The sequence below is a fragment of the Hakea prostrata genome, chromosome 9 (assembly GCF_041222555.1).
Source record: "Hakea prostrata isolate BN-2017 chromosome 9, UWA_Hpros_2, whole genome shotgun sequence".
In the NCBI taxonomy this organism is placed as follows: domain Eukaryota; kingdom Viridiplantae; phylum Streptophyta; class Magnoliopsida; order Proteales; family Proteaceae; genus Hakea; species Hakea prostrata.
Genome location: NC_142608.1, coordinates 22104853 through 22176941, shown reverse-complemented (window position 1 = coordinate 22176941; position 72089 = coordinate 22104853). Strand labels below are relative to the sequence as shown.

General features: G+C 38.2%; 1 protein-coding gene across 1 annotated transcript; it reads left to right on the top strand.

Moving 5' to 3' along the window:
- The first annotated feature begins 35598 nt into the window (after positions 1-35598).
- Positions 35599-54191, top strand: LOC149005008 (transcription factor VOZ1-like). Its single transcript, XM_089167773.1, has 5 exons — positions 35599-35755; positions 36053-36297; positions 36407-36559; positions 52821-53343; positions 53477-54191. The coding sequence occupies exons 2-5, from the start codon at positions 36079-36081 to the stop codon at positions 54145-54147; spliced, it is 1566 nt and encodes a 521-aa protein (XP_089023899.1). The 5' UTR covers positions 35599-35755; positions 36053-36078; the 3' UTR covers positions 54148-54191.
- The last annotated feature ends 17898 nt before the right edge of the window (positions 54192-72089 follow it).

Genomic DNA, 72089 nt, shown 5'->3' with positions numbered 1-72089 from the left:
GACGTGAGAGTCTGTAGTCAAGGACTATGAGGACTCTAGTGTGAAGGATACCGGAAAGGATCGCCATGGGCGAGGAATGGACGTATCTGGATTTGACTTGATGTAACTGAGTAGAAGACTTGCATTTGGCTAGGGTTAACCCTGACATGCGCCAATACTTAAACCAATGGTGATGTGAGAGAGCGGTGACCTATACCCGAGCCATGGATTGTTCTGAGGGATGAAGGACCCACTACCAAACGGCGTTGTGTGATGAGACCTTCCTAAAGAAGTATGGTGCTATGATTTAAAGCATGTCTGCCAATAGAGACCAGCATACATAGAATTAGAATCATATATACAACATCTGTTTCATATGATATTGCATCATGTTATGCTCTGTAATCATGTTATTTATGTTGTTGTGGATTTAACTTGCTTTACTAAGTTTCTTTGAAACTCACTCCTTTTGTACAATATCTTTTGTTAGACTTCTCTATAGGTTTTGAATACTATGACGGTCCATTTGAGGAAGCGCAAGGTGAAGAGGTATACTTCACGCAAGGTAATAGCAGTTACGACGATTACAGTGAAGATCCCTTGAGTGATCATGCTTTGTACTATGATTAGCCCGACCGTGGAGTGGAAGCATCCGTTTCAAAAGTCTACACTTATAAAGACATTCTTTATAAAGTTGAAAACTCTTTAGTTTAGTTCTGTTGCTTCTTTTTTAGAACAGTTGTAATATCTTTCCTTCTTTTGAGTTACTTTCCACTGCACTTGTGGAGTGAGATTCCGCCTCACTCTACTTCTTTTGATTAGATACTTATCTTTTATCTTTTGCACTCTGATATTATATGATCTTATTCTCTCCTTATTTGGATTTCTTGATTATTATTTTTATACATTGATTATATTTGTTCATGATTATGTTATTGCCTATGTGGGAGGATGATTTCCTCGATACTTGATCTTCGGGGCTGTGGATCACACACTCGGGTATGCCAAATAGGGTACCGGCTGGGTGGATGTGACAATATCTATCATGAACAAGTTCTAAAACAGTAATATAGATCATGCATTAAAAAATAGAAAGTAACATATGTTATTTGTAAGTGAACGTCCTCACCTTGTTGTCATCTTGTAGCCTGGTAGGTTCACACTTGCCAAAGAAATGCTAATAATACGATGATTTAATGTTAGGAACAAACCCTAAAGGTTCGAAGATGAACAAAAGTCAAAACAGGGCAATTTGCTATCTCAATACCCTTTGGTCGCCTGGCCTGGTCACCAGAGCTGCCAAGCCAATCGATCAAGGCTGTTGTGTACTGACAGTAAAACCTAAAATCGGTTGGAAACTCATCGTTTGGGTTCCAAAATGCTCTGCAATTATTTAAAAAGCTCATAAATAATAGTAGGACACTATCTAGTAAGATTTAGGCTTCAATCATGGTCAAAGGAGTGAAAACCTAACGAGTCCTAAATTAGGTTTCATCCAAAATCAAACCGTAGATTTAGGAATAGACTATAGTGAATGGGGATTCACTTTAGGACTAAGATAAGAGTAGAATAAGGTCTAAAAACAACTTAGAATATGATCTAACATAGATTGGAATCAAATTAATCAAAGAGAATACAATCATATAGATTCATGCTAGGCTTTTACCAAAATCACACCGTGAAGTTCACAGAAGAACTAGAGTGAATGGAGTTTCACTCTAGAACTAAGAGAATAGAAGAATAGGCCATTACAGAAACTTAAGACCTTCTTCATGATCTCTACAGTAGGTAGAATCAATAAGAGAATGTAGAACTAGAAAAAAGAGCGTGATCGCTAACCTTGAAGAAGAAGATTCGTCGAGTGGAAAACTTCACGGATACTTGGAAATCTTCCTTGGCCTTGGAGAGAGAGATCTAGAATGCCTCTGACGTTCTTTGATAGCCTTATGACACAGTGACACAAATTAGAATGAAAATTGATTAAATATAGGGCTTCGGAAACTTAATTCTCAAAAAGTACCAATTATGCCCCGGTACTGGTTGGTCGCTTGGGGTGACCAAGGTAGCCTGCCAACCTGTACCTCTTTGGTCAAAAATTGTATTTTGATCCCAGAAAGCTCAATCTTCCTCTTAGGTCTTTTTCCAAGTTATATAAGGGTTTTACTTGGTTTTTCGAGACCTTCCAACTGTGTCATCACTGTACTCTTGGTCCACCTACCAAGTCTGTCATCATTCAAGCTAGATCTTCTTCCGAAATCAGAAAAGGTTTCTAACTTGGCATCATCACCATCAACTTCTATTGGTTCCAAGTCAGATCCAATGGGTTCAATTTCGATGGCCCACAACTGTCTTCTTCCTTCACTTTGGGTTTTCAGACCTATAATATAGATTTTCGAGTTAGGGTTGTGAGGGATTTCACAGTTAGACTACCCACAGGAGGTTGGTGGCACACCGTAATGCTTGTCTACCAAGTTAGAGACTTGCATTGGTTAGAGTTTAGGAGCATCATTGTATTGCATTACACTTACATATCATATCATCATTCATTCATTTTTCTCATGCCTTGGATATGTGGATATACATTGTTGTTTTATTCGCTGAGTTCTGTCAAACTCATCCCTCATGGATATTTTGTTTTTGATTATGTTGCATATCACGATGCCTCGACTCTTCAAGCTTATGAGACACCTGTGAATCATGCCTATGAGATACCAGATTACGAAGTGATGACATGCACGGTGACACGTGTGCATGTTTGGACTATTGATGGGTAACTCAACCCTATACTTAGGAAGACTGAGACCTCTATAGCAAAAACCTTTGAATTCCCTATTTATCATTTAATTAAGTATGTTTGAAAAATGTAAACCTTGGAAGTCTTGATTAGTTTCATTTTCAGTTTGATATTGACGTTATTCCCAATTTTTATACACTTTGGGAATATTCCTTGATACTTATCATTAATTATTTATTGGATTTATTATTTCTTGTTCATGATTATCTTATTATGTTGATTGGTTTGTGATTGTGCGTGAACCTGATCTTGTGACTGTGGATCACTCCCTCGGGTAGATCCGATATCAACTAGGTAGATGTGACACTAGTAGATGAAGGTTGCTCCAAAGTCCCAGATCATCTTAGTGACAAGCTAAGGTGATGGCAAGGTTCGTAGGAGTTCAGCTTTATCTTACTGGAATTTATGGAATTTAATAATAATATTTTAGGGTTTTAGCACTTATAACCCTAGTGACTAAACCCTAGTAGCTGAAGCTTAATGTTTGTGTTCGAAGCCTAGTGTTTATGCTTGTAGCTTGATGTCTGTGCCACTCTAGGTGGTCATGGGCCTAATTAGGTTGTAGTGGCTTAATTAAGTGAATATGATAATGTTATAAAATAAAAAGGATATTATTGTTCCCTCTGTACTATAACTTAATTATTAAAAAGACCCTGCTCTTAATGTAACTATTGTTGCCCCGCTCAGTTCGAATGGTGTTAAGACACCGGTTGAATGTGTAATATTTATTTTGCCCTTCTAGAATTAATAAGCCAAAGACAATATTATCATCATTTGGCAAAACCATATGAAATACTAATTGTACACTTGTATTTTTATTATCATTTTTGGATTCCTAAAAAAGAACCCTATTGGTTGTAGAAACTTCCTAAAATTGATAATGACAAAATAGACAACAAATAAATAAATGTCTATTGAAAGTAGGAGCTTCCTAAAATTGATGATGTCAAATTGGAAAGCAAATAAGTCAAATTGAAAAGTAAATATATTAAAGAAAGATATGAAGTTACCATTTTTTTACTACCTTGTTTTTGAATCTTGATTTTGGGTTTTGTCTAGGAGGATGAAGGACTTGGTTGAGAAAAAAAAACTTTTTTTTTCTTCTTCTTTTGGGGTGCTTGGGAAAATTAAGAGAAGAAGACCGATTTATTTTATTTTCTCTCTTTAGTTTGACAAGAAAAAAAAAGCCATTTAATTGAGATCAATTTTTTCCTAATTACTAAGAGTAGTAATGTAATTTTAAACTTTAGGGTTATTTTGGGATTCTAAATAATAAAAACTGCCACATCATCACTTAACTAACATAGTTTAATGGTGGTTGGGGGCAACAACAATTACCTGGTAAGCTCCAAGGTTCGATTAATAATTTCGTATATGGAATAATGTATTAATTAAGCTATAGTATAGGGGAACAACAATAATTTTTCAAAAAACATAAGTTAAAACAGAAGTCGAAACGACTAGAATGCTCTGGATATCAAAATATCCTTAGTGGACCTGACATAATTAAAGCACTACTTTCCCCACATGGTTAGTTAAGATTAAAATAGTAATTAGGCATCTAAATTATGCCATGTGTCAAATAATAACTTTTAGATTATCCCTAATTAAGGATTAAAGGCTGGAGGGCAAAATTATCCTGTTGGCAAGTTAGTGGGCATGGGACCCACTTAAACAGTACTTAGGACTTGTTTGGTTACATGAATCCAGAGATTTCATGAATGTAAATTTATAGCCGTTTGATTGTAAAAAATTCCTGGATTCATGAAACCTAGAGATTCATCTTTTTACACTAAAAACGTGAATATGTAGATTTATGGGTATGGGGTGAAATCCAAATATTTCACATCTACTATAAAAACACTAAACATTTGCTCATTCACAAAAATCATGTCGACCAAATAATTTTTCAAGATGAATCCACATATTTCATTCAATAGATTCAGGTTAACCAAACAGTTAATTTTATAAATTATGGCTCCATAGATTTGAAATCTCTAGATATTTGAAATTTCTAGACTCATGTAGCCAAATAGGCCCTTAGGGAACCCAAACCACAAATTTGGGGTTTCTCTCAGCACTAAGAAAGCTCGAGAACTTGGAGAAGAAGAAGAAGAAGAGAAAAGAAGGAAGAGAGATGTTTAGGGTTCAAATTGGCTCCAAAGCATAGGGCTTTGGTTATTCACCTAATGTAAGCCCTTTATACTTCAATCTTGAGTTCTTTTCCTTCAGTTTCAAGTGCATGCAGTAGGTGGTGAGCTCATGCTCGAGTTTAATTCCAAAATGAGATGAAAAGCATGTTTGATCAATGGTTAAAGGCTATTAGTATTAGGAATAGTGATTAAGTAAGATTAATTAAGTAATTTTGATATTTAATTGATATTTGGGATCAAACCAGATTTAAGGTTACCCTAATTCTGTGGCCCTCTGTTCCAGCAGAGTGTAAGTGATGTCTGATTAATATGATTATGTTGTTACAATGCCCAATTTGCCCTTGCCCAGGTTAAATCCTAATTTCTAAGTATGACCCAATGTTGTGTTCCCCTAATTCACCTAGGGCCAAATATGAATCTAGGGCTTGAATCATATAATTGATGGACTAGTTAAGCAAAGCCCCGAGGGTATGAACGTATTAGGACAACAGTGAACTCACTTGATTGAATTTAGGGCAAAAGCCCCAATTCAAGGCTAGGGTTGAAACCCTAACTTGGAGACTGATGATGAACCTTATGAGTTGTGAGCTTATAATCTATGTGGCAAGTGATTTGTGATATGTTTATGCTGTTCCTGATGTAGGGAAGCCTATCAGGGCTGTTTTGGAACAATGACTTGTGTTAGGCCTTAAATTAGGCCGATTATGCCCTAACATGTTGAGTTTGTCTACTACTACTTACGGGAGATCTAAAGTGTTGGGCAGGTCTAAAATGATGTATTGAGTATGCTAGAAACTTAGGATATGAGCTGTGGGCAATGGTTTGGAGAATGGCTTAGTGATTGATGCCAAAATCCAACGAATTAGGAAGGTTCCCCATGATACTATTGAACCCTATTCTAGGACCTCAACTCAAGGTTGTTATGAGAACCCAAACATGATCCAAATGCCCAAGAATGCTAGAAGAAGGTCCAAGGGTAGAATCAAGCTGAATCAGACACAATTGGGCAACCTAGGGGCCATGCAGGAGGAGAAGCTGCTAAATCAGCAATCTAGTCGCTTCTTTCTACCACTTGTTGGACTAGAGTGTCCAGTGCACTGCACTCCAGACATGGCCAAACTTTCCCTGGAAGCCCCAATTCCTAATCCAACTCTAGAAGCACCTTCTAGGCCTCAACTCAGACTTGATTCAGTAGGGTTTGGTCCTAAATAAGTGGTCTAAGGATGTTTTGGAATGAAGAGTTAATGCTATACTTATTATGTATAGGCAATTTCCATGGAAGGGATCTAGAATTCGAAACCAAGTTCCAAAATAAGGAACAATCAACAAATTAACAAAGGTACGTTAGATTTTAGGCTTTCATGCATCATGGATGTTGTACACATTCCCTTGGCATGCATTCATGTCATATTTTGTGCTAAAATGATTGTGTTGCCTACGACATGCATGGCATGGCATATTGTTGATTATGAATGCTCGCATTTATGCCTTTACATCTTTTATAGTATTGGGCAATGGGGGTGGCGGTACCAGTGACTATACCACTTATGATATGTGGGTGCAGCTTGCGAATGATGTGGAGCCAATATGATCAATTTGTGAGTGCTGAGGGCATTGTGGCTATTTGATTATGCTATGATTGTGCTAAATGTATCTTATTATATATATTTGAGATGAACCCACTATCTAGGCCTACATATTGTTATTGATTCTATCACATGTCTTCCTTGATTATATGCTTGCATACATGGCCTTTAGTATACCTGTGAAATCCAGCCTTGACCTTGATCCGGAAACCCTGTTGTTTGTAGGTCCGACAACCCGAAGTAAAGGAAGAAGTCAACTATGGGTCATCTCAGTGGAAGACTTGGTGTTTGGCTTAGAATCCATGGAAGTTGATGACAGTGTTCCATTTATGGAAACTTGTTCAGGATTGAAAAGGAAACTGTACCCTAATGAAGATGGGATTAGTTGATGGACTTGGAGTAATTTCTGACTTGGATCGAAGGCATTTCTACATACTAGGTAAGCCACTTGGTCTGTGTGCAAACCCCTTCAAGATTGGATTTGATTTGGGCCTTCAACTCTCTACCTTGGCCTTGCTATCCTGATTGGTCGAATGGGCCAGTCAACCAATCAATCAACCAATGAGATCTGTTTTGCTGAATTAGGTCTTTGCTGCTCTATTTATGTCCAACTTCAAGTCTAATTCATCTTTTGTGCCTCCAAACTTCTTGGAACGAACCAGAGCTCTCCCAAGTCATCTCCTTTGCATCCTTGGTGGTTTTCTTGTTGGATCTTTGTCATTTCTCTTGCTTTTTCTTTAGTTTTCTGTAATTTTTCTTTCCTTTTCTGACTGAGATCAGTGGGGTTGATGTTGCATCTCTGTTGCAACCATCACTCTACTCATCTCTCTACTTTTCCTAAGGATTTAAGGCTTGATGGATGATCTTAATCAAGATCATCACTTGCTTTTGAAGGAATCTATGTCTTTGTCTTCTTTCTCTTTTTGGATTAAAAGTTCTTCAACCTTAGATATGTTTTTATAGAAGTTTTATACATGTTTTCTATGATTTCTCTATCAGATTAGTAATCTATCATTCTTTAGTTTTCCCTCCATGAATTTGCTTTGATTTCTCCAAGAACCCTAGTTGACCTATTTATGGTAAGTTTTATTTCCTATTTTGTGACTTTAGGACTTGATGTTGTTAAGGTTTTTGAGTTGCTCTTTAGACCAATACACTGTCATAGCATTCCCTTCTTGTTTGGTGGCGATTCGAATCACAAAATTCGGATTTCGGATAAGAAATCTCTGATTTTGTCTATCACTGACTCTGTTGGTTGACTGATTGGTCGACTGAGTCAGTATACCAATCAATTGACCAATGAAGACAGTAGCCTTTGTTTGGGTTTATTTTTGGTTGATTTGATTCCTATCCTCTGGAGATCTTTCCTAATAAGGTATGTACATTGTCTAGGATCCCCTTCCAAGTTTAGAATAGATCTTCCTTGATTCTCGGGATTCTTTACGAATTATTTAAGGTAAGGAAAGTTACTTCTTTAATTACATAGGTTGCATGATTTGGTTTCCATATTTGAATCTTTTGATTTATTTCCATAAATAGATTATTATATTGATGTACTACTTATGCAACTACTCTAATTACAGTAGCATTACTTGTTTATATTATTTAGTTTATGTATGACTTTACTTGCCAATTATATATGAGTTGGATCATGTTCTTGATTATTTTCCATATGGGGAGTTACTATACTTGTGATGTGATTGATTGATGATTGAGATTGATTAGATATGGTTTGGAAAGGGGAGGTGTCCTTTTGACACTTCTGTCCTTGGACATCAACGGGAATATTATGGGATGTTTCCGGAGATGCCCTTTGACACCTTTCTGAACTGTTGGTTGTCATACCTAGGACTGTCTAGCACTTTTTGGCTAGGATGTCCCCATTGGATCAGACCCTAGTCGGAGGGGCATTGAGACCGAACAACCTCGTGGTAGCAATGGGGATTCATGGATGCTCAAGACCGGTAACCAACCCGTGAGAGGACAGGAATCACATTGTGGGGGCCATTCATTGGTAGGGTTGCATATGGATAGACTTCGGCTCATGGGCGCTTAAGACCGGTAACCAACCCGTGAGGGGACATGAGAGCTTCCCGTTTACCATATGTGGATGACCAATAGGGTTGATGAGTCCGTAGTTAGGGACTATGAGGACTCTCGTGTGAAGGATACCGGAAAGGGTTGCCAAGGGCGAGGAATGGACGTATCTGGATCTGAGTTGATGTAACTAAGTAGAAGACTCGTATTTAGTTAGGCTTTAACCCTGACATGTGCCAGTACTTAGACCAATGGTGATGTGAGAGAGTGGTGACCGATACCCCCAGCCATGGATTGTCTCGAGGGATGAAGGACCCACTACCAACCGGTGTTGTGAGATGAGACCCTCCTAAAGAAGTACGGTGCTATGACTTAAAGCATGTCTGCCAATAGAAACCAACATACATAGAGTTAGATTCATACATTCATTATTTGTCTCATACCATATTCCATTCATGTTTTGCTTTGAATTCCTGCCATTTATGTTATTATGGATTTAACTGCCTTACTGGGTTTCTTTTGAAACTCACTCCTTTTGTACTATGTCTTGTTAGATTTCTCTATAGGCTCAGAATATTATGACTGCTAGTATGAAGAAGCACAGGGAGAGGAGACATATTTCCAAGAAGGTGATTGCGGTTACGACAATTACCTTGAAGATTCCTCGGGTGGTCATGCTGCGTACAATGCTTAGTCCGTCGATAGAATGGAAGTGTCCATGTGCTATTTTTGAGATTTACACTTATAGAGATGTTCTCTATAAGATTGATAACGATTTAGTTACTCATTGCACTTGTAATTAGAATTAGTTTTAATCTCTTTTCCTTTTCTTTCTGACTATTATTCTGTTGTGATTGGTAGAGTGAGTTTCCGCCTCACTTTACATTATGATTTTGACTTTATTGTTACCTTTCGTACTCTGATGATATATGATTTATTCCTTCCTTATTTGGATCTCTCATTTATACTTTGCACATTGATTATTTATGTTCATGATTATGTTATTGCTTATGTGGAAGGATGATTTCCTCGATACTTGATCTTCAGGGTTGTGGATCACACACTCGGGTATGCCAGGTAGGGTACCGGCTAGGTGGATGTGACAATACCTATGATATGGGACATAGGACATGCTCCATAATATGCATGTCATCATGGTAGAATGCATGGCAAAGGTGTTCATGATGCTACACCCCTTGCCAACAAGGGAATAGTTGTAGGCCAACTAGTGTGGGCCTAGTGATGATGATTATGGTTTGATTACATATGTTTTGCGATGAGTGGCCACCTAGTTGCCTCGAGGGAAATGTGAGTACTTCAATAGTTCGTGTTGTCTTTGTTTGTATGTCAGATGCAACAACACCTTTGACGACAAGGTAGGACCGATGCAACTTGGGTCTTATGAGTCCTAGGCACTCTATTTGCTAGGGCATATGGACGTTGCATCATAGCATATTATTGCATTGTAATGTTTTTTGTTTTGTTTGGTTATCTCCTCATTGGGATCGGTTGAGCTCACTATTTGTGATGTTTAAACTTTGTAGATGTTGTCATTTCGCATGTCAACCCTTATTAGCTAGCATCGAACAAGCCAACAATACTTCCACATACAAGTGCGAGGCTAGCCACCTATTTTGGTTATCCTGGACCAGGCTATGATTGTGGCACTTGTTCCTTCCAATGAGTGGGCCGATTTCTTGGAGGGATGACTTTCATGTGACTATCAATAGATTAACTGACTTGGGTAGTGATTGGTGGCCTATAGATAACAAGATTGTGATAGTTTTCTTTTTCGATTCTTGAGCTCAAGTTTTTTGGGGTTCTTTGTTCCCCACTATTGTAGTATACTTTTTGAGCTCTAGGGGTGCAGTACTAGGGGTGTCAACAGTGCGGTTTGGAGTGGTTTTAGGCTAAGAAATACTCAGCTCAAACACGACCCATTACGAATAATGGTTTCAGGTTGGTTTCCATTTGGTGTGGTTTGGGTTCAAGTTGACTAATGGTTTGGGCTAATACTTTGGACTTGGTTTGGGCTAACGGTTTGGAACTAATTAAGAGACTTTGAAAACAATCAAACTATAACAAACTATAAGACAATGAGGTTATATAACAGGGTAAAAAGGAAAATCAGATATCTAACTAAGAAGCAGAAAAAGACAACACATATGTACAACTGATTAAGTCTTATTGCAAGGGTGCTTAGAAGAGTAATAACCACAAACACTTTAAATTGCATTTGAAGGGCAACTGTAATCAAACATTTTTTGTTATAATACTCGAACAAGAAGAATGTGCTCAACAATTTCAAATTTTAGCACCACCTTAAATCAACATATATGATTCTTTTTAAAGGTCTTGAAAATTCATAACACAAGTGAAACATATAAACAACATAATCACATAACAAAAAATTAAATAAACAATGTACCAAACAAGGACATCCAAAAAAAGTTCTTTATGAGAAGATGCACCTAACCAACAATCCCATACCCGCCCCCCCCAAAAAAAAAAAAAGAGCCAAAAAGAAAAAGAAAATTTAGTACATTAGCTTAACCATAATACATGGAACTCACATATACTAGTAGTACTCAGTGGCTTGCTCTTCTTCTTCTTCTTCTTTTTCTTCCTCCCCCCCCCCCCCCTCTAATTTGTCATTCATAGGAAAAGCAGTAAAACTATAAAACGAGCTGTGGTTTGGCTATAGACTGGTGTGGGCTTTCCCTCCTCAGGCCAAACACAACCCATTAAGGTTCAGTTTGGGCTGCAAATTGATGCCCCTATGCAGTACTAACAATTTTGTAGATATTTGTATATATGTGAAGATGAATATATATGTGTCTAGCTTGCTTTGCAATTTAATTATCTTTTCCTTTTCTGTTGCTTTTTTTTTCTTCGCTAAAAGGGTCATTTTATAACGAAAAGAAGAAAAATAAAAAAAATACAGCAATTAATACCTACCTTGCTCACCCGCAACAACAATTGCCCCCAATACACCCTTCTTCATTGATTCCTACTCATAATTGACAGCAACTAACCCATCAGAAACAATATCTAGGACATCTAGATGCAGCCAAATCAAGATCTTTAAGAAAAGCTTCATAGCAATAGTTACATAGCAGCACTATCCTTTCCCAATGAGAAACTCTTATGTACTGTAGATACTTTCTCTAAAGCTGCATCTACCTTCTTGAATTCCTCTGCCATAGAACCCTTTTTTACTTGTTACTACTTTCTTCACTGCGTGAGCCTTCTTCGGACGACTAGGCTTCCAACGAGGAGAACCTTCAGCCCGCACTGATATAGACGAAGACGAAGGTGGAAGAACTACTTTCAATTGAAAAGTTCCATCATTGACCGAACTCTCCAACCTGGCCAAATTCTGATGGGCCCCACAACAGTCCAAATCATCCTCCCTAGTTCCTTCATTGGCCGAACTTCTAATAATATTTGCAACTTCAGGTCCCACCAATGAACACCCCAAAGAAGGGTTTCCAATTTGCTTAGAACTCTTACCTGCAACAAGCACTTTTTGAAATTCAAATGGACTGATTGAACCACTTTCGAGCTTATCTGTAGGTCCCACTAGTGAACTCCTCAAAGGAAGTTTACCAATTGAATTAAAACACTTTGCACATCTAAGGATTTTTGAATTTCAAAACTAGAGTCCACGGCCAAAGAAGCTGCTTCAAAATTATTAAAATTATGTTGGGCCCCGCATTACCCCACTTGAAGCTCCAAACTAGAGCTCACGTCCAATGCAGCTTCTTCCAATCTAATCAAATTTTGTTGTGTAAAAGAGTCTTCCACTGTAACTGAATTATGTTCTGTAGAATAGTCTTCCACTCTAACTGAATTCAGCAGGGTCCCACAGGGCCTCTCATGAAGCTTTTCAAACCGTTCAAAAGAGCCAATATCCTTAGTGGCCGAATTAGGTGGAAGTTGGTTAGTCGTGGGACCAGCAAAGGTAACCACGTTCTTTGAAAGATTACCAACCAACATTGAACTCTTGCCCTTATCTAAAATTTTTTGAAGTTGAAAAGGATCACTTTCTAGAGAGAGAGAAAGATCAAGAGAAGAGTTCTCGCTTGACGCGATCACCACATCAGAGGGAACCAACCTTGTGGATTTGAAATTTGAAATTGAATTTGCCGCACCCTCATTGGATGAAATAGAGTCCTCCAAACCCGCCACCTCTAGAGCCACATGAATTTGATGTTGGAGTGAGCTTGGAGTCTACACTCTCACACCGTCAGTAGGAATCCCATCCACAATAGGATTATCTGCTGGGAGATTTTCTGCAGGAACGATAGAGGGCTGAACCTGCAAACCATCCATAAAATTGTTTGAAGCAAACCTACAATGAAGACCCAAGTGGCCTTCTCGATTACACCGTGAGCACCGCTGAATACCATCCTCAAAAATGACCATTTGAAGAAAACTAAAAACTCAAAGAGTTCTTGGTTCAAGGCGCTCAATCTGAACCTCATTCACTCGAACAACATCGACCTCCAATTCAACCAAAATTCGAGCATAATGACCAATAGAGCCATGATGAGTTCGTCTATCAAGAGAAACAGGTCTCCCGACAGATTTTGCTATAGAAAGAAACACTTTCTCATGCCAATACTCAAGAGGTAAATCAGGGAAATGAACCCAACCAACTTACCCGCTGGTTGAGGAAAGTGGATATTAAAATCCAGCTTCCATCGTTGAAAACGGATGTATTGCTTTCCAACATTCCAAAAACCTCTACGCCACACCTCAGTCATATTTGCCTCACTATGAAACTAAAAGATGATAAACCCTTTCCCCAATGAATGTAAAATCACCCCTTGAGACAATTTCCAAGCACCCCTAGCTAGCTCTCGCAATTCATCCATGGTTGTTATGCAAAAATTAGCTCGCCCAATCAACGAAAAACGGAACTGATTTTTTTGCAGCTCATATTCTTGTTGCGGGATTACAATCCTGCGAAACTTACCCGTCTGTAAAGGAGAAGGGAGGGAATCAATCTCAGGCAACAACGAACTCCCCACTACTCCCTCATAAGATTTGTCCCATTGGCAGGCACCTAAGGAGGCTTCAAACGCAGGAAGACCGATTCCCTAGGCACCTCTGAATTTCCTAGAGCTTCCATCTCCTCCATCTCACATCTTCCTTTTCTGTTGCTTATTATCATTGATCTTTGTCATATGGTTGGAATTTGGTAAGTATGCTCGCACTAGCAATATCCTGTTTTGGTTGGAGTTCCACAAGAGGATCTCAGTGTTGCACTTTATCCGGGGAGTCCAGATGGGGGTGCGACATTTCACACAACATGTAGGTTGATTTTAGGCCAACGACGACAAATGTTTCATTAGAAAAGCATTTCTTCATTTATCGAGTCTTCGTAGACCCAAGCTGCCCTCCTCCTTTGGTTAACAAAGTTTCGATCAAGCCACTTTGAATGTTCTAGTGTTTGGGTTGCCAAACCAATTAGAAACTTATTCATCAATATTTCAAGGGAGTGGAGGACCCCTTGAGGAATTCTGAATAAATTTAACCAGTAGGAGATAGTGCCCATTATCACTGATTTATTAAGCATGATCAACTAGCATAAAATAAAGTTTGACGTACCTAAGAGGATATTTGTCTCTCCACTTTCCCAACATGGCTAGCATAGTCATTTTCCCTTAAAGCTTTAGAGAGAAGCATACCAAGGTACTTAATTGGAAGGGATCCAATAGGAATTCCAAGCACACCATTAAAATAGACTAAAATATCACCCCGAACAACTTGCAAAGAAAAGGTTGGATTTTTCAGAGTTAACGAACATACTTGATCTTTGCTTGAATTGACTCAAAAGTGCAAGAAGGGTGTTGGCAAAGGTCGATTCGCCTTCTCGAAAACAAATAAATCATCCACAAAACAAACTAATGTGATCTCTTGTTTCACACATTGAGGGTGATAAGCAAAGAGGCCATCTTCGTAGCAACTGATAGAGAGTTTGAGAATGCCTGATTGCAAGACAATATTATAAAGGAATGGGGACATTAGACACCCTTGGCAGAGACTTCTATTGGTAGAGAATAAATTAGGGACTGAGAGCCATTAATAGAAACCACAAAGCTTGGATTGGTTACGTAAAGTGAGATCTAGTTAATAAAACGAATTGGGAATCTTAACTGTGAGAGGAGTGTAAAGAGAAAATTCCATTGCATTGAGTTTTATGTTTTCCAAATGTTCAACCAAATCTAGGGGGCCCTTTGTTGAGATGATATTTGTGCATAAGCTCCTAACAAGGAAGCACGTTATTAGATATTTGCCCTACTTCCATAAAAGCCGATTGGTTGGAATCCACCAGTTTATGTATTACTCTATTCATTCTATTTGCAAGAATTTTCATGATAAATTTGTAAACCATAAATCTTAATGTAATTGGTATATAATCAGAAAAAGTAGTTTGTGTATCTCCTTTAGGTATAAGAGTGAGCTTGGAGAGTTTCGACTCCGCTGGTAATATGAAATTCTTGAACACGTCAAGTATATCCATGCAAACATCATTTCCTATAACCTCTCATGTGCTCTTGTAAAATTTCCTTGCTCGACTTTGGATGCGGGCAGGTCCATGCCACGCACGGGATCAGTCCCCTTGTCATATTTAGCAGGGAGATCCCTTTCCAAAATTCTTGCTTTCCCTTTCCACTCAAATGTCTTCGCACCATTTCGGTACAAGGGCCATGCGAACAAACTTGGATCCCAATACCACTTGCTTTATTTCATCTGCAGATTTTTCTTCGATCAACCAATCCCCTTCTTCCTCCGTCAATGATCTATCCACTGGCCATTTGTAGTGCTAGCATGAGATAGGGTTAGTGCCTATAAACATACCTGAGAACAATTGAGCTGCCTCATGTTGTATTGCATCCTCATCAGTGCTGGCGTCTCCAGAAGAATTTTGGATAGCTTGTATTCTGTTCTTGGCATGACGTGACCACAAGGATCGGTGAAAAAATTTCTATGTTTGCATATACTCACAAATTTACTGTATTCTTACTTGCTGTCTAATCATGGATTTCCTTATTATCATGAGAGACTGAAGCTTTTTTTTTTTTTTGGGTAAAAGAGAATAATATTGAGAGAGAGAGAGAGAGATAAAACATGTAAAATATTAAAATCCTAAGTATCTAAAAGTAAAGACCATTTAATACGAGGTGAGGGAATCAGAGAAATGAAAGATACCTGCTAAAGCATCAGAATGTTTGGATATAAAGTCAACTGAAAAGTTTCCTTCGCGATGAATATGGCGAAATTGAATTTGTGAAAAAGGCTGTTGTCATTGCCAAATATCATCAATGATATGAGAAATCTTCCAAGGTGATCGAGAGCCATTGTTAAGGATGTTGATCAAAGTTAGATTGTCACTTTCAATTAGAAGATGTGATATGTACATATTAGGTCTCCAATGTATGGCTTTACGAATTGCTAAGGCTTCTGCCACATTAGCATCCTGATGTCCACAACCCTTCCCAAAAGCAAATTGAAAGCACCCCCTGATCTCTAGCAATACCCCCAAATCGAGATTTTTTCTCTTGATGGAAGGTAAAACTGTCAACATTTATCTTTATCCATTCTGCCATTAGTTCATTCCAATGAAAAAACCTTGTGTCTCGTATTTTGGGTTTGTCAAAATAATCCAAATTTGATAGATTCAATACCCAAGTACGGAAAATGTTGGAGATGGTTTGCTCCACTGACGGAAGTTGATTTGGTTCATCTATCAACCTTGTATATAACTTCCATATGTTCCATAGGGTTAGTAGAATCTTCAAAGGAAGAGAATGCCTACAAGGTGAGTGAGAAAACTGTTGAATGATAGCTTGCATGGAATTGATATTCTGTCGACTGACCAAATGATGGAAGGGCCAAACATCTCCAAATTATTGTTGTGTAATTGCAAGATATAAAATATATGTTGGGGAGTTGCATTTGTTGAGCCAAAAAACAAGTATAAGGGTGGGATGTTACATCCTCTATGAATCAACATATCTGTTGTTGGTAGCCTATTATGTACTGATTTCCATCCAAAATGAATAACTCTTTGTAGTAAAGGAATTTTCCACAATTGCTGCCAAATTGAAGATGAAACACAACAAGTAGGTTGTGTAACATTGGAAGTACTGGATTGACTTATAGTTGACAATGATTTGTGGAGCTTATAAGCGGATGTGACAATGAATATCCTTGTTGTCGTGTACTTCCAAATAACTCTATCAGGCTTTGATATGGAAGAGAGTGGAATATTAAGAATTATAGTAGCGACCTCTAGCGTCCACCATCTGTGAATCAAAGTTCTGTTCCAAATTAAAGTGTCAGCATGAAAAAGATTTGATACCTTAGTAGAAGCTTGGAAACATAAGGGTAACAGCCTTGATCCATCTCATAATTTGGTATCCATAGAGTGGTCCACGGGTTAATTGATGTGCTTGTACCCACTTGAATAAACATTCCTTGTTGAATAAGACTCTGAGCTTGTAGTTGTCATACCCCCCCCCCCCCCCAATCGGTACCCAATTACCCGAATACCTAGAAGTGTGATCCACAGCCTTGAAGATGAGCTCTCTGACAATAATTCAACCATTCCACACAATAGTCCAATCATGAGCAAGAATAAATCAATGTATAATATTAATAAATAATAAAATCAAATGTTAAGGATCTTAGAAAGATCTCAAAACCATAATCAAAGTGTGGAAGTGATGTCAAATAATCAGAGTGCCGAAGTAATATCAAATTTAAGGTATATAATTGGAAAAAAAATAAATAAAGAAATGTCAAAACTATCCTAAGTGTTACATTAGTTATGTATCCTTAAGTAAAATATAGTTCTTAAATTAAAAAAATCTCCATATCGCGAACGGTATAGATCAGCTTATGAGTCGAGCTAATTTTGGTACGCATAGTCAAGACACGAACATTCTTAACTATGAACATCACAGTTTCCAAAACCTTGTACACCGTACAGATCGATCGTTGGTGTCTCGTATTCTTGAATTTTGGTAACATTTGTATCTATAACAAAGTCTAAAACAACATTGTCCCTGAAGGGTGAGCTTAAAAGAACTCAACGAGTAGTTCATAAAAAAATAATCAATCACAATCCAAGTCAATACATTGCATGATGCGAAATGATATGAGACAAAATGCAAGAATGCAACTATACTCTAATAGATGCTAGTCTCTAATGGCAGACACACATTAAGATGGAACACCAGCTTCCCCTGGGAAGGTATTGTCACTCTGATCTATCACGGATTGGTTACCAGTCTTGAGATCCCGGGTAAGGGATCAAGGCATCCCTCTCGAACTATCACCATGGATGGGGTTTAGGTCACTGCTCTCTCACCACCATTGGTATGAGTATTGATGCGTGTCAGGGTTATACTTAGCCCACTGCAAGTCAATTACTCAGTCACATCAACCTAGGTTCAGATACTTCCCCTCATGCATCTCACAATCTTCGTTCAGTATCCTACTCTACTAGAGTCATCGTATCCTATGGCACCAGCCAGCTTGGGCTACACTGACTCTTAACCCTATTGGTCATTCACATATAATGGATGGGAAGCTCTCATGTCCTCTTAAGGGTTGACTACCGATCTTGAGTGCCCATGAGCCCAAGTCTATTTTATGCAACCTTTGTCACATCCTGCAAAAATCCACCTAGGGAGTACCCTATCTGGATTACTCTGGGGAGTGATCCACATCTCAAAAGATCAAGTTTAGGAATGATCATATCCACTTAAAACAATAACTTAATCAAAAGCAAGAACAAATCATAGTTTTCAAGTAATTTAATAATAATAGTCAAGAAAGGATCTCAGAAGGATCACAAAGAACATCAGTGTGGAAAATGATACAAATAGAATAAATAGTCAAAGTACGAAATAAAAGGGGAAACCCATTTCTACAATAACGGCAGAAGGTAGATCGAATAAAAGTAAAGGTTACAACCAGTTCTCAAAAGAAGGGAAAGAAAAAGGTAAGCAACTAAGTTACAATTTCTTTTAACTTATACAATGTTTCCTCAGTAAGATAATCATAAGAAACTAGACAAGGCCGAATCTGCTCTTGACAAATATCAATCTCGAACTGATAGTCTTCACCAACGTAGTCGCCGTAACCAGTATTGTATGAGTCACCAACTTGGTCTTCAAAGTGTTGACCATTATAGTCAACAGTAGTAGTACCTGCAGTAAACTCTAACAAAAGATGTTGCAAAAAGGAGTGAGTTCAAAAGAACTCAGCAAGGTAGTTATTCCATAATACATAAGCCATATGATACAAGTCATAACATGATGCAATATGATATGAAACACATGATGCAAGTATGATTCTAACTTATGAATGTTGGTCTCTATGGTAGACATGCTTTAAGTCATAGCACCATACTTCTTTGGGTCGTCTGTCACTCCCCCCCAACCATTTAAGGTATCTTGGGTCTGCCGGGGTCGTTGGGTAAAGTCCTCGTCAAAACCATGGCTGGGGATTTGGTCACCAGTCTCTTACATCACCATTGGTATAAGTATTGGCACATGTCACGGTAAAGCCTAGCCCAATGCAAGTCATCCGGATACTTCCATTCCTCCTCAACCATTTAAGATATCTTGGGATCCTTTCCGGTATCCTTCACACTTGTAAAACCCAGCCCTAACCTTGACCCGGAAACCTTGTTATTTGTAGGTCCAGTGACCCAAAGTAAAGTAAGAAGTCAGCTTTGGGCCATCCCAGTGGAGGACTTGGTGTCTGGCTTTGAATCCATGAGAGTTGAAGATGAAGTTCTATTTATGGAAACTGAATCTTGATGAAGATCGGATTAGTTGATGGACTTGGAGTGCTCTCTATCTTGGTTTGAAGGCATTTCTACCTATTAGGTAAGTCACTTGACATGTGTGCAAAACCCCTTTAGGATTGGATTTGATCTGGGTCTTCAATTCCCTGTCTTGGATTTGCTGTCAGCATTGGTCGACTGGACCAGTCGACCAATCCACTCGACCAATGAGTGCTGTCTTTGGCAATTAGGTCTTGCTTGCTCTATTTAAGTCCAATCTCGAGTCTACTTCGTATTTGCTGCCTCCAAACTCCTTGGAACGAACCAAAGACCTCTGCAAGTCATCTCCCTTGCATCCTTGGTGATTTTCTTGACGGATCTTCGTCGAAACTCTTCCTTTTGCATCAAAAGGTATGTCTATACTCTCTTCTTCTCCTCTATCTCTTATTTTCTTTCCTTTTTGAGTTGAGACAGTAGAGGAGATGCTGCATTCTCTGTTGTAAACATCTCTGGACTTGTCTCTCATGATCATCCTAAGGATTAGAGGCTAGAACAATGATCTTAACCATGATCATTGCAAGCTTTTAAAGGAATCATGATCAAACCATGATCTAATCTTTGTTAAACTTCTGATTTGAATTCTGATCTCCTTGGATCTTCTATATTGATCATGTTAGTAGTTAATTGCTGTGTTTTCTTTTCATGATCCATGATCTATCAATCTCTAGTTGTTCTCTTCTACCATACTATGTGTTCTTCATGAATCATGGTAGTTACATATATGGTAGGTTTTGTTTCCTTATTTAGATTTATGCTTTTAAGCCTTTTTCCTTGAAGATCTAAGTATGTTTTCATGATACCTTTACCTGAAGCAATGATCCATCCTCCTATTGTTCTTGTCTTTGATTTTTACCTTGAATTCTTCAAGATCCATGGTTGATCTAATTATGGTAACTTTTTGTTTCCTAATTTGGATCTTGATGGCTTGATTTGATTAGTGTTTTGAGGTCCCCTATATGTTAGGATACTACTGATGTAGTTTACCCCTTGATTAGTACCCTTTTGAACCACCAAATTCGGATTTCATATCTTAAAACTCTGTTTTTTTTGGGCTACTGTCTGCATTGGTCGACTGATTGGTCGATTGGACCGATCGACCAATCCACTCGACCAATGAGTACAAAGCAACTCCAGAATTGGTCTGTGTTGGATGTTTTGGTATTTTTTCTGTTAGGGATCTTTCCTAATATGTTGTATACACTTGTTTAGGACCTTCTTCTCAAGTTTGCCAAGATCTTACTTGATTTCTTAGGATTCTTTTGCGAGTTATAAAAGGTAAGGATGGTTATTTCCTTAATTACATAGATAGCATGAATCTAGTTTCTATATTTGAATATCATTGATATGTTTCCTAAATTAGATTCTTACAATGATATACTACTATTGCATAACCTTGATTATAGTAGCATTGCTTAAATTGATTCATGTATGATTTACTTACCAATTATATACAAGTGATTGTAATTACTGATTTCTTTCCATATATGAAGTTACCATATATGTGATGATATGAATTGATGCATGTGTATGCTTAAGTATGGTTTGGAAAGGAGAGGTGTCCTTTTGACACTTCTGTCTTTGGACTACTACGGGAATATTATGGGATGTTTCCGGAGATGCCCTATGGACACCTTCCTAAACTGTTGGATGACATATCTAGGATTGTCTAGTAGTGTTTGGCTAGGATGTCCTGTTATGTCAGACCCTAATCGGAGGGGTATTGAGACCGAACGACCCGTGGTAGCAATGGGGATTCATGGGCGCTCAAGACCGGTAACCAACCCGTGAGAGGACAGGAATCACATTGTGGGGGCCATTTATTGGTAGGGTTGCAGATGGTTAGACTTGGGCTCACGGGCGCTTAAGACCGGTAACCAACCCGTGAGAGGACGTGAGAGCTTCCCGTTTACCATATGTGGATGATCAATAGGGTTGATGAGTCCGTAGTCAGGGACTATGAGGACTCTAGTGTGAAGGATACCGGAAAGGATCGTCAGGGACGAGGAATGGACGTATCTGGATCTGACTTGATGTAACTAAGTAGAAGACTTGCATTTGGCTAGGTTTTACCCTGACATGCGCCGGTACTTAGACCAATGGTGATGTGAGAGAGTGGTGACTTAACCCCCAGCCATGGAATGTCCCGAGGGATGCTGGACCCATTACCAACTGATGATGAGTGATTGAGACCTTCCTAAAGAAGTACGGTGCTATGACTTAAAGCATGTCTGCCGATAGAGACCAGCATACATAGAGTTAGATTCATTCATTCATTGCTTGTCTCATATCATATTGCATTTATGTTTGTTCTGAAATCCTGCCATTTATGATATTATGGATTTAACTGCCTTACTGAGTTTCTTTGAAACTCATTCCTTTATTGTACAATGTTTGTTAGACTATCCTGCAGGTACTGAGTACTATGACGGTTCCTATGAAGAAGCGCAAGGCGAAGAGGCATATCTCCAGGAAGGTGATTGCGGTTACCACAATTACACTGAAGATCCCGCGAGTGGTTATGCTCCGTACGATGCTTAGTCCGACCATTGAGTGGAAGCGTCCTTGTGCTGTTTATGAGATTTACACTTATAGGGATGTTGTCTATAAAGTGGAGAACAATTTAGTTACCCATTGAACTTGCTACTGGGATTAGATTTTTTCTAGTTTATTATCTTTTAGAGCTACTTTTCCGCTGGTTGTAGAGTGGGATTTTTGCCTCACTTTACTTATCTGTTTGACACTCTGATTATATCTAGTACTCTGATTTATTTATGATTCATTCTTTCCTTATTGAATCTATGGTTTATCTTCCGCACTTTTATTGTTCATGATTATGTTATTGTTTATGTGGGAGGTTGATTACTCGATACCTGATCTTCGGGCTGTGGATCACACTCTCGGGTATGCCAGATAGGGTACCGGCTGGGAGGATGTGACAACACTAGAGTCACATATTCTATGGCTCCAACCAACTCGGACTACGGACTCATCAACCCTATTGGTCATCCACAAATAGTAGACGGGAAGCTCTCATGTCCTCTCACGGGTTGGTTACCGGTTTTGAGTGCTCGTGAGCCCAAGTCTATCCATTTGCAACCCTACCAATAAATGGCCCCCACAATATGATTCATGTCCTCTCACGGGTTGGTTACTAGTCTTGAGCACCCACAAATCCCCATTGTTACCACGGGTTGTTTGGTCTCAATGCCCTTCCGATTCGGGTCTGATACGCAGGGACATCCTAGCCAAACACCACTAGACAAGTCCTATTTATGTCATCCAATAATCCGGGAAAACGTCGATGGGCATCTTCGGAGAAACATCCCATACTATTCCCTCCGATGTCCAAGGATAGATGTGTCAGTAGGACACTCCCCAATCCCAAATTATACCTAAGCAATCATATGCTTATTTCCATCATATCACATATCAACGATACATCATCATAAGAAAAGATATGTCATAACATCTCATGATCAAGTGTATAAGTACATGACAAGAATAAATAGACATGATAAACAAAGTAATTAGCATGGTGCTACTGTCATAAGGTAACTACAGTAGTCATATGATGTCTACAATCAACTAATAAACTAAGTCTACTAAATTGCCAACAACAGTGTAAAAGTCATACAGTCTATGTTATATGGCGATAACTGTCCTTACCTTAAGCTATGATGATGATGATCCAAAGGTCACAAAAGAATGATCCAATGATGATATTAAGACCCTAGACAAACATAAATGAAAGATTAGAGAAGAAATCGGGAAAATTGGAGGTCGAATGGGTCAAAACGAAGAACACAGTTCAACACTTGCTTGGTCAATGCTCCTTGGTTGATGGGATTGACCAAGCAGGATCGACCAAGGAATAGTATCGGGGCTGCATAGTTTATTTTGGTGATTTTGGTCCAAAATCGGTCTTCTGGGGCTCGGATCGATCCAAAACTTGGAGGGAGTCCTTGTAACAGTATAAGGACACTATACAACAAGAATCAACACAATCTAATGGCCCAATTGAAAACCCTTAAATTGAAACCCTATGTTCTAAATACAAGAACATAGTATGAAGTGAAATCAAATGAAAAGCAATGAAAATGGAGGGATTAGCTAGGGGAACTGATGGGGAATAGATTAGAATCATATGCTAGCATAGAACATAGGTTTAACACATTACATATCTCAGTTTAGGTCAAGAATGCAAGATGTTAATAAGAATTTTATAGAAATGCATATGCGAGAATCAAAATAAGAGTATATCATAAGTAGGAATGGAAAGAGATCATGGATTAGTGAGGAATGAACACTTGGAGTGATGTTTGCAAGGTTGCAACATCAACTCCAAGGTTACAATAGTAAGAAAAGAAGAGAAAAGAGTAGGATAGAGAGTGAAGATGAGAGTTCATACCTTGTAAATGATAATGGAGGCAAGAATCAAATGATTGGCAATGATTAGTGTAGAATAACCTTCACCAATATCAAGGAGGAGCTTTGGGGAACCTTCTCCACATTCTCAAGTGTTGCAATGATTAGAATAGGGTTCAAAACATGAGGCTAGCATAAATAGGGGGTGGAATATTCCAAAAGAATCATTAGCTCGCAGCTGGGCAGCCTTGGTGGATGCTCCTTGGTTGATGGGATCGACCAAACAGTATTGACTAGGCATAGTTCAACAACTTTGGACAGGGATTCGGAGGGCTATACGGGGTCAAATTGAGTGGGGTTTTCTCCTACAAGTCAATCAAGAAGTCTAGTTTCAGGAAATACCTTTGGATCGAGCATGGGAGTTCATTAGGTACTTCAAATAATTCATCCCTCTTCGATGCACAGTTTCTTAACAAACACTGACAATGCTTCCCAATGTGGAGCACCATCATCAATATCCATGGGTTTCGGGTCAAACACCATGTCTTCTACAGAGAGGGCCCACAGAGACTTCTTCCTTCACTTCAGGACATTGGATCTACCCTAAAGAAAAGGTTGGACGTGACCTCCTAAGGCTTTCAAAGATAGCAACATTGAAATCAAGGTCCGACTTCAAGGTTTAATATTAAATAAGCCTTTCTTTATCCCAAAACAAATAGAATGTCCTGGCTAGGTTTGGGATGGATTTCACAACCCTACCAATGAATGGCCCCTCACAATGTGGTTGTGTCCTCTCACGGGTTGGCTATCAGTCTTGAGCACCCACCACCCCACATTGTTGCCACAGGTCAGTCGACATCAATACCGATGCCGATAGGGTGTGATATGATGGGGTTTCTAACCAAACACAACTAGACTTTCTAGTTATGACATTTAGTGATCATGAAAACTGCCAAGGGGCATCATAGGATTGTGTCCCATACCCTCCACTAATGTCCCTAGATAGAAACACACGAATGGTATTCCCCAATTCACAATCACAACCTAAATTCGCATTACAAGATGGAATCAATCACATTCTCAAGTCACAAGTCATTCTAAGTCTAAACAGTCACTTGTTGATCATATATCAATAACATCATTAATCATCTATATTCTGACATTTTAGAGTCACAGTAATCATTCCTAAACCCTAAAACAACAATATGTAATAAGATAATTAAGTTTCATAAAAATCAAGAATGTAATGTCCTCACCTTGCTATCGATATGCAATCTTTTAAAATTAGGTAAAAAAGTGAGTTCACTCTTCCCAAAAAGTTCTATTAACATGTTGGTTCAAAGTTAGAAACAACCCTAAAGGTATGATGTTGAAAAGAGAACAAACAACCAACTTGGTAGTGGGTGGGTTGCTTGGGGCAACGAGAGCAATCAACCCAACCATGAATTTGCCAAAGCTTGGGTGGGTTGCCTTGGGCAACCAGAGCTATGTGTACGGACATATTTGACTCAAATCGACAGAAAACTTCTTGTTTGGGTTCTAAACTACTCCGAAATTATTTTGAAATTTCTGAATCATATTAGAACATGATTTATGATAATTTAGAGGTCAAACAAAACAAAAATAATGAAAACCTAACGAATCTTATATTACGTCTTCTCCAAAATCTTACCATGAGATTCATGAATGAGTTAGCGTGCATGGAGATTCACTCTAGAACAAAGAGGATAGAAGAATTAAGGCATTACAACAAGTAAAAACCTTCTTCTAGGTCTTGGCAATAGATGGAATCGATCAAAAGAGGAGAATTAGAACGAAGAAGATGAATACTAACCTTTTAGAAAGCGAATGGACAATTGAAAACCTTGACATACACTTTCCACACCTTCCTTCACCTTGGAGTGGGTTCTCTTAAGAAGCTCTAATGTTCTCTGATAGCTTTAGAACATAATGACACGTTTTAGAACGAAAAATCATTAAATAGGGCTTCAGAAACATCAATTTTCCAAAATACCCTTTTTCCTCGAAGCGGGGTGGGTTGTTTGGGGCGACCAGAGCATGCAACCCACCTGTGGTACTTTTGTTCTAGGAGGGAAATGAGGCTTTGAATGCCCTAGCTCAGTCTTGGGTCCTTTTCCATGTTATAGAAGGGTCTTACCTAATTTTTTGGGACCTTCTACATGTGTTATCATTGTACTCTTGATCCATCAACCACATCCATCAACGTCCAAGTTAGATCTTCTTCCATATTTTGACAAAACTCCCAACTCAGTATCATCTCCATCTATTTCCATTGGTTCAAAAACCAATCCAATAGTCTCAAGTTGGATGACCTACAATTGCCTTCTTCCCACACTCTGGGTTTTCGGACCTACAATATGGATTTTTAGGTTAGGGTTTTACGGGATTTCATAGCAACAATGACTTCCATCCCTAGGAAGTCGTGGGGGAATTAGAAGCTTCTAAGAAGGAAGAATCCCTAAAGAATTATCTTTCATCAATAGACTCCATAGGGATTGACTGGGATCTAGTAGTTCCCATGCCTTTCGAGATAGAAGATCTAGGTTCAAAGATGTGAGGTTCTTAATATTGAGACCTCCTTTTTTCTTTGGTTTACACAAGAATGACCAATCTATAGTATTACTCCTTGATTTGTTCCCAAAGCCTAGAAGAAATCTCTTGAAAGTTTTTTGATTTTGTAAGTATTGAAGTAGGCAACTTGAAACATGACATCAAGTAAGCAGACATTGCATTTAGAGTGGATTGTATCAAAGTTGTTTTACCTGCCTCTAAGAGTAGCTATCTTTCCATCCTTGTAATCTTGAATTAACTCTTTGCAACAGAGAAAGGAACAATGCTTTTTTTTAAGACGTCTTGAGATCAAAGGAATACACAGATAGATATCAAACTCTATAGTGGGTGTGATATGAAACTATGTAGCTAATTCTCTCTTAATAGCATTTGGACAGTCTCGTGTCTTGTTGAGATTTAATTGTTAACCAAAGTAAGTGCAATACTTTTGTATGATTGAATAAAAGATTCTTGCTTCCTGGCTTGTTGCTTATGCAAATAAAATCAAATCATTTGCAAATGTTAAGTGAGAGAGACATTCACCACCTCGAGTTAATTGAATCCTCTTTAATTGTCTTCCCTGTAGGGTCTCCAAATGTGTGGTAAGAACTTCGGCACATAGTACAAATAGATATGAAGATAGAGCTCTCCTTGTCTTAAATTCTCAATCCTCTAGTAGGCTTGAAGTAAGGAAGAGAAGAACCGTTTAAGAGAATTGAGTGTTGGGGTGTTGTAACACAACACATTAACCACTCTATCCATTGAGCAAGAAAACCATATGCCTGCAATGTTTTTTTGATAGAAGATCGCTCAAGATGATAATAGGCTTTGCTCAGACATAATTTCACTGCCATTAGACTTTCTTTCTTCTTTGATGTGTATGCAATTTATGCATGATTTCATGAGCAATGAGGACATTGTCTAGAATGTGCCGACCTTTGACAAACCCATTTTGTTGAAATGAAATGATTGTCAGGAGTATCAATGTTAATCTATTTATCAAAAGCCTGGATATATTTTTGTAGTTCATATTGCAGAGACTGATGGGTATGAAATCTCCTACTAATATGGGATTATTGATAACTCTATGAAATAGAGTTAAGATTGGTAACTTTATACTTGAGATGGCTTGATTCAAGAGCATTTTGTCTTTGTTTTAGTGATAGTATTCATTAGATGTAGTCTTATTTAGTCTTAACATGTTGAATCTTGTTTAGCTCATTATTGTCACCTTTACATGAATTTCTCTTCAGATTTGTGAATGAATTTGACTATTTCTCTTTCTTTTGAAAAATGTAGGTAAAGAGCCATAATAGGAGAAGAAGCTTTCCTCTAACTTTGCTGTGAAGTTGCTGCAGCAAAATGAAGCAGAATATTCTTAGATCCAACTCAAATGGAAATGACCAAAAAGGGCCAACTTAAGTGGACAATATTTTTGTAAATACATGATGGTTCTCAGCCGTTGATATTAATGGAAAATGTTCTAATCCTACGTACAAGCCAATTTAACCTAGCACTTTTGGGGGAAAAGAAGGGTACAAAGGAGGCAAAAACGTGGAAGGCAAAGAAGGAGAGGAAAAGAGGAGAAAAGAGGAGACTCGGCTGAAACTAGGAGAGGTAGAGAGGACGAATGCTGGAGCTCTTGTGGAAGCAAGGAGCTGCTGGAGTTGCTGATTTGTTGGAGAAGAAGGCTAGAGCTCGTGTGGAAGCATTGAAGCTTTAGTTTCTTCTTGTTTTTATAACTCTATCTTCTTACCTTCTAGTCTCATGACAACTATACTTGGTTTTATGTATTTGAATTCTGTTAAGAGCTAAATCTTTGCTGTGTTGGGATGATAGTAGTACCTAAACTTGAATTTTGAGATGTAACTAATCATGTGTTCTTTAGTTTTATTGCAATCCACTTTACTGTTAATGAATTCAACATGTTATATTGACTAATTTCAGTTCTTGAATGATCTTTCTTGAATGAATGTTATGATTTCATTAATTGGAAAATTAATGGAGTCTAGGTGTTTGTTGAATTGTGTGAGTTAGCATAATCTTTAATTAGGTTGTGTTAATTAGTAGGTTGGGTAGGAATACCCAATTACCTCACATTACCAATTGGATCGGGTTTAAATTGCATTCTTAATTCAATTCTTCATAGGAATATGCAGATGTTGATTTAGGATGCTAGCTTATGTGTATTGGAAAATACCATATTGCCATTCATTCCACGTTCTTGATTTATCTTGAGGTTGTAGTATTACTTTAGAACTTGCATTATAAAATTCAGGGGAGGGGAAACTTGATTCCCAACACTCTTTTCACTCACTAAGTTCCCTCAATTGCTTAATCTTCATTTTAGTTCCTTAGTTTTATTACTTGTCATTTGGTTATTTAGTTAGTCAATCACCAATCAACCTTGTTAATCTCATTTAAATCAATTTTACTTTTACATTGAAAGTTATGGATATAATTCTCCGTGGGATCGATACTTTACTTATCATTTATTACTTGATTGCGATACGTACACTTGCGTAATATCTTGAGATACAAGCAACAATTATCAACCTTTGGAATGAGAGCAATGAAATTAGAATTGATGGACAATGAAAATGTACCTATAGAAAGAAATGCATGAACCATCTGTAGAATATTATGTTTGATATACTCCCATGAATGTTAATAAAATATGGCAAGGAATCCATCTAGTCCTGGAAAATTTAAGCCATTTGCACCAAAGACAGCTTGCTTAATATCCTGGTCAGAGAATGGTGCCATAAGCTTATCTTTAGCATCATTTAATAGTCTGTTGCAAATCATTGAGAACTATGAGTCTTGTTGTATTGGTTGGGTAGAATGTGTATAGCTTTAAATGTGATCTTGAAAAGCCATTGCAACCTATTGATGTTTAGTATAATGAATGCCATTGAAATGAATAGCCTTGATTGATTGCAAGCTCTTCATCGAACTGTAGATTGATGGAAGAATGCAGTATTTCGATCATTGTTCTGTACATTCTGCTCTTTTGATGCCATTTTGTCTGAAGTTGGTGCATGACATTTTTAAGTAGTGTTGAGAGACAATTTTCTTCATAATACCAGGCCCCATTTTGTACATTGAGTGGCTCACTTGCATGTTTATTTAGAGAATCACGAATTTGAGCCTCTGTAACCTCTAACGTTTGGACATAGTGTGAAATCCAACACAAACCCTAACTTGGACTCCCTATCTGTTTTGGATGAAGAAGAGCTTGATTGATATTTGACCTTGAAGTTGGACCTTGAGTACAGTGTTGATATCTTTGGAAGGTCCTAGAAAGTAAGGTTAGACTTCTCCCTTAATGTAGATCCGAAGACCCGAAGTGAGGGAAGAAGACTTTGTGGGCCATCTCAGTGGAAGACATGGTGTTTGACCCAAAACCCATGGAGACTGATGATGGAGTTCCCTTTTTGAAAACCTTATCTGATTTAGAGTTGAAGTGCTTCTTGGTGCTGAAGAGCTTGGTTCATGGATTTAAAGCCTAGTTGGACATGGTTTGAAGGCATCCCTCCATGCTAGGTGAGTTGCTTGTTGAGTTGGGAGAAGCCCCATTGAAAATCTTGAGGTTTGGAGCTTCATTTCCCTGTTTTGGGCTTGCTGTCAGCTTGGGTCAACTGGGCCAATCGACCTAGCCAATCAGCCCACAGTGACAGGGTTAGGGGTAGTTTTGTAAAACTTTATTTTTTTAGGGTTTTGAAGCTTTATTTATTAGACTTTTGTGGTAATCAGCCCCATTATGTTCCTAAGCCTCTGGAGAACGTGGGAAGGACCTTAGAACCTCCCCTTTGAAGCCAAGGAAGATCTCCAAGCATCCATTAAGAGTTTCTCCGTCGAATCTTCTTCTTCAAGGTTAGTAATCAATCTGTTTCTCTCTAGATCTACTCTCTCTTCTATTTCTTCTAATTGTTTTGATTGTGAGGAAGGTATTACACTATTGCAATGACCTATTTTCTGATCCTCATAGTCTTAGAGTGAATTCCCATTCACTGTATCTTTCCTTGAAGCCATATGGTGATGTTCTATGTTTTTGATCTGGCATGTGACCATGAGTTACTCTCTCTCTCTTTTTTCTATCTACCTCTGTGATTGTGAGAAAGGTCTCACGCCATTGTTACAACCTTTCCTTCTATCCCCATAATTTTTGGGTGAATCCCTTTTCCTTCTACTTTGTGAATCTACTCTAGGCTGATTTTGAAGGAAATTTTAGGGTAACCTTCAAGAAGGGGTATCCATTCGAAGACCTTGTTTCCTTTTCTTTGTTAGACCCTTCTCAATTCCAATTCTTGATTTTGAAATACTATTCTTTCTTTCCTAGAGTAAAACCCCTTTCTCTCTAGTCTTGCCGTGAGATACACAGACTCTCTTTGGTAAAACCCTAATTTTTATGGTTAGATTAGAACTCTATTCCATTAACCATGTTTGATGCTTAGACCTTCATAGATAGTCTTAGTATGTTTATGGGAAACTCTCCTTCGAATTTCAGAGTAATCAGACTTCAAACGAAGAAGTTATGGCCAATTTTTAGGGTTTTCTGTTCCGTATTGTTCACTGGGTTGACTGCCTAGGTCAACTAAGCCAAGCTGCTCAGCCAATCGACCCACTGAGTCAATGACCTCAATTTTGCTCTATTTTGGGTCCGTTTCGTCTCCGATCGTTAAGGTTTGTTCCTTATGTTCAATACATGTTTGTTTAGGGTTATTTTGGTGATCTTGGACTTGCCCATTGATCTCTTTCTCGAAGTTTATGAAGTCGAATTCAAAGTGAGTACTCCACTCACAATATGCATATTTACGTACCTTGTTATGATATGGTTCGAATGCATGAGTTAGCTACTGTTGTTTTACTTTCTTTATATTATATTAATTCTATAACTATAGTGTCATGTTCATATTGAGATTTACATATTATAATTGATTATGGAGTAATGTGAATATGATTTGGACTATGATGTGAATGTGATATGTATGGAATCATGATATGATGTGAATGCATAGGTTGTAGTTGTGGAATGGGGATGCCCTTTTGGCGTTTCTGTCTTTGGACACTAGTGGAGGTGGTATGGGACGCTTTCTTATGGTGCCCTTTGGCACTTTCCCTGACTACTGGTTGACATACCTAGGATTGGTCTAGAAGTATTTGGTTAAGAAACCCTTGTCATATCTGACTCTATCAGAAGGGGAATTGAGACCGAGTGACCGTGGCAACAATGGGGATTTGTGGGTGCTCAAGATCGGTAACCAAGCCGTGAGAGGACATGAATCACATTGTGGGGGCCATTCATTGGTAGGGTTGCATGTGGTAGACTTGGGATCATGGGCGCTCAAGATTGCGGGAAGCATGAGGGGACACGAGAGCTTCCCGTTTACTATGTGTGGATGATCAATAGGGTCAAGAGTCTACGTAGTTGGGAAGGAGACAGTGGCTCTAGTGGGAAAGGTACTGGAAAGGATCGCGGGAAGCGAGGAATGGACGTATCTAACCCTGAGTAGATGTGACTCAGTAGATGACTTGCATTGGGCTAAGATTAACCCTGTACACGGGCCAATACTCAGACCAATGGTGATGTGAGAGAGTGTTGACCTAAACCCCAACCAATGTATGTTTGGGAAGGTTTTAGGACCTAAACCCCAGCCAACGAAGAACCCAAGATGCCGGGAAGGCTGAGGAAGAGTGATTTGAGACCCACCCAAAGGAGTATGGTGCTATGACTTAAAGCGTGTCTGCCAATAGAGACCATCATATTTAGAGTTAGAAGCATACTTGCATACATTGTTTCATCTCATTGCATTTATTTTGCCTTGGCCGGATTATGTGTGAAGATGTTTATTGTGATTGGACTACTTGCTAAGTTCCTTTTTAGCTTATCCTTCGGGGGACATGTTTTTAGATGCTTTTGCAAGTACGGAAGAGAACCCATTTTACGGTACAGAGGATCCTTCCTTACATGGTGCAGCTTCGGAAATCCTTGAAGAAGATCATGACCAGTGGTGTGACCAGCACACAAGTTTGGACTACATTGGTGGCTCTTATTGACGGCAGCCGACATTGTCTTATTTGCCGATGGGAACGTGAGCTAGAGGCTAACTCGAAATTACAAGAGCACAACCCTACGATGAAGAAGAGCTGACAGAAGATTTTGACTAATTTATTTTTTTTCTTCTAGACTTTTATTTTAATTCTGATAGCTTTAGACTTCGCTTAAGTTTTTGATCTACCTTCCGCATTTGTTTGTGGGGTATATTTTCACTATACTCTACAATTATTTTTTTATTAGTATCTTGTTATCCACACTCTGACATTCTTTTGTGATCCTTTTGAGATCCTTTCTTGATTTTTATTATTAAATTACTTGAATACAATGATTTGTTCTTGCTTTTGATTATGTTATTGTGCTAAGTGGATATAATTGTTCCTAAACTTGATCTTCGGGGCTGTGGATCACACCTCCAGGTATTCTAAATAAGGTACCGGCTGGAGGGATGTGACACATAGTGTCGATTCCAATGTTTCAACATTTGTTACAAATAGCTTAATTCTTTAGCAAGTCAAAAAGAAAGAGACCCATGAATACGTTGTTCCTATGCAGATGATACTATTGTTGAGTATGTTTCTTTAGATAGTGAGAAGTTCTCAAACTGAAAAGGACGTGATTTAGAGGCATTGATTTCTTGTAATTGTAGCATAAGTGCTAGGTTGTTTGAGTAGGCCACCTTAACATGATTGACATACGCTGAAGGAAACAGATTTAGCCAACCTATGTTAACCATCAAGTGATCCAGAATGCTATCAATTCTTTTGCTTTCTCTTTGTTTATTAGTCCAAGTGAATGAAAGACCTATAGTGTTTAAAAATTGATAATCTAAAGAGATTAACAAAAGATTAAATGGTACTTACTTCCGATTGTGATAGTGATCTATTGCCTTGTCGATCTGAAAGAATAAGATATGTGATCCAATCACCTCCCAATATCCAGGGAGTATTAACCAGAGTTCCTAGATGTTGAGGTGTGTTCCACTGCCAAGATTGTATTCGAGAAAGAGAACTCAGATAAAGAAAAGTTTGCATCCACTACTTTGCTTGGTATGTGATTAAAACATGCACACACCAAGAAGATTGCCACTCTACACCTATAGAGATTGTACTATCCCAGCAAAGAAAAAGCCCACCAGATTTACCCTTTGGTGGAGAGAAAAGAAAACTCCGAAAACCCCAATATTTACAAACATTCAGGGGTTGCCCACAACTTGACTTGACTTCACTAAGAAACAAAAGACTAGGTTTTGTTTCGTTGATTGAGGATTTCAGTTCCACTCTTGTTATAAGCAGACCCAAACACTGAAAATTAAGAAGTATCTGCTTCATGGTGATGGGGATGGTTGTTGATGGCTAGCCATCTTTGCCTTAGGAATGGACATTGTACCCATACACTCGAAATTTTTTTCCAAGGTGATTTAGTCTTTGCTTCCATTATGTTTGTCACACCCCACCGCTTGTATCGGTTCCACCTGACAACCTGTAGGTGCAATCCATAGTCATAAGATCCATGGTTTAGTCATCAGTAATACTAATGCACACAACACCAAATCAAGAACAAAGACAGTTTGATAATTAATGTAAGGGAAACAATGTGTTCGAAATCTAATAAAAATGTAATGAATGTAATCTAAAGAATGAATCAAAGAGATGTTTCCAAAAGAGTATTTTAGCATAAGCAAAGAAAATTTCAAAGTTTATTCATCGATCTTGTCTTTCTCAGGACTGATACATTTCTCTTCTAATCTCTCAATAAAAGGAGTCATCAATTTATCCAAATGGTGAACCACTTGGATCCTTTTGCCGTCAATAGGTGCTATAAGCGCACTCCATGAACCTGCAAGAGGCTTCATGTTGTATACCACCACTTCCCATTAACGTCTCTAGAGTCTCTACATTGGAGTTCTCCCAGACATACGGAATTTCTCCCGCATCTGTATAGTGATTTGAAGAAAATAGAGATAATCCACAAAGAATGAGTTCTAACGAACTCAGTAGGCAACAATCCCCCATACATATCAGCATCATGCACATAGAATTAATGATAGTGAAAAGAATAATATGCAATAGTATGAATGCATCTAGCAGTTAACCATGCAAGTCTCTAATAAGGCAGATATTTATTCTTACTCTTTGATTATATTATTGTGTGAATTGTTCTTGGTGTCGAATCTAGACTGGATCTTGTGGTTGTGGATCACATCCACCAGTATTTGGGTGAGTCTGATATCGGTTGAGTAGGGTGTGACATTACAAGATCCCCAAAAGTATATGTTCAAGCCATTGATTCGAACCCACAGTTGGAAATGATCAACTTTCTCTTTTTTTCAACATTACCTTCGGGACCAGGGTCTCTATATCAGATCTCTTGAACCAAAGGACCAAGGTCCTTCTTCAAGGATATGTCTTTGCAATCATTCATCTATTAAAGATGAACACATCACTCTTTAAACCAAAGACCTCAATGTCGCCAACGTGAGCCCATTTGTCTTGCCTGAACTTCTGCATGGATGAGTAGGAAGGTTAAAGTCCCAACACATAACCCTCAGTGTAGCCTTCCAGCGCCCTTCTTCCTTTACCAAATCCTTTCTTCACGTTGAACCTCTCTCCGACAATTGATTACCTCCAGTGCAATGAACAATAAAATGGCTCCTCTCCATCCGTGGGAGTTCCACAGTTGAACAGACTAGCCCAAGGTCTAGGTGGCTGGATATCACCCATCACAGTATCCTCTGGTATATGGAGGGTCCTTAGATGCCTTTCTGAGGGCGCTGATGGTGAACATCAACGAACAAGAAGGAAGAGTGCTTTCAAAGTATCACTCCGACAATTACCAAAAAAAAAAAAAGAAAATATCACTGCGACAGAAAAAGCTCCTCAACAAGCCCATGGACCCAATACCCATAAGACACAAGGCATTCGATTCTTTCGCACATAAGAAAACTTTTTCAGCCAATCTGGATTATGCGGTTCGACCAGATTACTGGTTTAATCTCGGTCCAATAAAGTCACCAAGTTTTCCTTTTCTTTGGGTATAAAGTATAAACAGTCACGTTGGGAAGTCGAGCAAAGTGAGTAAGAATGTAAATTCCTCGAAATAAAGGGGGCGCAGTAAAAATTGGAAACTTATGGTCTTCAGTATATATATAATTCCTTGACACCCTCCCTCTGCCCGCGTTCATATTGCTCTTCCCTAGGGGGGTCGTTGCATGGAGGGAAAGAAACTGACTGTGGAAAAGCAATTCCATTAATCGTCATCGCTTTGCTTCGATCCCTTTCAATTATCGAAATCTTCTACTCCTGAAACCTGACAAAAAACAGAAATTTACGAAACTTTCAGGTGAGCGCTACATCCGATCGTTTCTCCCCCCGCCTTTTTGTGAATATATGTATTCGTGTGAGTTTTTCCTTTATTGATTGATTATTAATTTTCTTGAGTTACTGTAAATTTTGCTGCAATCTGCCTTGAAAGTTAGGGGTTTTTGGGCGGAGAAAACAGTAATGATAGTTAAAGTGTGCGGTTTTGCTTTGATGGTGTTTCCAGTGCCATGACTCAGTGATTATTTGGCTAATTTTCTGTTGCTTCTGGTCTTTTGGGAGTGTGGTTGAGGTACTGTTACTTATATTTTTTGGATAGGGATTTGGTGAGGATTTTGGTTCTCAATGGGCTCGAAGAGTGTTTGCAAGTCTGCTTCCCACAAGCAATTCAAGGATAAAGCGAAGAATAGGTTGGATGATCTTCAGGGTATGTTTACGGATCTACAGCTCGCTAGGAGAGAAAGCCGGACGAGTGATGCTGTTGTTCTGGAGGTGCAAGTTGATCAGATGTTGCGCGAGTGGAAAGCTGAACTCAACGAGTCTTCTCCTGCTTCCTCTTTAATTGTCAGAATTCTTTAATCTAATTTCCACAAATTCGTTGTGTTGATTTTCCTCCTTTATCTCAGAAATCCATCTGCATCTCTCTGAAACGATAGTAATGTGTATTGTGCAGGGTGGTGGTACCGGTTCTTTCTCTTCAGATATTTTCCGTATATTGCAGCGTGTTGAAGAGGAAGATGATGCAACAAGTGCATTAGCACCGCCCCTTCAACCTGAGCCTGACGGTCGAACCATTCAGGCGGGAGATAAAACTGCATTCCAGGAGGTAATTTTTATGTTGTTTTTTTAAAGATTTAATCCATTGTGATTGCTTTGCATCTTATATTTTGTAATGGTGTCCGGAGGTTGCAAGACTTGAGAATTAAAAAAGGGTGATACTGTCAGTAGTAGGAGCTCAAATATGAGTTCTGAGGTTGGATTTCTGTGTTAAAATTACACATTGATCTGTTCAACTCTTATTGGGTCCAAGCCATCTGTGTGCATTCTTGTATGGTAAGACTGTAACTGCAAGAAGTACGCAGTTCGTCCATGTTGTTAGTGACTAGTTTCTAGTGAAAAAAGGATTTTTGTTTAAATTAAACAAACTGCTTCTAACTAATATTTTAGCCAAGTTACTTTTTTGATAAATAAACAAAAGATAACAGAAGACTGTAACAACAATGGTAATGTCTATGATAAATAGTTATTCATGCATAAAGATTGACCCCAGCATGCCACTTTTTTTTTTTTTTTTTTTTTTTCACTTCACTTGTGTGGTGGGTAGTAAGGTGACCTTATGATTACAGGTTTGAGTCAAAAAAGGTTTAAGTGGGAGTAAAAGGCTGCTTAAATTATGACGCTCTGCAGATTCTAGGGCTGTGGAGTCTTATGCATTGGGTACACCTTTTTTTATTTTCTTTTGTTAAATAATTGTAAGGGAATGAAAGAATTGGATCCTGAGGCTTTTCGACAGCATGTGCTTGTCACCTTTGTTTTACTAATGGCAACATGTGGTAGATATCATAAGCAGTTAACTTGGTGAGTCAAACTTGGTTTTGTCATTATGTTAGCTAATTTACTCCTTTTAGTGGGTTAATGTCTTGATGAAAATAATTTGTTTGAATTAAATAGACCATGGAATTTTCTAACGTGTCCATCAGAGGATGTTTTTTGATGTCTTAACGTGCATAGAATAAGGGAGAAGGAATCCATGACTAGTGCTGGGTGCAAGTCTTGATTTCCCCCTAGGGGCTGTTCTGTCCTTTTATTTATTTTTCCGGTTATTTTGTATTGTGTCCCTGTAATTAACTGATACAAGGACACAATACATTAACTGACATGTATATTTAATGCGTTGGGCAGTCTCAATAAAACTTTGTGACTCCTATGGTTTCAGCCACTTCTTTTCTTCTTCTTTTTCTCCTTTATTTTATTGTTTACTTGGTTTCAGAGCTCAATCCTTGAAAATCAAATTGACTCTGGTTTGATTTTGTTCGATGTAATAGTTCCTTTTTTCTGTTTGACTGTTATGTGTTTCACTCAGTTGTTGTGCCTACACTTGGAGGGGTGGGTTTCCCCCCCTGGTTTGCTGTGTTTTAGTTCAAATGCAATGAGGATTGATCAAATCTTGATGATCAATTAGTCTTTTGGAGAGAATGGTTCAAGACATCTGATGTAAACCCAGGTCTAGGGCTAAGGGTATTTTAGTAACTTCCCTAAATCTATGGGCTGCCCAGGAAATCCAGCAAAGGGGAAGGCTGATTTAGGGCCTTTAGGGTATTCTTGAAGCTCCCAAACCCTGCTGTAGTAGGTATTTCAGATCTGAAAATTGAACTAAAAGTCAAAATTAGGATTAGGGTAGATTCAGCTAGGGTTAGGGAAGGGATGTTACCTTGCTGTCCTGCAGTTTTGGGATTGATGGTGTTGCTGTTCTGCAACTTCAGAATTTAATTTTAGTGACTCAAGGACAGGGGTATGTCTGAAAATTAAAAACTTAGGGTTTTTCAGAAGGCTAGAGTTCTGCAGAATTTCTCAAGGAAGAAGATGAAGTGCAGGATTTTTCTAGGTCAAGGAAACTTGGCTGTTTTGGGGAAATAGCCTTAGGGTTACAGCCTAGGGCTAGATGCGATCCTAGGGAAAGAGAAAAGAGGTCTAAAAGGGGCTAGTGAAGAGGGTTTAACAGGAGTGGGGGTTGCTGCTATTGCAGGGAAGAAAGGGGACAGGTGGGGGCTTGCTGGAACAGAAGGGGAAGGGAGTGAGAGAGGTTGTGATGGGAGAGGGGATATTCTATGGGGCCACACAAGGGAAGGAAAGGGTAGGGCAGGTCTGTGGGAGAGAGAGGAGGCAGGGAATGGGGGTGGGGGCTTCTTTTACTTGAGTGCTAGGAATGGTTGTTGGCTGCCTTAGTGATTGCTTGTAAACTGCTGGAATGGAGAAGAAGAATCTTGAACTTGGAACAATTTTATTCAACCAGGGCCCCCTCAACTAGGAAACCCTGATCCCAAAACTCAACAATTTTATTAATTATCAAAATTGAAAAGTTACTTAGAATGCTTGGCTATTCATAGCCTTCAGATATTCTTACCTGGGTGTGAATCCTTAATAGACAAGGATCCCACCACTTGACCAAAACTCTTAAATTGGAATCTAATTACTGAAAAGATCTCAACCCTTGATTTGGAATCTACTAAAAGACACATGCTAATAACTAGATTTTACGTTAACTTAAATAAGCACATCCTAATTTAAGATAGCCTAGGACTCAACCAAATAACTTTGAATCAAACTAAAACTCCCTAAACCAAACCGAACTCAACTTAACTTACTGATGTAAACTTGAATAAAATTTTGAAATATTCGGGAAATAATTCCAGACCCAAAAAGGGGGGCAAAATGCCAAATACATCCCCTAATAGAGATTCAGTCATGTTAGGGAGGCTTCTTGGAGCCCTCTTGGGGGCCCCACTTGAGGTTTCGGCTGGGGGGGTCCTTGTGTTGACATTAGCATGCGTGAGCAGTGATTGTTCCCACCCCCCCAACCCCAGGTGCAGAGGAGAATAGAGATTGATTATTTTGATTGGGTTTTGAATTTGTGTGCATGTTTTTGGAATTGATTTCTACTTGGAAGGTGCTGCTGGTTGGGTCATCCACAATAATTGGTGCCAATTTTTTGGTTTGCTTTGTTTGGTAAGTGCAAATTTGAAGGGTCTTGGTAGGGATTGATTTTTTTTTTGTTAGGGTTTTGATGTCAATCAATTTTCGTTTGGTGCCTTAGACATGTTAGAGATTTTGGACAGGATTTTGACGAAGATTGATATTATGGTGAGGGTTTTGGCAGAGATCAACTTTTGTTTGGTGTGATAGGTTTGTCTGAATTTTGGCAGTCAGAATATGGTGGCTGAGTGGTATCCTCAACCCTTATAAAACCACAGAGAAAAACTTTTGGGACTCCCAATTTTTATTGATGGAAGAAGATTGTGTAATTAGTTTTAACCAGTCATGAGCTATAGGTTCATCTAACAAAGGTGAAATCTGCTGAATACACCACATGGGATACTGTTGATGCTCAAATTCTAGCACAGCTTCTAACTCAATGGATAGTTTTATCGGTGACCTGGTTTACTCCATTGATACTGTTTAGGAGTTTTTGGAATATAACTGACTACCATTTTGTTTGAGAAAAGCTAAGACAGTTAATTATTTCTACAAGCCATGTTCGCATATGAGAACAGCTTGCATATGTTTTTACCAATTCACTTATTTGCAGTGGAGTTGGTTTAATATAGCGAGGCATCGTTAACATATATGCTCCATCTTGGGGGAAGTGTTAGAAGTTTTGGAATAAGGGGATTGAATCATGACTAAACCTAGGTGCAAGTCACAATTTTCCTCTGGGCCTTTTTTGTACTTTTTGTAATATTTCTGTTATTTCTGATTGTGTACCTGTATTAGGTAACTATATATAATCAATAGATTGGAACGGCTCAAGGTTTTGAGTCCTACATTAATTGTCACTTTGCTTCTTCCCTTTTTTTATTAGAACTTTTTACATGAGTCCCCTCTGTTTCCATTGGAAACAAGGCGTAACCCTCCAAAATCAAAACCTTACAAAGACCCCCTCCATACTTCACACAGTTATTGACATGTTAACTTGAAATGCGATTTTATATTTTTGCACTCACTTAAAACTACTCTATCCTAAAAACTAATCCTTCTTTAGAATCTCACCTTTAATAGATGTGAAGAAATACTCTCTTCACCTATCTTCAAATCCCAAAACAAGCACTTCCACCAGAAAATGAAAGGTAAAAAGAATTAGAAAAATTGATAAAAAGAAAAAACACTCATTGGTTCAATCTTCCATGAACACTGTAACTTTCGAAAGCCCAGATAAAGAGATCTTTGAGGAGGAACAATGGTGGAAAACACTCCAAAAAATTGGTTTCTTCAAGGTTTTGGTAAAAAGGGGGGTTTGCTGTCACAGCCCATTGCTATCAAGGTGAAGCTGGGGTTGAAGATTGTAGGGAAGAAAATCACGGAGGCTGGAGGTGCCGTTGTCCTTACAACTTTAAGGGGTATTTCTTCTATTATTCTTCTTATTTTTATTTTATTTTATTTATTTATTTATTTTGATCCTCAAGTTGAGTTCCTAATGGAAGTTAATGAGATGTTTCTACTATTTATTTACAGTTATATTCTGGTTGAGAATTTCCCAATCCAGAATGATGGTCTGAAACGTGAAAATGATTTTGAGTTTGATCTTGAAAATGTTATTGTCTCTGAACTATTGTCAAGGGTGGAGGAACAGAAACCATTGAAATCTCTGTACCAATAAGTATTGCAATCAGAAAGAAAATTTGTACCTAAGTCTTTGTTTTTGTTTCCTGGGTATTATGATTTATTTTCACTAATATAAACAAGTTGGTTCCCAATGCTCCCTTTGACCTGAGATTTATATATTGGGTTTTGTACTTTTAAGTTTCCTCTTTCCCTCTGCGCATTATATCTTTGAATACTTACTAGTCCCTGCTCAGTCCCATCCTCATGCCCTCATCATCGGTTCCTTGTCTTTCCTTATCCTCTCTATCTCAGCAATTTCCCTCCCTTTCAACTACTTGTATGAAGTATTCTTAGTGGGTAGAACAACTTTCTAGGTTGATTATTCTTGAAGGGCAGGCAACTTCACATGCAAGTTAGGTGTGTTTGTAATTTTGGTCAGGTTGTGTGGGGTTGTTAGTGATTGTGGTTCATTTTTGAGAATCAAAGTTAAGTGAGTGGGTATTATGGTCATTTTACTCTTTGGGGGGGGGGGGGGGAGTTAATATGGGCATATTGAAAAATTAATTTGAATTTAAATGACTGGTTATGTTCGACCACTAATGGCTTGAAGTATGGAGTGGGTCATTCTAAGGTTTTGATTTTGAGGGAGGTGCACCCTTTTCCATTGGAAATGGAGGGGGTGCTCATAGGAAACTATTTATTTATTTTCACTATTGTTATAAATTATCTACAAGAAAATGTGTTTGTGACAGGATGTGGTTGTCACCTCTGATAAGCTAGTAGTGTGTAGTGATATACTGATATGTGGTGGTGTTGGTCATCATAATTATTTATAAGGAAGTGGTTTTCTGTCCAGGAGTCTCCCCTAGACTAGTACTTCCAAGTGTTCCCATCTCTCCACTGAAAAGCAGAGATGTCTCTTCATTTAAGGAGGAGAGAGTTCGATTCATGGGAGTGCTGGTGTGGACTACACTCTCGAAGGAGTTTGTTTCCCCTTATTTATAAGAGAAAATGATGGAGAAACCCCCAAAATGCACCCTCTACTCACAGACATCCCATTTTAAGTTTCATGAGCACACACCCACCGGAGTTGGGCATGCTTTTGACACGTTAATCCAATCTGTTAGTGAATTCCATTAAATCATCTTTAGGTCTTTTTAAATTCTGAAACTGTATTCTTCTTCTTCTTCCTTCTGCTACTTCTCCTACATGTTTCTTCTTCAGTTCTTATCAACACATTAAGAAAATGCAAGAGATCTTTCATCAAGGTTTCAAAAATCCTCAATCTTGAACTCTATCCACAATTTTGATGATGATATGAATGATATTCAATTTATTTTTAACTTTAATCATTTGAATGCTTAAACACCATTACTATATTCTAATGGGGGGAATGTTTTTTTAATTAGAATCAGAGATGAATCATGAAGTCTGAGCATGGCTTCATCATTTTTTACAGCCAATTAGGAAGTTTCAAAGCTTAGATCATTCCTACCTTATCCAAGACCTTCAAGCAGTTTAAAGAGACTTAATGTCTCTTTAATTGATCTGCTGTGAAGTGTGAACTTAACCAATCCTGGAGCTGAAGGAGCCACCAGGATGATGATGGTTCACATTCAAGATCAGGTGATAAGTGCCCACATTATTTCAATCGGATTCATGAGAATCTACAACCATGGAAGGAGAGAGGAGGGAGGGTCAAACCGTAAATTTTATTCATCAGAGAGAAAAAGAAGAAAAAGGAGGGAGAAGGGTAACAGGGGAGATGGTGGAGAGGGGAAGGCAGATGGCTAAATTCACGCAGATGACTGGCGCGGTGCTCAGTGCTGGCAAATGCCATGGTTGCCTAAGAGAGTTTCAAGTCTTGAGTTGGAGAGAGAAGTCATGAGCAACTGGGATTTTGAGGGATGAAAGGGAAACACACAAAAAAAATTAAAACAAAGGGAATCTGAATTGTATTGGTGCGTTTAAGAAGTGAAGAAGACAGGTGGAAGAAGTTTTAGCTTAGATGGAATTGCAGTAATGAAGAAGACGAAAGATGGAAGGCCTTCCTGTTTGTGCTCTTCTTTTGCCTTCTCATGGCGGAAGTCCCTTCCTCTTGTGCTTCTTCCAAGAGCTTAATGAGAATTATGGTTCAGTGGATCCCCTGTCTTTCGCCTCCCATTTCTCGACCTGGTTCAAGGGGTAAAGAGAAGAGGAATTGAAGCAGAGAAAAGCATGGAACATTTAGGGAAAGGGGATATAGAATGGTATAAATGTCTTTTCACCTTAATGCTAGCCATCCTATACAAGGGTATAATGGTCTTTTCATCTTTAATACTAATAGTTCTATTAGAACTAGGGAGGTATGCATTTTAAACTTAAAGTGGGTGTAAGCGAGTACAGTAAACATTTTGGGGTGTATCTATCGTTTGCTCTATTTATAATTGTTAACTTGGTCTAGTTAAACTGCTTTGACTTACTATATCAGATAAACACGATCTTTTCTAATTTGTACATCCAAGGTGTGTTACAGTGAGAGGCTTGAGATTTCCCCCCCCCCCCCTCTTTCTTTTTTTGAACTTTTTTACACGTGCAAGTGCTCAGAACGTTAGCAAGTAGGCAAAAGATGATTGGAAGAGTACCTGTTGTTTGAGAGTAAGCACGCAGAATACTTATGACCATCATTATTGACACCTTTACTTATCAGGATTCGGAGACTTGACAATTCTGTAAAGTTTAGATGGTAGATATCGCTAAACTTTAGCAAAATCTTTTGTCCTCCTTAAATCCACCCTGCAAGCTTCATTTTCTTAAATAAAACCGACGGTAGTGTACTATTTAGGTTTATATTCCTGTGCATACTGAAAGGGATATATATATATATATTATCACCATCATAGGAAACGCAAAAAGGATAATCAGTATCTCGTATGGGCTTGTTAACTTGAGAAAGAATAGGGTGAGGAATGAGGGAGAGGAGAGGATGGAAGCCACGACTTAGTTGTGGAGGCTCTGATTTTTCTTATCAGCACTCCTCAAAGTAACTTTACTATTTATAGGTTAATTTACAAGTCTATTCTATATAGGAAAGCATAAACCAATTTCAATTGGTATAAAACTCTTCATTCCTACCACTATTTCCTATCGAGAGTTAGCGCAAAGCACTAACTCTTGATGGATCAATCCTTTCCTAAATTGCCCTTTTCTAACACTCCCCCTCAAGCTGGAGCATGTATATTACTCATGCCCAGCTTGTTACAAATATAGGTAACCCTTGTATTCCCTAGAGCTTTGGTGAACAAATCTGCGAGTTGTTCTCCAGTCCTCACATGCTTGAGGGATATTATGCCTTGTAGTAACTTCTCACGAACAAAGTGGCAATCTACTTCAATATGCTTGGTACGTTCATGAAAGACTGGATTTGATGCTATATGAACCGCAGCTTGATTATCACATCATAACTTCATTGGTGTGTCATCAATAATTCCTAATTCCTGGAGTAATTGTTTTATCCATACCATCTCGCATGTTACCTGTGCCATAGCACGATACTCAGATTCTGCGCTTGATCTTGCTACCACAGTTTGTTTCTTACTCTTCCATGATACAAGATTTCCTCCAATGAATGTGCAGTAGCCTGTAGTTGATCTTCTATCAATAGGTGATCCAGCCCAATCCGCATCGGGAGAATCCTTCTACATTTCTATGTCCATGATTAGTGTAAAGAAGCCCTTGTCCTGGTGCTTTCTTAAGATACCTCAGAATTCGTATTACTGCATCCCAGTGTGATGTTCGTGGGGCAGACAAAAATTGACTCACAACATTGACAGGAAAGGCAATGTCAGGTCTAGTCACAGTCAGATAATTCAGCTTCCTAACAAGCCTTCTGTACTTCTCTAGATCATCAAGAATGGTTCCATCTTCTGGCATTAACTTCAAGTTACATTCCATGGGAGTGTCTATGGGTTTTGATCCCAACATTCCTGTTTCAGAAAGCAAATCCAGTACATACTTCTGTTGAGATAAGAAGATGCCCTTTGTTGATTGGGCAACTTCAACTCCTAGAAAATACTTTAACTTGCCCAAGTCTTTGGTCTAAAATTTCTCTTGTAAATAGGTCTTTAACCTATCAATTCTTGAATTGTCATCTCCTGTAATGACAATATCATCAACATAAACTACAAGAAAGATCTTGCCTGCATCAGAGTTTTTAAAGAATACAGAATGATCACTTTCACAACGAGTCATCCCAAATTCTATTACAACAATAGTGAATCGTCCAAACCATGCTCGAGGTGACTGCTTGAGACCATATAATGATTTGCGGAGGCGACAAACCTTATTCTTCTCCCCCTGAGCAACAAACCCAGGTGGTTGCTCCATATACACTTCCTCATGTAAATCTCCATGAAGGAAGGCATTCTTCACATCCAACTGAAACAAGGGCCACTTGTATATAGCGGCAAGAGAGATTAAAATACGGATGGAAGTAAGCTTGGCAACAGGCGAAAAAGTATCAACATAATCTATGCCATAAACTTGAGCATAGCCCTTTGCAACGAGACGAGCTTTCAGACGAGCTAAAGAATCATCAGGATTAACTTTCACAGTGAATATCCACCTACAACCAATAGCTGTCTTTCCTGAGGGTAAAGGCACAAGATCCCAAGTCTGATTGTCTTCTAAGGCTTGTAATTCTTCTTTCATTGCATCGACCCACCTAGGATTAGACAAGGCTTCAAGAACATTCTTAGGAATAGGATAAGTCTCGATAGTAGATAGAGCAGTAGAGAACCCAGGTGATAAAGTAGAATATGAAATAAAGTTAGAGATGGGATACTGAACACAAGAACGAGTATCCTTCCGAAGAGCAATGGGAATAGCAAGGTCAGATTTGGCAGGAATGTCCGCAGGATCAACAGACGAAGTCGGCACAGAGGTAGAGACCGTAGGTGCAGAGGGGGGAGCTGGTGGTTTTGGCCGACGCATGTACACTTTGGTGATGTCGGCCAGAGGTGGAGGAGAAGGAACTGTACCCTGTGGAGACACACTTTGAAAAATACATAGATCATCATTTAGGTCAGTTAAACTATGAGATTCAGTGGAAAAAGAATTTGACTCAAAAAATGACACATCTGCAGTAACAAAATATCTTTGTAAGTCATAAGAATAACAACGATATCCCTTTTGAGTGCGAGAGTACCCCACAAAAATACACTTAAGTGCACGAGGATCAAGTTTAGAGATCCCTGTGGGCGATGATTACGAATGTAACACACACAACCAAATACGCGAGGAGGTAAAGTAAATAAGGGAGATGAAGGAAATAAGAGAGAATGAGGAATGCCACCTTTTAAGACAGATGAAGGCATCCTGTTAATAAGATAACAAGCAGTTGAAACTGCATCAACCCAAAAGGATTTAGGAACCTTCATCTCAAATAAGAGAGAACGAGTGACCTCCAATAAGTGTCTATTTTTTCTTTCTGCAACCCCATTTTGTTGAGTAGTGTCGACTCATGAGGATTGGTGAAGAATCCCATTAGAAGCCATAAATTTACAAAAAGGATCAGAGAAATATTCTTTGGCATTATCACTACGAAAAGTACGAATAGGAACACCAAATTGAGTATGAATTTCAATAACAAAATTGCAAAATATGTCAAATAATTCTGAACGATTTTTCATTAAATAAAGCCAAGTGACTTTTGAAAAATCATCCACAAATGTAACAAAGTATCTATAACTTGAAGTAGAACTAACAGGACAGGGTCCCCACACATCAGAATGAACTAGAGAGAAAGGGTGGTCTAATTTGGTATTTATACGAGAAGGAAAACTCACACGATGAAGTTTTCCTAATTGAAAAGACTCACAATCCAACTTTGACAAAGAATGAAAACTTTTATCTACCAATTTTAGGGTTTCTAGAGAGGGATGCCCCAACCAACAATGTATTTGATGGGGGATGGAAATACTAGAACAAGCAATAGAGGATATCTCCTCGAATAGATACAACCCCCCAGACATACGGCCTCTACCAAGCATCTTCTTCATCGTAAGATCCTGAAATAAACAATATCCAGGAAATGATTTCACCAAACAATTATTAGTGGAAGTAAATTTAGGAACAGATAATATGTTAAATGGCAAATTAGGTATGTAAAGAACTGAGGGTAGGGTAATGGATAGAGTGAGTTGAATTGTACCCACTCCCTTAACATTGATATGAGAGCCATCAGCAAGTGTAACCAAAGAGGATGATGGAACAAAAGAGGAAAATATATCTGTAGCCCTGGTCATATGATCAGAAGCTCTTGAATCAATGATCCATGGGTGAGATGTGGTTGAAAGGCAAGCAGTAGCATTACCTATCTGAACAAGGGTGGTAGTGGCTAATTGTGGTTGAGTGGCCTGAAACTGAGTGAAACGAATATAATCTTCCTCAGTCATCTTTACAGTCTTACCCTCAGGATGAACTTTAGTAGTTGTAGACGCTGATTCAGAAGTGATAATTGCATTTGCCATGTGTGGGGGCTTCCCATAAAGCTTCCAACAGTATTGTTGAATGTCCTGGACGACCACAATAATGACAAGTCTTAACTTGTCCTGGGCTGTCAGTAGAGTTGTGTGAACCTAGATATTTTTCAGTATTATTTCCTCGAGTTCGTCCTATATTCTGTCCACCATAAGTGCCTCGAGAAACTGTTGCCAAAGCTGAATCTTCTGTAGAGTTATTGGTACTCTCCCTTGCAACATGAAGAACTCTTGAAAATGTGTCAGCTAACGTGGGTACATGATCACTACCAAGAATCTGTGCTCTAACTGCCTCAAACTCTTTTCCAAGACCTCCCAAGAAACCCATAACAGCTAATTGTTCTCTTTGATTTTGCATAGTTTTGACATCAAAGGATATAGGTAGAATAGAGTTTAGTTCTTCATACATTCTTTTAAAATCTGCAAAATATTGGGTAATATCTCTGCCTTTTCTATCTACTCGATAAAATTCCTGGGACAATTCATAGATTCTAGCAGATTATTCTGACCAGAATACAACACATTCAAATACTCCCATAATTCCTTCACAGTTTGTAAGCGAGTAACCAAATCTATAATATTATCGGCCAATGAATTAAACATCTGCCCAAGTATTCGTGCATCAACAATTGCCCAAGTATCATCATCTATGGGTACAGTCTTAGTCAAATGATCTATCTGTCCCCGTCCAATAAGAACAATTTTAACTATAGCCCTCCATTGGTGGAAATTTGATCCACCCTCCAATTTCTTCTCAGTTAACCGATGAGAGGATGAAGAAATAATTTCAGTCATAGTATTTTTACTTGAAGTTTCTCCCATATCCAAACAATTTTAAAATCAAATCCCAGAAACCAAAATCAGAAACCAGAATCAAAGAACCAGAATCAGAATATTCTCATAAACATAAATAAACCAGTTGGACCACTTGAACCAACTTAAAGTCAAACCAAACCAGTAAACCGAGTCATAAAAGATCGATCACTGCTCTCAAACTTCTAACGATCGCTGCTCTCAGACGGTAGAAGTCTCTAGTCTCAAGCAATAGAAGACTCAAACGATATCTCTCGATCGATCGATCTCTCACTCTCTCTTTCTAAACTTCAACCCACAGCCAGAACTGTGATTGATTTCTCTCACTCACTCGATCGATCTCTCTCACTTTCTCTTTCTAAGACAATCGATCGCAGGTAGGATCGATTTCTCTCACTCTCTTTCTAAGACAATCGATCGCAGGTACGATCGATTTCTCTCACTCGACCAATCTCTCTCACTCTCTCTTTCTGAACTTCAACTTGTTTCCCACCCACAGCAAAAACCAGCAGATCCGACAGACATTCTCAGCCTCAAATCATAAAACAAAAAGATCTCAGTAAATCACAGTTTATTCGTACCTGAAAAATGCAGATTCGACATCAATTGTGGACAAGATCTTCAACGAAGACAAGCTGCAAGTGCAGTGTAAGGTGCTGCATCCCTTTAATTGCTGGAAACGACTCTCACACTAGGTACGGTTTCTTTCCTTTCTATAGAATCAACTGGTTTCCCTAATACCATGTTAACTTGAGAAAAAATAGGGTGAGGAATGAGGGAGAGGAGAGGATGGAAGCCACGACTTAAGTTGTGGAGGCTCTGATTTTTCTTATCAGCACTCCTCAAAGTAACTTTACTATTTATAGGTTAATTTACAAGTCTATTCTATATAGGAAAGCATAAACCAATTTCAATTGGTATAAAACTCTTCATTCCTACCACTATTTCCTATCGAGAGTTAGCGCAAAGCACTAACTCTCGATGGATCAATCCTTTCCTAAATTGCCCTTTTCTAACAGGGCTAAAGTTGAAGCTTTTTGGGGCAGTAGTGGCTCACCACATGGGGCATTTGGCATATGAGGGGAGGTGCTTTCTGTCTTCTTTGCCTCCCTACACCTCTTCCCAAAAGAGGGGGAGAAAAAAAGGAACACACCCAGAAATTAAAAATAAAACACCCACCCACAAAATTTAAAAAAATATATATCTCTGTCAGCTCACCTAGTCAGTCCTCGTTTGTGCTTGGATGCTAATTTTCCTTTGGGTGGCTAGAATCATGTGGTGTGTGGTGAAGAAAGGGGACCTCCGTAGCTTACGAATTTGGATGTTTGGATTGCATCCTGGTGTAATGACTTGTTACCTAGGTAATTGGGATATCTCCTTCACAGCTTTTGAATTTGTGTTTCTGAGCTCGAGAGAGGATACCATTCACATAGATGGGGCAATAAAATCCTGGTCTTCTTCCTTCTTCTCAATAAAAGTAGGCTGCTGTTGGTCATAGATTTTCATAGAAATTCATTTTGAAAGAAAAAAAGACAAATTCTTGGCATAATATAACAGAGATGGCTTTAGGAAATATAGTCAAGAATGATAATGTCTGGAAAGATTTATAAAATGAAAAATCATTGAAGTTAGAATAGGTCTGCTACTAATAATCAGTAACTACAAGTCCTAAAATATTATATAATGGCATTACTTTTTTGGCTCTATGATTTCCCAAACTGATGTAGATGACTGGATCATATGTAGTTGTGGGAAAAAGCCCAAAAACAGCTCAGTGTAGTTGTGTGATTTTAACTGCTGTGGTAACCAGCCTGGTCTGATGATGGTGGCCTCGCTCATTGTTGTTTTGATGGACCAAATTCTAATTTTGAGGAGCATGTCATAAGGAATGAACGACTGTCCAAGTTCATCACCACTATGGTCTAGCAGCCACTAAGGTTGTGCTTGGTAAGTTGGTCAAGTGCTCGCTGAATTCTTGGTCATGGATTCAAGCCTTGGAGCCAGCCTATGTGGAAATAGGAGTAAGGCTGCATATATTTGACCCTCCCTAGACCCTAATAAGTGCGGGAGTCTAGTGTACCATGTATGGTCTTTTTATATGGATCAATCATGGGTCCTATGGACAGCTAGTTGGGAGATAGAGACTGAAGATTAATTGACAATGGAAGAGGCTTACATAGCTGTGTTAATTCCTAGAATTAGGATGCTCTATTTAGGATTCAAATTTGTGGGGCATCTTGTTCTACCTCAGGACTGTTGCTGGATTTCAGTAGCCAATGGATTGAAAAATGAAAAAAAAATTGGGTTTGAAACCATGATATGTCGTGAGATACTGTTAGAAAGGTGAGAGTGTGAGATGCCCCGGTTGAAATTCCAGCCCTACCTATGCCTATCCCCCTGGCTCTGTCCATCCATCTTTTCCACTGTTTTGGTTATGGTTCTATTCAATATTGTGCAAAGCAGACATCAACTGGCTGAAGAAAGCCCTATGTGGTTGCTCTTCTTCATTGAAGACTTTACAATCCTCTTATAGAATTAGTTGGGGCCCAACTTGTTCTACATTACAAACAAATTGAAGGAATAAAGATCTCTACTTCAGTAGTAAAGATTGCTCCAGTGTGACCAAGTAGTAATGGGTTTGAATCTAGAAAACACATTTTCTATGGAAATAGGGGTAAGACTGCATACATGTGATGATATTGTCACTATAGTAGATGACAATTCAGAAGTCCAGAAGTTGAAGGTGCATTTATAGCAGAAATTTCAGTTAAAATGTTTTCAAACTAACCCAGACTGGAAAGGAATTTTTCTTTCACAGGTGAAAGCATACTAGTGATGATCTTTCTGAGACAGGATTATTAGGATTTAACTCTCTAGATACTCTCATGGATTTCAATATAAAGCTTACATTTTTAATATTTAATCTTGTTTTCAAAGGCTAATTCAGCTAGACCAGAAATTCGAAGATTTTGCTGAAACATTTTATTTCCTTTTGGTTTGTTTTGAAGCAAAATCAGCTATTTTGGGGTAAAATGCTGAACTAACCAAAGAGAGACAGCATTTTGGACCAAAATTTTGAAAGTAGTAGACTAAGAACCTGAAATTTCAAGATATTGTATTTTAATTTTGTCAATGCGGCTTGTACTTAATTTGGTTTCATTGACATATCCTCAATTTTTTTTATTCAGTAAAAATTTGAGTTGTGCTTACAACTGGTAGTGGTTATGTTCTTAGTGATCATGAGGAAGTTACTGAGATTTGTTGGAAACTGAATTATTTGACTGACTCGACTAGACCCGATATTGCCATTCTTGATAAGAGTCATGAGTCAGCTTTTGTCTGCTGCTCAGACGTGTCATTGGGACGATGTTATAGGTCCTGAGGTCTCTCAGGAAGGCTCTTGGACATGGTTATTTGACTCGGATCATAACCATGAACAACAGGTTGAGGAATTTCAGATGCCTACCAGGTTGATCTCTTGTTGAAAAAGGTTAATTTTAAGTTACTGAACATTTGTTGGAGAGATTCTTGTGTTATGGAAGAACAATAGGTAGAATCTTGTGTCATGGAAAGGCAAGAAGCAGCTGGTTGTGGCTTAATCCAATGTAGTTAATGTGTCTGCCATGGCATATGTTTCATAAAAGCTGATGTAGGTAAAACAATTGTTGATTGAGCTTGGGCGTACAGATGATTCTCCTATGAAACCATGGTTTGTTTATGAAACTGCTATTCATATTGCTTCAATCATCTTTTTCATGAAAGAACGAATTGCATTGAACTAGATCGTCACATTGATTGAAAGAAATTGCAACAAGGACTCATTTCTCTTGGTCATTTTTGTAGGAGAGAAACTTGTATATTTATTTCTGAAGTTTTTGGGGAGCGGTAGAGTGGATTTATGCTTGTACAAAGTTAGCATGAGTAATGTCTATGCTGTATCTTAGGGGGAGGTGTTTGTTGTTTTTTTTGTCTTGGTTCCAGTCTATAGTAGTTTTAGCTTATTCCCTGTTTTGTTTTTTAATATGTATATTTGCTAGTGGGATATCCAACACTAAGTGGAAAACTCTCAAGGGTTACAAAACGCATCAGGTCTCACTGTTCCTTTCTTTGCTTCTTGTTTTTCTTGCTTCTTCTTCTTATGCCTTTCTGCAAACTCCTATTCCATATGATAGTTGAACCTCCACACTTAAAAATAGGTAATATGACTGGATACATGAACCCAATGGAGCACAAGTTTCTTAGTTCTTCAAGATAAAGATAAAATAGTAAATTTCTATGAAGTGCTGTTTTCCAATGGATGATCACCTTAAACGAAAGTGAAATTGTTTTAATATGTGTTTATATTTCTTTAGGTTAATATATTATACTTATTTGCAGTTGCATTTTGTGTTAAAGTTGGAAATGTAACATTAGTCGCATAATTGGCTTTGCTTGCAGGATTGTTTTGCAAATCAAGGGCCAGATGACTGTGGGTTTCAAGGGATTGATCCATGCAATGATGATGCACTAGGGGTGCATAATACATTAATCCATAATTTGGAAGTGGCTACTCACCCCTATCAACTGTTTGATTTGGATCAAGAATTTGACCCTAACCTTTTCATTGGACCTAATGGTATTGGACAGTATGGAGAGGAGGATGTTCCAGGAAGTTCTGGCATTCTTACCACAAGTATCTGCCCACCCCCATCTGCCTTCTTGGGACCGAAATGTGCACTTTGGGATTGCGCCAGACCCGCTCTGGGGTCAGGTTGGTATCAAGACTACTGTGACATCTTTCATGCAACCCTTGCACTGAATGAAGGTCCTCCAGGTATGACTCCAGTTCTGCGACCATTTGGTATTGGTCTAAAGGATGGTCCCCTTTTTGCTGCTCTTGCTGCAAAAACACAAGGAAAGAATGTGGGTATTCCAGAGTGTGAAGGTGCTGCAACTACGAAGTCCCCATGGAAAAATACTGGTAAGCTTTGTTGTGCCCTTGTTGTAATTCTTGTGCATGTACTGTGCATTCTGGTCTTGCATCTCTGATTGACATGTTGTTGAGTGAGAACATAAAGACTTTGGTCTAACTAATCACTTTTTTTATGATGCAGAACTATTTGATCTTTTCGTGCTTGAAGGTGAGACGATTAGGGAATGGCTTTTTTTTGATAAACCTCGAAGAGCATTTGAGAGTGGTAACAGAAAGCAGCGTTCATTGCCTGATTACAATGGACGTGGTTGGCATGAGTCCAGGAAGCAGGTGATGAAGGAGTATGGGGGCCTTAAGAGGTCTTACTACATGGATCCACAACCACTGAACAATTTTGAGTGGCACCTGTATGAATATGAGATCAACAACTGTGGTGCTTGTGCATTGTATAGGTTAGAACTCAAGCTTGTTGATGGAAAGAAAACACCCAAAGGAAAAGTATCAACTGACTCACTTGCCGATCTGCAGAAGCGGATGGGACAGCTGACTGCTGAGTTCCCTGTGGATAATAAACAATGTGTTAAACATAGGGAGGAAGTTAATCTGAAGACTGATACTGGGAATGCTTACTCTGCCCCAGACCAGATTGCTCCAACAAATGAGACATTTGGTTATGGCATGAATGCTCCATATTGTTATAAGGGTAGGGGGAAAGTTAAGCAGAAGACTGATGCTGGAAATGCCCATTCTGCTCCAGACCTGATTGCTCCAACAAATGAGACATTTGGTTATGGCATGAATGGTCCTTATAGTTATCTTGTAGAGAATTTGAGTGGCCACCATGGTACATAATGGAGGAAAGTTCGCTGCATGTGGAAGCAAATAGCATTGTGAAAGTAAGATTCTTCTTTAGTCCATGATGCTTATCACTGCACATGGAATTTTTGCAATTTCTTTGTAGATCCTCAGTCTTCAGTTCTGATGTTGAATAATATTCACCAAGCCTCAGTATTTTATTGCACGGCATTGTGCATGGTTGTTAATCGTCTAGGAGTTTGTGTTATTAACCTAGATGCTGCAGCATCCTCTGACCATGGAAGGCGATTACTTGCAGAAAAAAACCGAGTGTATTTAGGTGGTGTATTAGCAATCCATGCGGTTCAAGGGTGAATGCTGCTAATGGAACAGTTTCAAGAACTGTGTTGGATGAAGAAGCAAGTACAGCTTATAGTTACTTTCCTCAGGTTGCATGTCTTCAGCATTTGTCATGTCCATATGTATGTAGTTTCAACACTGCTTCAGAAGGTATTCATTGAAGATTTTAGTGCTCTTGGTTATGAGCATTTAACTTCAACCGACAGTTTATCCAGAAACATGTTCAGGGGTTAAACATGCTTTCTTAGCTCGTTATTGATATAAAAAAGAAATGGTCTCTCTGTACTTCTTTATTGCCCCCAGACCCTGCGAAGTGCGGGAGCCTAGTGCATTGGGTATGGCCTATGACTTAACTTCTCATATTTGGTTCTTATAGAACTCCGAACTGGAAGGGTTCTGCTTCAGTAATGGTATCTGTTCCATATGTTGAATGTAGCTCCCATTTCCTTCTTTTCATTTTTATTCAACAGAGATTGTGGATTATGGTGTATGATATGTCACAGCTTATTGACACATTCTTCTATATGATCTGTTTCTCCATCCTTTGCTGAAAAGTTGAATTTTATTGCATTTTCAGACAGCTTCAATTGAAAAAACTAACAGTGAAATTCTTAGAAGGATCTAAGTTCTTCAGTGGCGAATGATCTGATAAGCTAACAGCTGTTTGTCACCTCCGTTTTTTTCAGATTTATTTCATTGCGTTAACTTTTGAGACACCTCAAAAATTTTGTTCTAGCAGAGATATCTAAAATAACCTTTAGACCATTATAAGCTTCGGCTGAGACTCTATTTTTTTAATTTTTGGGTTAGAATTGAGGTTCGCCCGTGACTGCATTCTAAGGGAGAAGCGTTTTAATGTATAATTTACCCCCCTTTTATAAGGCGGGTGAGCCGGCTTTGCCCCCCTTAATGTAATACAAACCCTCTTCAACGGTTTATTTAAAAAAAAACCCACCTCGCACTTCAGAAATTTCAGGTTTTGACGTTCGTCTTCTCTTTCTCTCCCCCCGAATTTATATGGAGCTTGATATTATACTATCAGGCATTTGTGTTTTACCAACTGGCCTGACATTTCTAAGTTTTGTAATATTTGTTATTGCATGTAGCAGTGCTGAGTGCTGATTGTATTGGGATAAGTACATATATGTCACATTGACTTTATAGTTGAAAAGACACTTCTTTTTGTAGTACTATCACTTATTTTTTGGATTATTTTTTTTTTTTTGGGGAGAAAAAGGAGACTTATATTGAATATAAGGGGTGCTACATTCGGTAGAAACGCTAACCTTGTTTCTCTTCATGAACAAAGAGGGCAAGGCGGTCAGGAAGTATGCCAGGGTCAAAAGCTCAATATTAAGAAGTCCTGCAAGTAAATTAACACATCTATTAGTCTCTCTAACTCCATGACTTATATCACAGTTACTAAAACAACCTTTCAAATCAAGAATGTCTTCAGGGATGTCGAGGGTGGACCAATGAGCCTGATAGGTTCCCAAAATAGAATTAATGGCCACCAACGAATCATATTGAATGATGACATTGGGTAATCCCCTTTGAGAAACCAAAAGCAAACCAGTCTTAATGGCAATCATCTCAGCCTGAAGAATAGATATGCTTCATTACACCAGCAACAACAAATATAGCATCACCATTAGAGTCCCTCCCTATTATACCAAAACTACCAAAACTCTATGTAGGGATCTGTCCTAGTTAATAAGAACAACTCCAAATTGTGTGGTAGCCAAAAGTGAATGATCTCTCGACTGAGTGCGAAATTAACTTGAATTTTTCAGGAAGCAAAGAAAGCTCGGTGATGAGGCGAATCAACCACATATGTTTTGATAGTAGAAAACCGGGATAGGATCACGCTGATAATTATTTGAAAAACAGCAGTTGATGATCGATCCTTCTGTTGATATAATTTTATGTTTTGCTCAGCCAAGAGATAGTAAATGGTTATGATTAGACTAAATCAGCGTATATTGGATCGTTGAATTTCATCTATCCACGCGAAAGTTATTTATCCCGGTTCACGCTAGTAATTATTTGAAAAACAACATCTGATGGTCGATCCTTTTGTTGATATAATCTTTTGTTTCGTTCAGCCAAGAGATAGTAAATGGTTGTGATTAGACTAAACTGAGATACATTGGCTAACACATCGTCACCAGTGAAGTGATCATATAACCATTGAATTTCATCTGTCCACCTGAAGGTTATTGTTCTGTGATAGCCATGAAGATTCAATATCTGTTGCCAAATTGTAGATGAGTATGGGCATTTAAAAAAGAGGTGATCATGGGATTCACTTTCCATTATTTACATAGATGATAGATTGGGTCAGTCGATTGACCCCAAGATAAGATACAATCCTTAGTTGAGAGTCGTTGGAGGCATGCTAACTAGGAGATCAAGGCATATCGTTTCTGAGTTGTTGTTGTTTTCGAGTCAGGTCATAGGTAGATCGAAGAGTGAACTTAGAAGGTGTCCAAATAGGATTATCTCCAGGTATTCTCCTTAGAGTCTTGACACTAGAAATATCATTTGTGTTGCAATATAGGATCATGTATATGGTTGACCCAAACTCAGTCATTTGTGAGAATAACCTTGACATGGGAGTATGGGTTTCTAGCCAGTGAATCATCTGTAGCAAAATCAAGACTTGGGAGGAGAGGATCGTCTTTCGGCCATGGATCAAACCATAGAGATAATTTCTCACCACATGTAATATGGTAGTGGATGTATCTACTTGCCTTGCTTCTAATTTTAAGAATGGCAGTGAAAGATGGCGAGTAGTTTGAAGGCAATGGGAGTGACCAGATAATGTGCTTCAAAGCCATATCTGATGAACAAATCATTTCCAATAGGCTAGGATTCTTTATTGGTCCAGAGAATCCATAATTGTTTGGTGATAGTGGCCTGATTCCATTCACGAATGCTTCGAATGCCCAACCCTGCTTCCTCAATTGGACAACAGAGCTTTTTCCAAGAAGCCTTGTGGGAACCATGGTCATTTGCACCCCACCACAAAAATTTTGCCATTGATCTCTCCAGGGATTGAATCACTGTGAGAGGGAGACTAAAGCATTGTATCCAACAACCTATCAAACCAAAGAGGATCGATTTGATTGGGGTTACCCTACTAGCATAAGAGAGCAATTTATCCTTCCATTAGCTAAGCTTGGTTTCAACTTTAGAAAGAAGTGAGGCGAAGTTAGAGGGAGATGGTCGCTTCACAGTTAAGGGTACACCTAGTACCGATTTGGGAATGTGCCTATGGAGAAATCCAAAGTATTGCAGAATAAATGTCGGATAGTCTCCGTATTGTTGCAAAATATCAATGTAGTTTATTTGGATTCACGCAGAGGCCTTATTGCTTAGAAAAATTCTGTAGAAGAAGATGCAAAGAAGAGGCATTATCAGGGGTAGCCTTCCCAAATATAAAAAGTCATCAACAAAACATATAGAATAAATCTTAGGATTTGCACACAGTTGGTGATACTTGAAGGCACCAGATGAAGTTGCTTCTGCAATTGTGTCGGTAAGGACTTGTAACACAAGATTGAAAAGTATGGGGCAAAAGAGGGCAACCCTGGCATAGACCTTTGTTTACTGAGAAACGTCGTGATTATGCTCCATTTAAAAATACCTATTGGGGTTTACCACCAATTGCTCGATCCATTTAGAAAAAATTGCAAAGAAATTCATCTTGTCAAGGAGTAGGCCAAAACTATAAAATAAAAATATTAACTTTGGATTACTGTACTACTCTAGAAAGTACCTATTAGGCTATTACCCTTTGGGGTGGATGTTAAATGAGTCCCTGTAAACGAGCAATTACTATCCCTAGTAGATTTGAAGCAATTCATAAAACTTCAAATACATATTTACTTGCTGTATGTTTAATTGAATTATGTGCTCTTGGCTTCATAATGGTCCTTAAATGGATATTGTAAGTATGTCTTGATAATGTTTCTATGCCAGAAATACTATTTTAAAAAAAAAAAAAAAACATTTTTTAGTGTTTCTATGCTTAAAAAATGTTTTTAAACAATTTTATGTGTTTAATAAATATGTTCCAAAAATGTTTTTCAAATGCTTTCAAAACACGAACATGTTTGATAAACACATTCTTAAAAATTTGTTCTTGGTGGAATTTCCTTTTTAACAAGTACTAATAACTATGAAAATGACATTATCATCCAAATAACTACACAGTGTTAATATCATTTCCATCCAAAATAAAATAGTTTTACACACTACATGGTTAGCAAAATGATCGACTGTTGCACTTCCACGAACGTTTTACAAACAAGCTTTTCATCATTAAAACACATAGCCTAGTTGACATTAGTCTCCATCTTCCTTCAAATCTAACTCGATGAGATCATGAAGATTTTCTTAATAGCTGGACGTCCTTCCTTGTATCTCTCCACACTTCACAGTCCAGAATTCAACTCATAGAAAAGGTGCCGAGAGAACACAGTCTACCAAACTGGAATCAGCCTGCCATTTGGATTAAACCAAAATTTTAAAAAGGGTCTCCCTATCGCATCAAACTCCAACTCAGCCATTTATCATTGCTGGTCAGCTTCCCAGAGGACTTGAGGACTGGTGCCTTGTGGTTGTGACCACCATGCAAGTGCCAATGCATTAGCTACTGGTTTCGCTTCCTGTAACAAGGAAATTGATGCTATTAAACCGTAGCATTGACAACAAATGAATAAGAAGTTATACTCTTACATCCTTTGAATTTCATGATATCATTTTCTTTGGATATAAGAAAAAAAAGAGGAACGTGCAAAGGGAGCAATATCATAAATAGTCTTAAATTCAATAAGAAAAACGAAGAGCTTATACCTTGGGTGTGTAGAATAAAAACTAATGGGAAAAAATCCATTGCCAAATGTATTAGGCACCACCTCATTGCGTCCATCATATGGGTGAACATCTTAATCCATTATTAGTTGATTACAGAGATAAGCACATCATAGGAGATGCAACACTTGTTACTGTCGCTCATAGTAGTGACTACTTATGGTTCCATTCACTTGGAAGAGTTAAGTAATTAGATCTACTCCTCTCGAGAACATTATGCTAACCATAGTCATTGCCAACTTAACCCAAGTTTATACTACAAAAACAAGGGACTCATCTTTGGTGATAAGTTTTGCTTGAAAGAGTGATTAAGACGACAGTATGCACATTTCTGCCAGCCAAAATTCAATTGGGTCTAGCAAAACCCTAAAATCACTAGAGTATTAGTAGGTGTTGAGTACAGCAACTGAAACCTTTTTGTAACAAAAGCAATAGGGTTGTAATATGCCAAAAAAGAGATTACAATTGGGGCAATAGAATGGGTTCTATTAGCCATAATACGATCGTTGGAGATCTTTGGAGAATATGACCGTTGGAAATCTTGGATAATATGACCGTTGCAAATAATTTCTTTCCTTATGTATAGCATGCTACATTTATTTTATTCTTTACTTGATTGTATTATATATACACATGAAGAGGTAATACAAAATTACTTCTACACAAAATCATCTTAACATGGTATCAGTTTAAGACGATCCATACATTTTCAAGTGAAGCTATTTTTTTTTCAAGAGCAGTAAACGATCCCTACGTTGTTGTTTTCATTTCACTGCCTTTACAATGACGGATCCATCTATCAATGCTCTTGCTACAACTGTTGTTGCTTCCAATAATGTTGTTTCCATCAACTTTGGTGGTTCTTCTCCATATTTTCTACATCATTCGGATAATCTTGGTGCTATACTCGTCACGCAGCTTTTATGTGGCGATAATTATCCCACTTGGAATCGTGTGATGCGGATGGCTCTTGAGGTCAAACATAAGCTTGCATTTATCGATGTCTCCTTGCCTAAACCAGCCGCTGATTCTTTGGAGCTTCACGCATGGACATGATGCAACAGCATGGTCCTTTCTTGGTTGCTAAATGCTCTCTCACCTGATATTGCTAATAGCATTCTCTATATCTCTAATGCCCACGAGGTTTGGGATGATCTTCGTGATCGTTTTTCTCAAAAAAATGCTCCTCGAATTTTTGAGATCCAACGTAGCATTTCTAATCATCGTCAATGAACCTCTTCTTTGGCATCTTATTATACTATTCTCAAGGGTTTTTGGGATGAAGTTGACTCATACAACTCGTTCCCGCCCTGCACTTGTGGTCTATTGTCAAAGCACACTGATCTTCAACGACAAGATCGCTTACTTGAATTTTTACTGGGCCTTAATGATTCTTATTCTTCTGTTCAGAGTCAATTCCTTTTGATGGAACCCTTGCCTAACATCAATTGTGCTTGTTCTCTTCTATTGCAAGAGGAGCGTCATCGCTCCCTCCATGAGTTACCGAATCCATCATTGCATCAATCTACCCTTGCAGCCATTGCTCCTTGTACACATTCTAAAAATGGTAAGACACCTATGTATCACTGTGATTTTTGTGGCATGGATGGCCATTAAGATTCCTGTTGTTTTAAGAAACAGAGTTATCCTCCCAAGAGCAACAATACACACATTAAATCAACATCACCTGGACTCTCTGCTCGATCCTTTGCCGCCATCAACCGAGGAACAAATTTTGCCCCCTCCTTTACTTCAGCACAGTATCATCAATTATTGGCATTGATTGAATCGGGTAATTTCACTCCTTTAGCAAATGCTGCAGGTAATTCCCCTTCCCTATGGGTTATTGATTCTGGGGCAAATTTTCATATGGCTTCTAAGTTACAATTCTTTAACACTGATACGGTGGTTCCTTATACATCTCCGATTACATTACCCAATGGTGAAACAACCCCTGTGTCCCATTTAGGGACTTGCACCCCCACCCCTTCCATCTCTCTTAATAATGTCTTATATGTTCCTTCATTTTGTTTTAATTTATTATCCGTTAGTCAAATCACTAAAGCTCTCAATTGTTCAGTAACATTTTTTCCTCATCATTGTGTCTTTCAGGACTTACCAGCGAAGAAGATGATTGGATTGGGTAAAGAGCATAATGGCTTATATTATTTAGAATTGCTTCTCTCTATTATTGCAGCATAATCCACTCATTCCCACTCCTTTGATGTGTGGTATTGGCGCTTAGCCACCCATCTCGCAACATTATTAATTCTTTATCACGTTTTAATTCTTGCATTTTAGTTTCTAATAAATGTGTTTGCACTATTTGCCCTTTAGCAAAACAGACCCGGCTACCTTTCCCATCTAGCTCCATATCCACTTCATCTTCTTTTGATTTAATACATTGCGATGTTTGGGGTCCTTATTATATTCTTTCTATATGTGGTGCTAAATATTTTTTGACTATTGTGGATGACTATTCTCGCTATACTTGGGTTTTTCTAATGAACTTCAAATCTGACGTTTGGTCTTATTTGCATGATTTTTTGCAATGGTTAAAACTCAATTCAATTTTCAAATAAAAAAAATTCGCACTGATAATGCTTGTGAATTTTTTAATCACTCCACCACCTCATTTTTTTCCAACCATGGAGTTATCCATGAACATAGTTGTGTTGACACCCCACAACAAAATGGTGTTGTTGAACGCAAACACTGGCACCTACTCAATGTTGGTCGGACCCTTTTATTTCAGGCCAATCTTCCACAAGATTTTTGGGGTGATTGCATTCTTACGGCCACACACATTATTAATAGGTTGCCTACCAAACTTTTAAAAGAGAAAACTCATTTTGAACTTCTTTTAATAAAACCCCCACATATGTTCATCTTCGTACTTTTGGTTGTTTGTGCTATGGACACAACCATTCCACCATCAAGCACAAATTTGACCCCTGTGCTTCTCCAGGAATTTTCATTGGGTACCCTTTTGCTCAAAAAGGTTATAAAATTTTTTATCTCACTTCTCACAAGGTTTACACAAGTAGAGACGTTGTTTTTGTTGAACATATTTTTCCTTACCACCTAAAGACTTCCCCTTCATCTATTAATCCTACCCTCCTTGTTCTAGTTCCTGATTTTGAAGCCTCCTCCATCCCAACCAACCCAGTTTTCCCATCTCCACCATTGGACCCGCCAACCCCACCACACAACCCTTCCCCACCTCCAATTGTGTTGTTGCCACATCCCTCCGCCCGGTCACATAATTCCCCCTCCCATTTGAAGGACTACATATGCTCGGTTACTCACGCCACATCATCTTCTTCAGATGCCGGTAAACTCTTTCCTCTTAATTCTTCTATATCTTATAAAAAGGTCTCACCTTCTCATCTTAAGTTTATCAGGTCTCTTTCCTCTTTTGAAGAACCCACTAGCTTTGCCAAAGCAATATTGTCACCTGACTAGAATGATGCCATGTAGTCAGAGATTAAGGCTCTTGAAACCAATAACACTTGGTCACTTGTTCCTTTGCCGCCTCAAAAGAAAGCCATTGGTTTTAAATGGGTCTACAAAATTAAACGACACTCTGATGGTTCTATTGAATGGTACAAAGCACGTTTGGTGGCCAAGGGGTACACCCAAACTGAAGGTGTTGATTTTCATGAGACTTTTGCTCCTGTGGCCAAACTCGTTACTGTACGCGTCTTGCTTGCTCTTGCCTCAATTAAAAATTGGTCACTTCATCAACTTGACGTTAATAACGCCTTCTTACATGGCAATCTTACGAAGAAGCATATATGACTATACCTCCTGGTTATCATCGTAAGGGGGAGAATGTTGTTTGCCACCTCCAAAAATCTCTCTATGGTTTAAAGTAGGCTTCTCGTAATTGGTTCGCCAAATTTTCTACTGCCTTAATGAGTGTGGGCTTCATTCAATCGACTGCAAATTATTCCCTCTTTTCTAAGGGCCACGGGAATTCAACCATCTTTGTATTAGTATATGTGGATGACATTCTTATTGCTGGTTCTGACACTTTGGCGATTTCCACCTTAAAGAGTTTCCTTTACCAACAATTTCGTATCAAAGATCTTGGGCCCATGAAATATTTTCTTGGTCTTGAACTGGCTCGCTCACAAAAAGGTATTTTCCTCAATCAACGAAAATACACTTTGGATATATTATCGGATGTCGGCCTCACCGGTGCTCACCCAACTTCATTTCCAATGGAACAAAATCTCAAGCTTACGAACTCCGATGGTGATATCCATCTTGAACCTGCATCTTATTGTCGTTTGATTGGACGGTTAATTTATCTCACCATCACTCGTCTAGATATTGTGCACACTGTCAACATTCTTAGCCAGTTTATGCACCAACATCGCAAACCACATATGGACGATGCAACTCGCCTTCTTCGATACCTTCACAACTCACTTGGCCAGGGTATTTTACTTCTAGCTAATAGCACCTTATCACTTCGTGCTTTTTGCGACTCTGATTGGGCCAGTTGTCCCATGACTCGCCGCTCCACCACCGGTTACTGTGTTTTTCTTGGTTTTGGCCCTATCTCTTGGAAGACTAAGAAACAACATACAGTTTCTCGATCCTCTGCCGAGGTGGAATATCAAGCCATGGCAATGGCCACTTGCGAGCTAATTTGGTTAACTTCGCTCCTTCAAGATTTTGGTGTTCATTTGAAGCAGCCAATCCCTCTTTTTTGTGACAATGAAGCGGCCATCCACATTGCCGCCAATCCTGTGTTTCACTAGCGCACCAAACATATTGAAATTGATTGTCATGTCATCCGTGATAAGATATGCTCTGGCCTCATTCGCGCCGTTCACACTTCTAGTTCTACCCAAATTGCTGACATTTTCACCAAATCCCTTAGCAAAGATTCTTTTCTATTCCTCAAGGACAAGTTGGGAGTTCTTGATATTCACTCTCCAACTTGAGGGGGAGTATTAGCCATAATATGACCGTTGGAGATAATATGACCGTTGGAAATCTTGGATGATATGACCGTTGCAAATAATTTCTTTCCTTATGTATAGGATGCTACATTTATTTTATTCTTTACTTGATTGTATTATATATACACATGAAGAGATAATATAAAATCACTTCTACACAAAATCATCTTAACAGATTCCACGCTAGTATTATGTCCCAAGGTTCTTGTTACAACTTACAATCCATGTGCCGATTTCAACTGAAGAGTATAGTCACAGTGCATGGCAGCTCTATGCCCAATTTGAAACTACAACTATCCTTTGAACCCTAGGTCAGAACATGACTAAGTATTGATATCCAAAAGAGAGATCCCTTGAAATCTCCGTTACAACTAATGAGTAAACAAGGATTTCAGAACCACTCCAATATAGCAACTATAGATGAACCAACAGTAGTGGCTCACAGCCATCTCTAATGGGACTGATACTAGAGAATATGTTCAGACATGGGAGACTTTAAATAGCAGCAATTTAGGATGGAAATAAAACTGATAATCACATGATGTTCAGAAGATATAGGACTAATTCCAGCTAAACCAAGTGGGTATAACCACAAATCAACATGAATAGAGAAATCAGAGAACAAAAACTAGATGAGCAACAATACACATCATCAATTTCTTTTGGGGATCAAGTTCATGAGACGGTCTAAAATCCAAATTGACAAACTTATGAATGTGGTATAAACAGAAAACATGCATTTAAAAGAGAAGGAAAAGTAAAATTTTCCAAGTGATGTTTCAACATGCTCTCACTAACATAGTGATTTTAGACTTCAGATCATTTAAGTCATTCATAATAGTAGTCTGAGTTAAAATTCGAGAAATGGTCCTTCTATACAGTTAAGCTTCTTTTTGTCACCTTGTATCAGGCTTCATTTTGATTATAACAAAGCCCTGTCCAACTTAGTAAAACATATTAGAAGCTATGAATTAACCTCTAAGTCCAGTTTAAATTTCAACCTACCATATGCCTCACCTTTTACTGCAATATTTTTTTTGTATTTCCAGCAATATAAATTGGTCTAGTTTTTATATAATTCCAACCTCAATCATGAGGCACAGCTACATTGATTGGAACTGAAAGTCACACATTAGAGTGGGAGAATAAACCTGATATAGGTTTAGGATCTGAATATAAGTCCCTGGTCCAGCATATCCAATTGATAAAAAAAACTACACCAGCTGGCCACTAATATGATGGCTAAGAATGCAAGGGAAGACTACTAATCTAGTACTCCCTAGGGGGTACTAGATTGGGCACAGAAACCCTCCATTTACTGTGAAACTGTTGTATCATGGGATCATCGAGAGAACCAGACGAGAAGACATTTTGAGTTGTAAACTTGCACTGAATCTGAATGAGTCCCAAGCAGCTCAGACAGAACGGGGAAACAGACTTTGATGAGCTTTGAAGACCACATCTCAGCAAATTGAGGTCCACAAGTAACAATTGTGGAGTTCTATAGCAATCATTGGCTCATTGCTATGATTTCCATACTAGTTACATTCAAAGTATAATAAATAAAAATTTCCAAGAACCTCTCTCCAGTCACTCAACCTGAGAAGACTGTAGGACACTTCCCCCACAAAAAATTGAAACCACAAAGAAAAATTATGATGCAAGTCCCCCTTGAGGAATTCTTCTCTTAACTTCACCAACTCTTTGAGGAGGCCAAATTATATCTGAGGCAAAGTTACTGAACTTAGTTCCTACGGAGATAAGATGGACAGGTCGCAGAATTAAATTCCAGATCGCTAATTCAGTTAAAAATATAGGCAGATTACTGAACTTGGTTCATATGCCTCTGATGTTCCAAGGTCTTAATTCACGATATCATTAGGTGATTAAATCATACGAATTATCAATTGAATTAAGAAAAGAAATGTAGCCTAAAACCCTAACAACCTGTGACCGTTAATACCTCATTGTCCTAATAACTATATGGATCGAAACATGCAAGGTTTATCAAAGTTTGAAAGAGAAGAAGACATGATTACGGAGTTTGGCAATATGCCTACTCTCCGGGATTCAGGTATGAATCCAAATCCACTAAGTCTTGGGATGTTACAGATAAGAAGAAGAAAGGAGAAGTTCACGAATACACCTGGTACAGGCAACAATGGGTCTTCAAAGTACCATCGAGTGATCGTCCTCTCCTACTGATCAAAAGCCCTCAATCATCTCCATCAAGAACCAAGGGAAATCAAAGCTGCAGGTGATCGAAGATGGCAGCCATGAAAGAATCTCCAGAGAGCTCCAAGAATCGTAGAACAAGAAAAATCTCCAAATGAGGAAATCGATTTGCATACCTTCATACAAAAAAACCCAGCCCTCTAATACAAATAGCTATGAACCATAAGAACCCAACCGGTTCGGTTCATGACTAAAAGAAGTACAATTACCAAATTACCCCCAACAATCTCCCCCTTAATCTGTACACCCAAAATGACTATAGTGATTTGGATGCAACCGTCATTATCCAAGTGTACATGCACACACAAAACAAAAGAGACCACAGTACAAAGCAAAATAAAATATGCAAAATACCTAGACATATACTAACTATGCAACACTAAGGACTCCATGCATCAAACTGCACCAGGTAGAGAAACCCTAATCATAACTCATAACTCATAACTCACTCATATAACTATGAAGAGCACACATGCACACACCAGGCAAATATCTCATAACTGAGACAAACAGAGAAAGAGTTATAAAAATTTGGGCAGCATCTCCCCTAAAACTGCAACAAATGCAAAACCTGATAAACAAACACAAACATACCTGGACATCACTACACCATAGATAAATGAAAACAAAGTATACAATCTCCACAAAAGGTAATAACTCACCACATAGACTTACTCATGCCAACCAAAGCATACTAAATATATGAATTAAAACAAGTAAGACTTTAAACAAGAGACTAGTATAAACTTCAAGAATTCCATGGTGATATCCAAAACCAACCTAGATTAACAAAACCTCACAAACATCAACAGATGAACAACATGGATCCTGACATAATTGACAATGTCAATACAGCCCATGAATCTACAAATGCTTACAATATAAGCCAAGTCAAGTCTAAAACATATCACATGATACATAAGAGAACTTAACCAACTAGAGAAGAGAGATTTGAACAATTCAAATATATAAAACATGACAATGATCAATGAATATTTAACACATGACAGCTAAAGATACATTTAACTGAATAAATTCCAACAGGTTAAAATTCTAATGATCCTTATCAAGGAATAAACTCAGACAAGTAAGCATAAATCTCTCCCCCTCAACTAGTAGATCCCAAAACTTAGGAAATTCCTAACAGATCCAAATATTTTTATTTCACATTCTGATTTTAAACCTTCCCCAAGGAATACAATCATGCAATCAATATGTAAACCACATAGATGCAGATATAAGTCACAAAAAATGAAATGAGAAACTAGAGGCAACTGTCAACCTAAAATGCAAATACAATGCAAAAAACTTCAACATCAAGTCTTATATATCAATGCCAAGGGTATTCAAATGAAATCACAAAAGGATTCATTAACAAGTCATATTTTCAAACTAAGTTGTTAAAATGCCTAAAGAAATTGCAAATCATTCTTTATTCCACACTAAAGTAAAGAAAGACAACAAGTATCCAATAACCCATTAAAATAATAAAGAGAGTAACTCAGGATAGCAAACATTCTAATAGCCTTACATTTAACCAACAAGATGAAAATATTCTAGACAAACCCAAATAGGCAATAACACTCCTCAATCCATCACTGGCTTACTACCACTACTCAAACCAAGACCTCTTCACCCACTCACTACGCATGACGGGCACAAGTCACAACTAGACACATCCAGGTCACCTAGAGTAGAAACCAAACCAGAGATAAAAGAAGTAAACTCAATAAGACTTCACAACTCTGACCTACAAGACCAGACTCAATGACCACATAAAAATATAACTACAAACAAGACATAATCTAACCAATAAAACTGGTGCAAGTCATCTAACCAGACAACTCCATAAATCTGACAATAACTACTCCCAAATCAAAATCATACAAGCTGACAAACCATATCCCCTGAATCTCATGTGAACCCCAACCTGTGAGAACACACCCTCTTGACAACACCTATGTCAAGACCAGCACCAATGCTGAACTGGAGAACAAACCTCTCCCCCTGGAGACCAACCTCTCCAAACACTTAACAACAATGTGTCAAAAAAAAAACAGCACTCATGCTAAACATGGAGACTATACCTCTCCAAACACCAGGGATACACCTAATGCTATACCAAGTGAAATAGGAATCCTCATGTGTAACCAACTGTAATAAACAGTCTCAACACCACCTATTACCACTCTAGCATTACAAAACTCAGTCAGACATGTATACCAATGCAAGTAAAAGCATCCATGAGAGTACAAAAAACAACAACAAATACATAACATGCCATCACTATCATAATTGGTCAAGAATCTCACACAACAAGGCATATCTTAACCAATAGAAAATCAGGCATAAAACATGTTGTCTCAGATTTATGAAAATAAGCAGCTTCCTTTCACAAGCATATCACCTTAAAGATAAATAGACCACCTCCTTTTAACAAAGGAACAAAATAGGATAAACCAAAGTGTGCACCCAATGGAAAACCAAACAACCAGGTCTTAAAACAAGCTCTATGCTAACATAGAAAGCACCTAGGTCATCAAAGGACCTCAAACATGTTTATTTCACCAGAATTAGGCACATTATTATTAGATGTCTCATCTTCTAGCAATTTTCTCTTATATGCAAAATAATTTTTCTTAAAGTATCATACTTTCTTGCAAAAGAAGCATCTCTTGAGGTTTGCATCAGACTTGTTATTCCCATTATTATTCTTATTGTTATTCTCATGACTTTCAAATACTTTTCCCTTCCCTTTGGGTCTCCCTTGTTTGTAAGAACCTTTGCCCTTAACAAACAGATTCTCCCCACTGCCCTTAGTCATACCAGAAGCCAATAGTTCAAACTCCCTATTCTTTAAGGCATCAATCAGTTGTTCTAGGGAAATGTTTTGACAAGCATACTTGATTGAGTTCTTAACAACAAGATAATCATTATGAAGTGAATTCAATAGGATAATAGACAAGTCCTGATTTTCCAATTTAGTCTTCTCCCCTGTATTGGCTAAGTCTTGAATCAACTTCTTAAATATATCTAGGTTCTTGTCAAGGCTGATTGTAGGGTCCATCTTAAACCCATACAACCTCTCCTTTAAATAAATTTTGTTACCTAGATTCTTTTTCTGATAGATCTGTTCAAGCTTATTCCAAACTTTAATAGGAGTATTGTCATCATCATCAAGACACTTGATAACCCCATTAGTGATGTTCCAAAGCATGCAACCAATGGCATTCTTCATCACATCAGTCCTCAAGACTGGACCAATACTTTCAAAGAAAGCATCTGGGTCATCTATTGATCTTAGGAGCTTTTGCTGAGCCATTAAGGCTCGAACCTTCCTCTTCCAAATCCCAAAGTCCCCTGTGCCATCAAACTTCTCAATATCTACCCTGGAACCCCCCATAGGAGTATCCAAATTTAGGTACCTAGGATTTTCCCCTAGACCTATTGCTCTACTCGAGCCTGTGGTAACTCCACTGACCACACTGGGAGAAGTGCCCTCCCCTGGTAGACCAAATCCCTTGCTTAACTCCACTTTGGAGCAGGTAAATCACAACAAATCAGTATATAAGAAATAATTCAAACAATACTAATATAAACAATTCTGAGAAAGGAAGATTAAACTAATCAAGCATCAATTAATCACACTTTGTTTGCTAATATCATTCAAAACAAAAAATATCAGCATTTATTTAATTAGATGTTAACACAACAGGCCAATACAAACCAAGTAAAGTGCCAATATTAACAAACTAATATAATAATGCAATTTTATAAAAATAATATTCAGCAAAATTATAAAAAATCAGTGATTAATCAAGAATTAATCATCTCAGAATTATTCTTCTCATACATAGACTTTATTCCATACATTTAATTAACAATTCTTCTAAAGCATAGGACCGAATATGATCAAGGGCAGAAGCATGTATATGCAAAATCAGAAAAATTAACAAATGTAAAAGCCTAAGAACCGTATGATAACAAACAATCAAATTATATGTAAATCATACAAAAGCCCTAATTTGATTTCATCTCATCACCTAATCATAGGCTAACAGATCATTAAAACATAATAAATTTCATACAGGTTATCACAACTACAGAATCAACAACTGGTCATATGATTAGAACCGAATACAAGAATGTAAACAGCAGTAGCAATACCAAAATTTTACAGAAACATATATATATATATATATATATATATATATATATATATACAAATATATATATATATATAGTCTCTATAAAAAAAAAAAAAAAAAAAAAAAAAAAAAAAAAAAAAAAAAATGAATCTTTTAGAACATATATATAACAACTTAAATCTGTAAACAATCATAGAAGCAGCATATAAGTACTAGATGTAGCAGCAGTCGAAACCAGAATAATTCAAATACCATGAGATTGCATAATCAAATTAAAAGTATGAAACACAAAAACAAACTAATTCGATTTCATCTAATAACCGAAACACAGACTATCTCAGGCTAACAGACTAACATGGCTCTGATGCCAATTTGATGTTCCCAAGTCTTAATTCACGATATCATTAGGTGATTAAATCATACGAAATATCAATTGAATTAAGAAAAGAAATGTAGCCTAAAACCCTAACAACATGTGACCGTTAATACCTCATTGCCCTAATAACTATATGGACCGAAACATGCAAGGTTTATCAAATTTTGAAAGAGAAGAAGACATGATTACGGAGTTCGGCAATATGCCTACTCTCGGGATTCAGGTATGAATCCAAATCCACTAAGTCTTGGGATGTTACAGATAAGAAGAAGAAAGGAGAAGTTCACGAATACACCTGGTACAGGCAACAATGGGTCTTCAAAGTACCATCGAGTGATCGTCCTCTCCTATTGATCAAAAGCCCTCAATCATCTCCATCAAGAACCAAGGGAAATCAAAGCTGCAGGTGATCGAAGATGGCAGCCATGAAAGAATCTCCAGAGAGCTCCAAGAATCGTAGAACAAGAAAAATCCCCAAATGAGGAAATCGATTTGCATACCTTCATACGAACCAACCCAGCCCTCTAATACAAATAGCTATGAACCATAAGAACCCAACCGGTTCATTTCATGACTAAAAGAAGTACAATTACCAGATTACCCCCAACAACCTCTAAATTTTTTTGAGTTCTCTTAGGCCTTTTCACAAATAGCTATTTGCAAATTGCAATGGATTCTAATGCTGCTTTTTCTCATATTCTCTTTTCTACTTTAGAGATGGAACTCCACAATTTTGAAATTTTAAAAAAAAAAAATTAAAAATATACATTATCAACAAAGGTGGTCAAATTCAGTTCTGTCATAAAATCTCAACTATGCTTAAGCTTCAAGGAATTCAACAATGTAGGACAGACATTGAAAATGAGAAGAAATATATAGAAGGATAAACGAGGGAGAAGAAAAGACATGCACTACAGCATTCAACAGCAGGTTAAATGGATAGAGGTTTCTTTTATCGGGCACAGTTTTGTTAAACCTTTTTTGCAAAACCTGTTTTTCAAACTAGATTTACCACGGGTCTATTTT

Bases quoted from the DNA above. Each gene is read 5' to 3' on its own strand.
- LOC149005008 (XM_089167773.1), top strand. From the start codon at position 36,079: ATGGGCTCGAAGAGTGTTTGCAAGTCTGCTTCCCACAAGCAATTCAAG. The intron at 36,298-36,406 runs GTCAGAATTCTT...TGTATTGTGCAG, and splicing joins CTCCTGCTTCCTCTTTAATT to GGTGGTGGTACCGGTTCTTT. The intron at 53,344-53,476 runs GTAAGCTTTGTT...TTTATGATGCAG, and splicing joins GTCCCCATGGAAAAATACTG to AACTATTTGATCTTTTCGTG.